Raw genomic sequence first — 71,208 nt, 5'->3', positions numbered from 1 at the left:
GGCCTGAAACGGAGAAGAAAGTGGGGAATCTCCGGGGAGGAACCCGGTGAGATTGCTCCGAAGCTCAAGTTAGTAGTCTCTCAAAGGCAAGATAAACCAGATGGCACAAAGTTCACATACATTGTTCTTGGGGGGTAGGGAGCCTTTTATAATCACTTCGCGCACTCACTCCTAAGCTTCTGTCAGGTCGGGTATGATTATCTCTGCGCTCCTGCCAGTTCGGGTGTCATCACCTCTGCTGGGGCAGAACCGCCACTGCTCTCTTTGTCGGAGTCATCTCTGTAACTGGAGATAGCGGTGACAGGTGGCGGTGGCAGGTGGCCGTTGAAGTGCGGCTGTCAAGTGTCAGATCCCAAGTCAGTCAGGTGCGCCGCCCCTAGATACGGACTCATTCGATGTCAGGCACGGTACGATTGTTCAGTTCTGCGTCCTAGAGGCGAAGTGCTGGAGTGGTGAGCGAGGTGAAGTCTTGAGTTCGGATAGAGGTGTGTCCCGAACTGCTATGGGGCAGGCCAGTTCGGGTTGTTGCCCTTTGTGTTTGTAAGGCTCGGGGCCTAAGGGAGAGCTCGGGCTCCTTGTGGGGAGTTCGGGCTCCTTGTAGGGAGTTCGGACCGCTGGTTCCTCCTTTCGGAGCTCGCGCCTTGGGCGTGCTGTTGTGTCGAGCTGTTGCCTTTGCCACGTGTTGAGTGATTACGAGGTCAGGCCAAATCTTCGTTCATCAATTGCCCCCCACTCCTCATGCTAAGGGACTTGCTCTAGTGCAGGGAGTTCGCGAGGTGGCGGGTGGATTTGTCCCATACTTCGAACTGGTTGACTGATAGCGCGAAGTGCGCGTTAGGATTTTTTCGGGTTTCTCGAGCGCCAAAAAGACGGGAAACGCGCCAATCTGTCTATAAATGTTGACAGACGTGACGGCGCACGTTTCTTTCAAAATTCAAAAAGCGCGCCGCTGGGAGACGTGACAGCGGGCGCCTTTTCAAATTTGAAAAAGCGCGCTGCTGCCGCCTTTAATGCGAGGAGACGTGCGCCGGCGTTCTTTCAGTTTCAGAAAGACGTGCGGCCAATCACGTCTTAGTCTCAGGAGACGTGCGGTCAGTCATGTCTCGGTCTCTGAGACGTGCGGTCAGCGCGACTGTGGGCCGTTGGATTGTCTTTGATCCGAGCCGTTGATTCTCAGTTACTGTGGGTATAAATAGTGGGGGACCCCAGTCCTTGTCATTATCCTGCGTTTTGCATCTTGAGCTTGCGTCCAAGCCTCTAACTCGCGTTTCACGTTCCCGTAGTCCGTTTGCTTTTTTCCAGGTGAGTACTTTCCTGTAATCCTTATTCTCCTTCCTATGTCTAGCTCGGATAGCTCAGACAGTTCTTCAAGGGGGTCGGATGCAGGTTCTACGAACCGAGTTTCATCCCCCGACAGTCCTAATGAACCTGAGGTAGAACTCGAGGAAGAGTTCGAACCCGTAGGCCGAGTCGCCTCGGGTAGTTTGGCGTCCTCCTCTCGTCGAGGTCGGACGTTGGACAAGTTTGGGCCTTCGACCATGACGCTTGAGAGGCTTCATTCCCTTATTACCCAGTTCAACTTGCCTAGAGAGTACACCTACTTCATACCCTCGGGCAGTTTCCCTTGGGAACACGGTCCTGATGAGATCGTGATATTCCGAGAGCAACTCGTTGCTGGGTTGCGCCTTCCTTTCCACCCCCTCATTGTCGAGGTAATGAACCACTTCGGTGTTACAGTCGACCAACTTCACCCGAACTCTATTCGTAACTTGGTGGGGACAATTTCCCTATTTTGCGAACAGGTCTTGCCTTTAGATCTGGAGATCTTCTCCTCCATTTTAATGCTTAAGAAGCAAGCGGGTCCGCTTCCCGGGTGTAGGCAAGCGTATTACCTGTCTCCTCGCCCGGGTTTTAAGCTTTTACACGAACTTCCCAACAAGGTCCCGGCGTGGAAACGGGACTACTTCAGGGTGCGAAGTGCATTGGGGTGGCCGTTCCAAACTGGGTGGGGGATGGCCGCCCCTGACGTTGGTGTTACACTTGATAAGGAGATGGCAAAGGGCCTTCGGCAATGGGCACGTCTTGGGCTAAAATGCCATCATTATCTGACGGAGGCCAAGCTCATTGAGGCCGGTCTGAGTTCGGGTAGGTTCCTTACTAAGAGGTTTGTCTTTTGTTTTGCTCTGTTCTTCCGTTTTTTTTTTTCCTGATGCCGAGCTCTTTTTGTAGGTGTGATGGACTCAGAGAAGACTCGTGGTGGGCACCTCTTTCACAGCATGAAGAGGGGGAAGTGAGTCGCCAAACGAACTCGTGTCGATCTGCCCCGAGATGCGGAGCCCGAGGTACCAGACTACCCGTCAGTGGATCCGCCTAGGGAGCCCGAGATGGCCCCTCCAGTACATGAAGCGGCAGGGGCCCCTTACGCCAAGGCTACTTACACGGGGGCTCCCGCTTACTCTGGGTCTGCTTATACGCGAGCTGGGCCCTCAGGCTCGGGAGCCCAAGGCGAGTTTAGGAGCGTGTTGTCACCGAACCATGCTCTTCAGAAGAGTAGGGAGGCCATCTATCCTGAGGAGGTCGCGGCATGGATCGAGATTCCTTTGAACCAGGTAGCATGTCGTGCTGCCACTCATGCCATGGTGGTAAGCCAGAATTCTTGTCGGGCTCTTTGCTTTTATCTTTCTTGCTGTCGTCCTTTTGATCATTTGTTCTTTTCTTTTGGTAGGTGAATTCAGCTATCCATGCCTTGGTGGGCCAAGTGGAAAGGAGCTCGAGGCAGGCGCAAGCTGCCGAAGAGGCTTTTCGTGCTGCCGAGGCGGCTTCCCGAGCTATTGAGGCGGCTGCTCGCGCTGCACAGGCCAGGCAAGCGAGGTCTCAGAGAGATACCGAGGCCATGGGAGTTGTGGTGAAGCACATGGCGGACCTGAGGCTGGATTTACAGCATCAGGTTGAGTATCTTCAAGAGGACATTAGGGAGAGGACACAGATCTTTACTTAAGGCACTGAGGATGCCAAGAAGAAGGCCGTCAATGAATACATCGCCTCATCACGCTTTGATGACCTGATGGTGGACTCGTACAGAAGGGGCTTTAAACTAAGCCAGTGGATGATCCGGAATACGTACCCCGAGCTCGATATTAGTGCCATATACACTTCGCGCATTACTCAGGAGATGGTCGACGCTGCTAACAGTGAGCCGGATTCTGAGGGCGAGGCAGGACCTTCAGGTATTGTTGAAGTGCCTTCTGATGGTGAAGAAGTACCTCCGGGTCTGTGATTTTCTTTTGATTAAGTGTACACAGTATTTTTTTTTGAAATGTACACAAAGTATTTTGCAATGGAATGATTTTCTTTTGATTAAGTGTTGGTCACTCTTTCCTCCGAACTGGCCGTATTGCCGAACTGACAATATGCCGATGCCCCTATTAGTTCGTTGTTGGCACCATGCCGAGGTCCTTGTTAGTTCGGCATCTTAGCCTTTTAGCTCCGATAGTCTTAGTCCACTTCGCTTGGTGATCTATAGGTAGTATCGTCTCAAGTTAACGACGTTCCAAGCTCGGGGTACTTGTTTGCCCTCTAAAGTTTCGAGCTCGTATGCCCCCCGAGCGCTCTCTTTACTTGGTAGGGCCCTTCCCAATTCGGTCCAAGTTTGCCCACGTCGGGTTCGGGTCCCATGATCTTACGAAGAACCAGGTCGCCGATGCGGAAGTTCTGCTTTTTTACCCTGGTGTTGTAGTATCGAGCTATCATTTGCTGGTAAGCTGCGGTCCGGATGTACGCGAGGTCTCTTACCTCGACCAGTAGGTCGAGGTTGGTACGTAACTCATCTCTGTTTGTTTGATCATCGTATGCTTCTAGTCGTAGTGTAGGTATTTCGATCTCCGTCAGGATTACCGCTTCAGTGCCGTAGGAGAGGTTAAAGGGAGTTTCTCCTGTGGTGGTTTTTTCTATGGTTCGGTGAGCCCATAGAACACTTGGTAGCTCGTCCACCCACAACCCTTTAGCTCGGTCTAGTCGTGCTTTTAGTCCATGGAGGATAGCTCTGTTCATTACTTCTATTTGACCGTTTGCCTACGGGTGTGCAACCGATGTGAAGTTCTGCCGGATTCCCATACCTTGGCACCACTCCTGAAACTTGATATCCTCGAACTGCTTGCCATTGTCGGAGATCAGTACCCGAGGTAACCCGAAGTGACATTCTATGTTCTTCCAAAAGAAGTTCTGTACGTTTCGGGCTGTAACTGTTGCCAAAGGTTCAGCTTGTATCCACTTAGGGAAATAATCTGCCGCTACCACTAGGAACTTCCTCCCACCTGTTGCTGGCGGGAATGGCCCCAAGAGGTCGATGCCCCATTGCGCAAAGGGCCATGGACTGGTGAGGTACTTGATGTCGGCGACAGGCTGATGGTGGATATTGGCATGCTTCTAACATTTGTCACATTTTTTGACGAGCTCGACAGCCTTTGCCTTCATCGTTAGCCAGTAGTACCCTTGTCGAAGTGCCTTTTGGGCGAGGGCTCTGCCCCCAAGTGTCCGCCGCACAGACCTTCATGAGTGTCGCGGAGTACGAGCTCAGCTTCGGCATGTCGCAAGCAACGTAGGTAAGGGAGCGTGTAGGACCGTCGGTACAGCCGTTCGTCTATCATGACGTATTTGGCTGCCTGGCACTGCACCCTCCTAGCTGCATTGTGGTCCGCATGGAGGGTTCCATCTAGCAAGAAGCTCGCGAGTGGGTCGATCCAGCTCGGCTCTGCTTCAAGGACGGGAGCCACCTCTTCTGCCCCACCAAGAATGCTAGGCCGAGGTAAGTCCTCTATGTACACGGTTCTCATGGTGTTGTGACTCGTGCTGGCTAACCGGGACAGGGCGTCGGCCTCAGTGTTCTCTGACCTCGGGATTTACCTGATGAAGTGTGACTGGAAGTTGAGCAGAGCCTCCTTTACTTTTGCCAAGTATGCGACCATAGTGACTTCGCGCACTTCGTATTCGCCCGTAACCTGGTTGACCACAAGTTGGGAATCGCTGTAGATAACTATGTGTTTTGCTCTTACCTTTTGAGCTAGGTTCAGCCCGGCTATCAATGCCTCGTACTCCGCCTCGTTGTTGGATTTCATGAACTCAAAAGCGTAGTGCATATTCCAATTTCGTGTCACCCGGGCTGCACAATACTATTCCAGCCCCGCTGCCCTGCTGGTTAGAGGAGCCATCTACGTGAAGGATCTAGGGCTCTTCATCCCAGTTCGCGTTTGGCCTAACCAGGAGAGATGCCACACTGGCTGCTACTTCATGGGGTTCGGACTCTATTGGCCTGGGAGCTCCGGGCTCACCCGAACTAGGGATTTTGGGCTCAACTGGCCTAGGGACTTTGAGGCTAAACGTGCACTCAGCGATAAAATCTGCTAAGGCTTGGGCCTTAATAGCTGTTCGTGGCTTATACTGGAGGTCGTACTCGTTGAGCTCGATGGCCCACTTCGTCAGCCGACCGGAAACCTCGGGCTTAAGTAAGACTTGCCTCAGAGGTTTGTTAGTCAAGATGATGGCAGTGTGAGCCTGGAAATATGGGCGAAGTTTCCAAGCTGCAATTACCAGTGCGTATGCTAGCTTTTCTATCTGCAAGTATCTCATCTCTACTCCTTGCAGAATTTTACTAACATAATAGATGGGCCGCTGGACCCAATCTACTTCTTTTATTAGTACCGAACCGACTACCTCGTCGCTTGCCAAGAGGTACAGTTCTAAGACCTCGCCCTCCTCGGGCCTAGCTAAGGTTGGCACACTAGCGAGGTAGCTTTTTAGCTCGTCGAACGTGAGCTGGCAGTCTCGGGTCCATTCGAACCCTTTGCCTTTAATTGCCTTCAAGAAAGGCAGACAGCGGTCTGCCGATTTGGACATGAAGCGGCTCAGAGCGGCTATGCGGCCGTTTAGCCTCTGAACCTCTTTTACTTTTCGGGGTGGTCTCATATGTAGGATGGCCTTTATCTTATCCGGGTTGGCCTCAATACCGTGCCGGTTGACAATGTACCCAAGGAACTTACCTGAGGTGACACCGAAGACACATTTGTTTGGGTTCAGTTTCATGCTAAATTGACGCAGAATTTGGAAAACAAAATCTAAGTCTTGTATTAATTCCTGTGAAAACTGCGTCTTGACGACCATGTCGTCTACATAACATTTTGTTTTCATGCCAATTAAGGGTCGAAACAGCTTATTCACAAGTCTTTGGAAGGTCGCCCCAGCATTCTTCAGTCCGAAGGGCATGACCTTGTAGCAGTACAGGCCGAACTCGGTTATGAAGCTAGTTTTTTCCTCATCGGACTGGTCCATCCTAATTTGGTTGTAGCCCGAGTAGGCGTCCAAGAAGCTTAGCAACTCATGTCCCGAGGTCGCGTTCACTAGGCGGTCAATTCTGGGGAGGGGGAAGCAGTCTTTTGGGCAAGCTCGGTTCAGGTCGGTGTAGTCGACGCACATGCGCCACTTGCCGTTTGCCTTTTTCACCAGCACTGGGTTGGCTACCCAGCTCGGGTAATGAACTTCACTTATGAAATCTGCTGCGAGGAGCTTTTCGACCTCCTCGTCGACCGCCCTCCAGCGCTCCGGGGCTAAGTTGCGTTTCTTCTGTCTAATGGGTCTGACTACAGGGTCAGTATTAAGTTTGTGAGTTATAAGGCTAGGGTCAATACCAGGCATATCGGCCGCGGACCATGCAAAGATATCTAAATTTTCAAGTAAGAAACTCACCAGTTCGGTTCGTAGAGGCTCCTTGACGGAAGCACCGATTTGTAGCGTTCGAGCCGGGTCCGTAGCCAAAGTCGGGATTGCGATCATTTCCTCTGTGGGCGAAGCTCGTTCCTCGCCCTGCTCCGTAGGCCACTCCAGCTCGAGGTTGTCGGCCGCCTTGGTTTTTCCCTTCAGGGCGGCAACATAACACTTGTGGGACTCAAGCTGGTCGCCCCATGCTACCCCCACACCGAAGTTTGTAGGGAACTTCATTGCCAAATAGTAGGTGGAGACCACTGCCCGTAGGACATGCGTAATTGGCCGCCCTATTATGGCATTGTATGGGGAGGGGGTCGCGACCACTAGGAAATCGTGGTTGAGTCTTACCGTACAAGGCCATGTGCCGACTTCCACAGATACTATTATTTTCCCAAGGGGCCTGACTTCCTCTCCGCTGAAGCCCACCAGAGGAGTGTTCGCGGGCTTCAACTCGCTTCTCTGCAACTGAAACTGGTCAAATGCCGACTTGAAGAGGATGTCTGCCGAGCTACCTGAATCCACAAGTACGCGCCTGACTTCGAAGTCGTTGATCCTTAGTTTTATGACAAGCGCATCATCGTGGGGGTAGTGGACACCTCACGCATCGTCTTCTACGAAGAAGATTGGTTCTTCCATCTTTGGCCTCTTTGGAGGGTTCTGTTCTTCTCGGGCTGCTTCGCGAACTGACGTCCGGGCCGCTGTCGAAGTACAACCTGCTACCACCGAACCTCCCACTATCACGTGGATGGTTCCCCGAACTGGCCTCTCTTCCGGAGGCTGTCTTTGCGATGGTTCGATTGGCCTGCTGCTGGATTCAGGGGCATCTTTTCCGTGCCGGATGAGTCCCTCTATCTCGTCCCGGAGATTACTACATTGTTTGGTACTATGACCGTGATCTCTATGGAAACTACAGTACAAGTTTTTATTTCTCTTGTTTGGGTTCCCTTTCAGGCGAGGTGGCCATTTGACGTATGGAGCGTCTTTGATTGTCATCAAGTTCTCAGTCCGCCTCGTGTTTAAGGGTGTGTAGTCCGTCCGAGCTGCTAAGGGAGCTCGGAACGGCTGGCTCGGCTTCGTCTCCCGGGCCGAGTTTTTTCTTCTGTTAACTGGGTTGGAGGGCTCGCCTTCCCTCTTCCTTTTCTCGATCCCGCTTTCGGTCCTTTGGTTGATCTCTTCCTCTGTTCTCCTGAACTTATCTGCGAGCTTGAGGAATTCGGCCACGGTCGCGAGTTGGTTAGCTACCATGTGCCATTTGAACTCCTTGTGCGTTACTCCTCTCTTGGCCGCCGTGAGCTGCACCGCGGGGTCCAGTCGCGGTATCTGCAAGCATGCATCATTGAATCGCTTGATGTAGCCCTGTATGGATTCTCGTTCACTTCGGACTAGTCCGAAGATGCTTTCCTCGGTTCTGGGGCACCGCTTGCTGGTAACAAAGTGTGCGGTGAAGACCTGCACGAACTGGGTCCAGCTTCTTATTGATCCGGGGGCCAGGTTCCGGTACCAAGTGCGGGCCACCCCCTTGAAGGTGGTGGTGAAGGCCATGCACATGCACGATTCACTGGCCCTGGCTAGGTGCATTTGGGACTAGAAGGCGTCGACGTGGTTGTTGGGGTCGAAGGATGCATCATACTTGTCCAAAGGGGGGAGCTTGAAGTCTCTGGGCATGGGGACTACAAGGAGTTATGATGAGAGGGGGGAAGGAACTGAGAGAATAGGGACAGCTTTTACCTTGTCCGAGCTTGTCTCTTCTTTACCTCTGAGCTCGGGTAGGACACGGGTGGCAGTTCGGCGACTTTGCCAGCGCCTTCGTTGCTGAGTGGGCTTGATACTAGCGTTGTTGGCCTCCATGTTGCCGAGCTCGATGGGCCCGGACTGTTGGTAGTCTGCTGGTAGGACGCTTAACCGATTCTCTATTAGCGGGAGTTCAGACTTGGAGTGTCGAGACACTGACTTGGAGGGCGAGGTTCCCGACCCGCCGGCGAGCTGAGAGGCGGGGGTGATTTTTCTTTTCCCTCGGCCCGGGGATGAGGCCTGGCTCTTGTGGGGGTTCTGAAGCTGGGAGGTTTCTCCTTGGTGATGGCGTTCACCTTGAGGGGAGGGCTTAACCGGCTTTGGAGCAGGGTGTCGAGGTGGAAGCAGTGGTTGGTTTGGAGGTAGTTGGGGGAACTACTACTAATAGTGATACTGGGAGATGTGGTGCAGTACTTGGTGCTGCTGGAATTGTTGCGTTTGGGCTTGCATTGCCCGCATGCATTGCATCAGGTCGTCAAACTGGTTTTGGCTGGTCGCCAGGGGACAACAGTTGGTTTAGTAAAGGTTGTTTCGACAGGGAGTGGAAAGGGGACATTCATGGCGGGAAGGTTTACGGGCGCCACTGTTCGTGACGCATTCAGGCTGGGGATCCCATCCACCGAAAGGGGGATGGTGAACTGTCCAATGCACACCACGGGGACTTGAAGTTGTTCCCCGGTGGTGTTCATCTCTGTGCCACGTCCGGCGTTGCTGGAAGAAGCCATGAGTGTTGGGGTTTTTTAGAGAAAAAGAGGTTATGAGAGTTTTAGAGGGAGGCTTTTAGAAGCGTTTCCCACAGACGGCGCCAATTGATGGTGCGCAATCCGGCCGGTCTTAGCTGTCAACGATCTTGCCTCTGACTGAAGCAACAAGGGGCCTAAAATGGAGAAGAAAGTGGGGAATCTCCGGGGAGGAACCCGGTGAGATTGCTTCGAAGCTCAAGTTAGTAGTCTTTCAAAGGCAAGATAAAACCAGATGGCGCAAAGTTTATATACCTTGTTCTTGGGGGGTAGGGAGCCTTTTATAACCACTTTGCGCACTCACTCCTAAGCTTCTGTTAGGTCGGGTATGATTATCTCTGCGCTCTTGCCAGTTCGGGTGTCATCACCTTTGCTAGGGCAGAACCGCCACTGCTCTCTTTGTCGGAGCTGTCTCTGTAACTGGAGATGGCGGTGACAGGTGGCCGTTGAAGTGCGGCTGTCAAGCGTCAGATCCCAAGTCATTCAGGTGTGCCGCCCCTGGATACGGACTCCTTCGGTGTCAGGCACGGTACGGTTGTTCAGTTCTGCGTCCTGGAGGCAAAGTGCTGGAGTGGTGAGCGAGGTGAAGTCTTGAGTTCGGATAGAGGTGTGTCCCGAATTGCTATGGGGTAGGCCAGTTCGGGTTGTTGCCCTTTGTGTTCGTAAGGCTCGGGGCCTAAGGGAGAGCTTGGGCTCCTTGTAGGGAGTTCGGACCGCTGATTCGTCCTTTCGGAGCTTGCGCCTTGGGCGTGCTGTTGTGTCGAGCTGTTGCCTTTGCCACGTGTTGAGTGATTACGAGGTCGGGCCAAATCTTCTTTCATCACAATCGTTGTGAGAATGATTGTGATAGTAATGGAAGGAGGGGATTATTGTGAGGAGGAAAGTAGAGCAGTATCCTACCAACATATGTTCCTTCCTAAATATCTGCTTTACACATACATTCCTTTATAATGAAATTCAAGAATGAAAAGTGGTGGGAAGGTGATCAACATATAAAAAGGTGGGTTGACAGTGGAGTGAAATAGAAAACTCCAAAGTGGATGGGAAATTGAATTAAAACACTTGTTTTATTGCACAGTTTTGAAAATGATATAGAATAAAAAAATAAAAATTCAAAAATAGGAGAAAATTTCTTCAATAACTTGTTTTATATATATATATATATATAGATATAGATATATATAAGAGAGAGAGAGATGGTTATTTCATTTTCCCAAAATGCACTGAACGCAAGGGAGACTTCACATTTGATTGGTTGAACCGGGCTTGAGCACAGTGAAGCTCGACTCGTGAGGTATGTGAGCCTAATTGAGCCTAATATAATAAATAAATAATTTTTATTATACATACATACATATACATTTAAATATTTATATATAATGAATTATTTTTATTATTTTTATATGTATAATTTTTATTTTTTTAGAAAAAACTTGACTTGGAATCAAATTCAAGTTCAAGTCTCTAACTCGAATCAAGCTTGAGCCTACACTATTTTTGCAAATTGAACTCGAATAGCCAAGTATTTGGCTTGGTTTGAATCCACCCCTAATTGCTTAGGACAGGGTTGATAGCATTTTGTTGGTAGCAGATTCGTATCCTAAATTCTTTAGCTGGTCATAGCAAAGATATGGGATAAATCTTGCCTTCACCCGAGTTGAAGGAGTTTAGGGGAGGATTACCCGTATTGTGTAATCCATTACACAATTGGGATAAAGTGGGATTGGAACTAGGCTTGAATCCGGCCCAAAAAGTTAAAATTTTTGGGTCAAAACCAAGTGCAAGGACAAAATATCTAAACCCACCCAATGGATTACTGGTATACACTGTCACAAGCTTTGTTTTCGGTTTTGAATTTTTGATTAAGCAAATCCTTCAAGGATACTATCGTCATATCATAAAATTATAAAATTTGTTTTATTTTATGGCATTTCTAACGGATCTCCAACTGTCATAAAGATGGCCCCACAAATCATATACCATATGAGTGATATCTGGTGCATTTGTAAAGATATACAAGAAACACAATTTGTATGCTTTAGCTTTCTCCTAGCGTTTCCAAATGGGCCAAACAGGACTTTTTTCTTTTTGTTGGCAAAAGATGAGCTAGACAAAGATGGGGTACCTCTTTTCCTTACATTCGCATCACAAATAAAAAGGAAATCACAATACCTAAAACTTTTAACTAGTTTGCCGCTTGATTTGATTTCCAATATACATGCTTGAATTTGATATTTAAATTGAAGAAGTCAATTAGATTCTGACATTCTTTGATGATACTTTCCAATCTCCACGGAGGATAGTCTTCCATTGAGGCAATCAATTACTAACTTAGAATCTCCTTCGATAACGATTTTCTGATCCCTATAATTAATAACAACATTATCGGCATCCCAAGCTGCCCAAGCTTCTGCGATGTTGATAGTTAATATTCCAATTTCTATAGCTTTAGACTCCCGTACTTTGCCTTGATGGTTCTGAGCTATACATCCCATAACACATTTACCAAAATTCCAGCAATAAGCATCAAAGTTAGTTAATCTTGATGCAGTAATGTTTGGGTCTGAACCACTCAATGTGAGTTAAGAATTATTTTGTTATTGTTAATCATACAAGAGGATACCTCTTTAATTTCATCTAGACTTGTTTATGGGTCGAGCCGGGCTTTCACTCTATATTAACAGAATTTTCTAAGACCCGAGCCCGAGCCCGGTCCTCATAAAAGCCCGAAGCCTGGGCCTGGGCCCGAGCCCGAAATTTAACCCATACTGTTAGCGGCTGAATAGAGAGAGAGATTATAAAGAAAAGAATAAAAAATGTATATATTAAATTATAAATATATATTTTAATAAATATTATATTATTTATATATTTTATATAATATATAAAATAAATATTATATATTTTATAAAATATATAATGCTGAGTCGAGCCGGGCCGGGCTCGGGCCGGACTTTTTTGACAAATCCCGAGTTTGGTCCGAAACACAGTCGGACTTACTGTGTTAGGCCCGAGGTCAGGCCCGCGGACCTAATTACATGACCAAACCTGATCAGGGTGCGGTCCGGGCCATCGGATTACCCGGCCCATGAACAGGTCTAATCTCATCCCAGTAGTAACGTAACGGACTCTTTCGTTTCGAAACGGGCCATTCGAAATATACCTCAGCCTCGACATCCTCATACATGGCCGTGGGCCACGGTGTTCAAAGTATACAGTAGGTGACATCCCCATAGCTCTCTGAGAGTTTCTAGGGTTTATCTTCTTCTCCTCTTCCTCTCTGCAGTGGAAAGATAAAAGTTTTCAGTGGAAACAATTCTTCACTTTCGATTGTATGGAAATTCGTCTTTTGCTTTGATAAAATGCAGATATTACTTGTCTGAGATGATTTTTTTCTTATACATTTGACCCGTGGATTTCCTTACTGGTTCTTCTATTTCAACCCGTGTATTTCCTTCTCTTCAAGGACTTAGTCCATCCAGGACTATTGTGTTTCTTTAATCGGGATTTCCAGTATTGGACTCAACCAGAGGTCCTTCCGGGGGCTCGTGGTAAGAGCTGCCACCGTCGTTGCGCCAAAGGTATTGTCTCTCTTCTTCAGCCCCTCCCCGGACACCAATTTCCCCTCGATAAAGAATTACGAAACAATATTGTCGTAACTATATTTGTTGCTTGGTTCTGTGGCTTTAACAAGTTTGAAAAAAATGAAGCCTGTTATTTATTTTTATTTTTTGCATATTAAATCTGTATGTTTTACTTGCAATCAATAACTCCAAAGTGTAGATTCAATTATGTTATCGATATGCACTGGTGAAGCAATTATTATTATATTTTTTTTTGGTAAAGTAGCAATTATTATTTTTGGTCTAGAGCAACCGTGAAGCAAATTTGTTTTAAGATTCTAATCTGGAAGTGTGGGAAGTAGATTAGTAATTTTATATCATTAGAGTGTAGATTGTTTTGTAAGAATGAATTTTCCTTTTTTTTCGTGATGATGCATTTGGCTTTCAGTTCTGAACATCTTTAACTACTTCAATCGGTAAATAATATAAATTGGAAGCAGATTGAAATGGTCTTGTTTATGGTGGGTTCCATTTTAACTAGTCATTGTTTCTACGGCCAGGCTATACAAGCAGAAGTATTGTACCAAGCTAGGATAGGAAGTTGGTATTGTTTTCGGATGTTGTATCTCCGTTTTGGTACTTTACATGTAGTGAAGCGTTCTTAATCGGTGCATGCAATTGGAAATAGAGATCCATTTAGAAACTGAATCTCTGTTCCAGCTTCTAAATGTTCTGCCTTCAGGTGTACAAGTGTTTTTTTCCTTTCTTCTTAGGTCTAATCCCCACTCACTTGTCCGCAACATATCAAAATGCATGGTATAGTTTTCTTTAAATGATGCTTATTATTTGTGTATTCAGACAGGGCAAGAGTATTCTTAATGTCAAATTGAGAAAGTTGGGTTAATATCAACTTTTACGGTGTGACTGTTATGACCATCAGTCTTTGCGTCTGTTTGGCATCATTGCTGTTGCTCTAGAAAACGATGCCACATCAGCTCCACGTTGGAAAAAAATGGTGCTCCAGGAAACGGGCGTTTGTTTGGAACTGTTTTTCCACAAAAAATGGTGCTCCAAGCAACGCCTTGGAAATCAGGAGGGCATGGCTTGTAGCAACGTTGAATTTGGCATTTCCTGGAGCTGCAACTCGTTGCTTCCAACAGGGACATGAGGTGGCTGTGACAGGGACATGAATCCTCTAAGTCATTTTCCTTTTCGTTCTTCCCCCCTTCCTTCTCTGTAACAGGAGGTAAGGCACCTCAATTTTGCCCCTGTGTTGGGCAGTAACCTAGCACATTTCTTGTTCATTGCATGATAACAGAGTAATTTTTACTAGCACTTTTGTTTTTCTGGTCTTTCTAATTCTTTGAACTATCTGTGTACTTCTTTTTTCTGCCTTGGTGAATAATGCATTTTTCTTATCTGCATTACTAGTAAAAAGGTCATTAGTGCTAGTTCAGTTGGTATGGCGGTATATGGATCCCACAAGTTCAATATACAATATTTGTTCTAGGCAACAGATGATATCAACTGATTTTTGGGTGCATAGCCAAAAACTGATTGACTGATTCTAGATGCATCAGATATGCTTTCAAGCCTGAAATAAGTCTTCCATTCTGTTTTTTTGGATCGGTGGTGGTGGTGGTCTGGTCATCACCATCAGAGATCAAATTGTATAGCATTTGTAGTAAGCACATCCAATATCTTCAGGTCTTAGAATTCTGGAATCCTTAAACATGTCAGATGTTGTTTTTCTCAATCAAGGATGGATCAATTTCCCTTGGGGGAGGAGGATGCAAGATAGTGGAAAGAATGCAGTAACGGTCGGTTGATTCTAGATGCATCAGATATGCTTTCAAGCCTGAAATAAGTCTTCCATTCTTTTTTTTTGGAGGGGTGGTGGTGGTGGTCTGGTCATCACCGTCAGAGATCAAATTGTATAGCATTTGTAGTAAGCACATCCAATATCTTCAGGTCTTAGAATTCTGGAATCCTTAAACACGTCAGATGTTGTTTTTCTCAATCAAGGATGGATCAATTTCCCTGGGGGAGGGGGCATGCAAGATAGTGGAAAGAATGCAGTAATGGTCGGTTGATTGTTAAATACTTTTATAATGCACTTTTCTATAATCAGGTGGTTGAAACCGATATAAAGGGTGTTTGGGGAAATCCTATTCTTCCTAGGGTGGAAGCTTTTGCAAAGTTACTCACAAATCACAATAGACAATATACTTACAAGATCGGCATGCAAGATAGTGGAAAGAATGCAGTAATGGTCGGTTGATTGTTAAATACTTTTATAATGCACTTTTCTATAATCAGGTGGTTGAAACCGATATAAAGGGTGTTTGGGGAAATCCTATTCTTCCTAGGGTGGAAGCTTTTGCAAAGTTACTCACAAATCACAATAGACAATATACTTACAAGATCATTTAAATAGAAGGGATTTGTACATGGCTAGCATTTGCTATTCATGTTTCAATCAGATGAAGGTATGAAAACTTTATTTATTACTTGTTGCTTCTCCAAATTTATATGGGGTTTCTTCTTTTCGCTTTTAAGTTTAAGAGCTTGGAGACCTATTCCAAGGAGATTTTTTGTTTGTTGCCATCTGTTCAAGCAAGAAAGTGATTTTTTTTTTCTTTTGAGCTGTGTGTCATTTGACATTTGTTGACATATTTGGAAGGAGAGCAATAAAAAGATTTTTGAAGATTATCAGAAAACTCGCAAAAAACTATACTTAGAGACTGATAATATCATTATTAATCGTGTCAGAGCTCATCTATATTTTTCCAGCATTCAAATAATTTGATCTAGGTGCTCCTTTTGGGCTACATTAGAGATTTTTGAAGTCATCTAAGTGTTTTCAGGAGTTGGCTGTAGTCTATGTTATTCATTTTATTGCTTTCCTGTATGCTCAACACAATCCAGAGAGTCTAAGATATTGTTGGATTTATTTTTGTATTTGATATCTGGGCTGTTACCTCCCCACCTTGCATATGTACTGTGCCCTTGTCTCTATAATGAAGTGTCTTTCATTTAATTGTCAAAAATGATAATATGAAATAAAGGGCTGCAACAGTACAAGATGCTTATTCTCACTCTTTCTGTGATAAATTTTTATTGATGTCTATTGCCCAGCAGAAATACCAATGTACATATGGCAATAATTCTATGTTTTTTTTTTCCTTTTTTGCCACTGTGCTCATTATATGTAACCTTGTGGTCTTTAAGAAGCATTATTTAATGGTTCATCGTGTTTTACTAATTTTGGTTCTTTTGGATTCTTGCAGATACCTAAACATTTTGTCATTTAGACACTGGATGATTCAAGCTCTTTGTAACATTTTGGTTCAAGTGTAATACTTGAATATTTATGTAAAGTTACAATTGGTATATGTAGATTCCCAAAGTGGACATAAAGGAATGGAGATACCTTCAAAAAACTTAAGGTTTTGAACAGTCTATCATCAAGTAGCTATCAATGGCAACCTCTTTCATTTTTAGAGTCTTGGATTTGATGAAGAAACTCAGTGGAACTACCCGGTTTTTATTGACAGATGAGAGAGCATATACTTCTATGGGAAATGGATATTGGGAAGTTCTTTTGCAGAAGCGTCTAATGACCACAAGCAAGCGGGTTCAAGACAGAAGCAAGAAGAAAAGAGTGCATGATCTGGAAATAGCAACAGAAAAGTGGAAGGTAGTATCGAAGATGCTATTTTTTATGGAGGTTTTGAAGAGAGAACCAGAGCAAATTATTCCTCTAAGATCACTGGAGCAGTACAGGAGGCAGATTAACCTGCCAAAGCCCCATAAAATTTCTGACTTCATTAGGAAATCACCAAAATTGCTTGAATTGTACAAGGATAGAAAGGGTGTAATATGGTGTGGGATGACCAAAGAGGCTGAGGACTTGGTGGAAGAAGAGGCAAAGCTTCTGGAGGAGCATGGAGAGAAAGCTGCTGAGCATGTTACAAGGTTCTTGATGATGTCTGTGGACAAGCGACTTCCTGTCGACAAGATAGCACATTTTCGAAGAGATTTTGGACTGCCATATGATTTCCGAACAAGGTGGATCTATAAGTACCCTGAACATTTTAGGGTGGTTAAATCAGAGGATGATATTGAATACCTAGAACTTGTTTCTTGGAATCCAGCTTGGGCCATAACAGAGTTGGAGAAGAAGGTGATAGGGGTGTCTGAATCTGAACTCCCTACCCCTGGAATGCTCTCATTTCCTTTCCCCTTGAAATTCCCTCCTAACTATAAGAAGATTTTTCGTTATGGGGGGAAAATTGATAACTTTCAGAAACGGTCATACCTTTCTCCGTATGCTGATGCACGAAACCTCCAAGCTGGGTCACAAGAATTTGATAAAAGGGCAGTTGCTGTGATGCATGAACTGCTTAGCTTTACCATTGAGAAGAAACTTGTCACTGACCACCTCACTCATTTTCGAAAGGAACTTGTAATGCCTCAGAAATTGATGCGTCTTCTTCTAAAGCATTTTGGCATTTTTTATGTTTCTGAGAGGGGAAAGAGATTCAATGTGTTTTTAACAGAAGCCTATGAAGGGTCTGAGCTGATTGAGAAATGTCCCTTGGTGCTTTGGAAGGAAAAAGTCCAAAGCCTTACTGGTTACAGGGGAAGGAAACGGAGAATTGAGACTTTTAATGACTTCTTAGAAAATGAAGGAGATTATGATCTTTTTGACAATGATTCCGAAGGCAAGAATGGGTTTGAGGAGTTAGAGGATAAGGAAGATGAAGAGGTTCTGGATGATGTTTCTCATGTTGATAATGCTGAGATGGAAGTTGGTGAGGTCACTGCCGCATACAGAGGATACTGAGAAGATCATGAGGGTATACATAATGCTTGTTCTCTAAGCCTAATTTTGTACTTCAATTAGTCTTTTGTTGAAAAGACAATTATGTATCAAACTTTTCTATAAATTTGAATCAAGTTTCACTAGAAGCCTTATTCACCTAGGGATTTCACCTCAGCTAGATCTTGCACCAGAGTCTTCCTTTGGCATCTCTATTATTATAACACAGACGTGGATATATTTATTTAGCTTTCTGCAATAATAGGAATTAGATGTGATCTTTGTTTTATGAAAACAAAGTATACATGATTTTGGCAGTGGATTGCCTGAAAAAGAAAAAGAAATTTCAATGTGCACCCCATGTTTAATTTAGAAGTTATGATAAAATTGGGTATCTATATAGGTTTTTTTAGCAAAATAAAATTTTGGTTGCATGTTTTGATTGTTTTATTTTTTATTTTTGATAAATTGGATGCTAGTTCTGATTGAATATTATTTTGAATGTGGGAACTGGAAATTTCTATAACTAGATGCAACTTGTGATGGAGAACATCACTGTCTAGGTTTCGGCCTATAGAGATAGAATGTTCTTTGTAGTTTTTGTTTCCTTTCCTGTATTAGGATGATGCATACATTATATGTGTGTTTGTAAATATAAAATATGTAGTAGTCAGGTGTTGTTGCTATTCTACTGCTAATACTTTGTTAATTTTTGTTGCAATAATTTTCTTCATTAATATCATTTGTTGCCTTGGAACATAGATCATATTTAATACCATCATCACCTTGGTTTTGACCAACAACATTTAGACTAGAAAATTGATGCTGGATCATGCCTCTTAAATAGCTGTTCAGCTTTTAACAAAGTATTTTTTGGGGGTTTCATGCCCCTTCTAATGGTCCCATTCAGAGGTTTATTGTTCACACAAAACATTGGATGTTGAGTAGCATTTTCTTAAATAAGTACAATATAATCCTCCCAATACATTTGAGATCTTCTAATCCCTTGCCTAGCTAAAGCATCAGCCATGATGTTTGCACTTCTAGGCACCCATTGAAATGTAATCATCATTACTGCTGCCGACTTTCTTATTTCCCTCAACATATACATGTATGTCAATGTTCCTTGTGTATTTTTTCTATTGCAGTCCACCACTGGAATCTCCCTCTACTATTATGTTCCTGTTTTGGAGTCTCTACCTCATTTTTAACTCATGTAAGACTGCCATCAGCTCTGCTCTTGTTGAGTCCCTAAACCCAATTGACGCCGAATACAAAGCCATCATAGACCCATTTGCTTGTCTGGAAACACCCCCAATACCTGATTTCCCAGGGTTATCAAGTATGCAACCATCAGAATTCATCTTGATTCAAGGAGACTCAGGCGGTTGCCAAGGAATCCTTTATCTATCTATTGCGGAGGATGAACCAGCTACCACCTGCTAGTTCCTGCATCCTGCTATATCATCATATGATACATCAGTGAAGTATCACTATGTTCTTATCCAATGGGCCTCCCTTATCGTAACAGTCCGTTTTTGACTTCCATATTCCATACAGAGTTCTTTATCCTCAAAAATATTCTTGCTCCTTTCTTCCCAAGTTGTCCACAAAATAGCTGCTCTTGTACATCTCCATGGAACCTTGTCCTTTTTCTTTGGTAGACAGAAGAATAAATTGCTGAACAAGCTTTTCAAATCAGCCAAGAGGAACCACCTACAGGCAAACAAAGAGAAGAAAAAATATCCCAAATAGCAGAGACAAAAGGAGGGGAGATTATTAAGTGTGAAGGGGTCTCCTAGTGTGCTCTACACAGAAAGTACATATTAGGAGAGATTCACCAGTTTGGTCCTTTCTTTTGCTAGTTGCCATGTGATGATCTTTTCCAGAATCACTTCCTAGCAGAAAGCCTTAATTTTGAAGGGTATAGGTCCACACGAAACAGCTTAACAGGGAAACCATGACTTGAAGCAGGATTGACAACAAAGCACTGAAAAAAGATGCACACAAGAAAACCCTAAAAGCACAAAGCAGTCCAAACTCTGTGGTCTCTTCTTGACCTATCCAAAAGAAGACCATCCAAGGGTTGAATAAAGGTACTAATATTTAAATATCTATGTTTAGTAATATTTAAATATGTAGAGGCTCTCATCTTTATGGGAGAGCTGAGCTCTGTTGTGTATAACTTTCTTTTTTTCTTTTTTCTGTTAATATATTTCTATCCTTTACCTTTTCCAAAAAATAAATGTGGAGGTTGCATGTGTCTTAGCTCTTGTGAGAACCACCTGTTTCTTCTCCCCTTTGCTACTCCCACTACCATCTCTGTGAAGTCTTTAAGGAATTTGCAGACAATCACACTATAAGCCCTGGAATTAATGCCACTTTTTTGGCCCTAATACCTAAGAAGATTGATGCCAACCACCCAAAAGATTTTAGGCCTATTAGTCTGGTGACAAGCATCTATAAAATTCTGGCTAAAGTGCTCTCATTGAGGATCAAAATAGTCCTCCTTCTATCATTAGTGAAACACATGGGGCTTTCATTCAAGGGCGACAAATAACAGATCAGATCTTAATTGCGAATGAGTGTGTGGAGGAAATGAAAAGGTCTAATAAGAGAGGATTCATTTGTAAACTGGATCTTGAAAAGGCCTATGATCTGGTGGACTGGAAGTTTCTATTAGAGGTTATGCAAAACTGTGGGTTTGGGGACAAGTGGTGTAATTGGATCTTTGGGTGTATCAGTACTTGTCACTACTCTATTCTGGTAAATGGTATGGTGAGGGACTTTTTTCCAGCTTGCAGGAGTGTCAGGCAAGGGGATCCACTCTCACCCTTCCTTTTTACCTTAGTAGCTGATGCGATTAGTAGGATCATTACTAAGGCTGACAACGAAGATGCCATTAGGGGTTGGAGAATAGGGAGACACCAAGTTCCCGTCACCCACCTTCAGTTTGCAGATGACCTAATGATCTTTTGTGAATGAGGTCTTAGCGAAAAGGTAGCAAACCTAAAGGAGCTAATAAAAGGTTTTGAAAGTATCTCTAATTTGAGAATAAATCTGGAAAAGAGCTGCATAGCGGGTATAAATTTGGAGGTAGGGGAGGTCGAGGCTATTGTGGAGTGTCTTGAGTGTTCCACTTCTGCTTGGCCTATGTCATATTTAGGGCTTTCTTTAGGGGCAAATCCTAGGGAGAGTAGATTTTGAACCCCAGTGATAGAAAAGTTTGAGAAGAGATTAGCCTCATGGAAGAGGAATTATATCTCTTTAGGAGGGAGAATTACCCTAATAAGAGCTACCTTGGCTAACTTACCTACCTATTATTTGTCTTTTTTTAGGATACCAGTTAGGGAAGCTAGGAAATTGGAGAAGTTGATGAGAGATTTCTTATGGGAGCCGGGACAAGAAAAAAAGGATCACTTGGTTAATTGGGAAATTGTGTGCAGAAGTAAAGAAGAGGGGGGTTTGGGACTTGGGAGGGTAACTAGAAAAAATCAAAATCTGTTAGGGAAATGGTTGTGGCGATGGCCTTTGGAAAGAGAGAGATTGTGCCATGAGGTGGTGGGAAACATTCATGGGAGGTCAGAGAATGGATGGGATGCTGGTGTATCGAGGCAAGCTAACCTAGCAGCACCTTGGAAGGCTATTCACAACACCCTTTCTCAATTCCTCAATTTTATCAGGTATGAAGTTTGTTCTGGCAACTCTGTCCATTTTTGGGAGGATATTTGGGTAGGAGACACATCGTTAAAGGATTTGTTCCCTTCGCTATTTTCTATTTCTTTGTACAAAAAAGAGGTGGTCTCAAAATTTGTCTCACCTTTGGGAACACCCTTAGATCCTACTTGGGATTTTGGGTTTCATAGAGGTCTTAGGGATGATGAAATTGATTCTCTTTCTGCTTTGCTTGGTTGTCTTAATTAGGTTTGTTTGGATCCCTCCAAGCCAGATAAGAGGGTTTGGACTCCTAGACCCAATGGAACCTTCACTTGTGCTTCTTTCTTCAAGTCCATCTCTCAATTTTCTACTCACCAACCCTTTCCGTCAAAAGAAATTTGGTGTAGGCCAGTTCCCCAAAAAATTATGGCATTTTGTTGGGAAGTATTCCTTGGGAAAGTAAACACTTTAGATAACCTACAAAAGAGAAGACCTTTCCTCTGTATTTCTCCTAATTGGTGTATCCTCTGTAGAGCTCACGGTGATGATTGTTACCATCTATTAATATCTTGTCCCTTTTTTGCAGACCTTTGGGCTTGGCTACTTTCGTTGTTTGGGGGTAGTTGGAGTCTGCCAGCAGAAGTTCACATGCTCTTCAAGCATTCTACCTTTTATTGGCCTACAAAAATAGGGAGAATTATGTGGAGATGTGCTTGTGCTGCTTTGATTTGGACTCTTTGGGAGGAAAGAAATCTTAGAATCTTTCAAGAAAATGAAAGGAGCAGTCAGGATTTGAAAGACTGTGTGTTGCATAGGGCAATACATTGGCTGAAGACCTTGGAAATCTTTCATCAATTCTCCTTTAATGACCTTTGGAGAAATTGGTCAGCAGTAGCGAGGTGTTCATCTCTAAAGGACAAATCAATTACAAGCTGGTCTCCTCCATCCGAAGGCTTACTAAAGTTGAACTTTGATGGAAGTAGCATGGGTAATCCAGGTTTATCCGGAATGGGGGGTGCTTTGAGAAATGCGAAGGGAGAGATTTTGTTGCTTTACTCAGGTCCCTTGGGATTTGGGAACTCCATCAGGGCAGAACTCTTAGCTGTTGTACAAGGGGTGCAATTTGCAAACCAGCTGGGGGTACAACAACTAATAATCGAGGGGGACTCCAAAGTGGTGGTGGGTTGGTTGAAAAATTCTGAAGAGGCTATGTGGCGATACAAGAATGAAATGAAGAAATTCAGTTGGTTGACAAGGAATATGTTGGTCACTGTACAGTGGGTGGGGAGATCAGCAAATACTTTGTCAGATATGTTAGCTAAGCAAGGGGTAAATAGGGAAGAATTATTTTGGGCTCAGTTGTGATTCTTGTTTTTCTTTCCTAGTTTACTTGTAAGATTCAAGGAGGGGCTGCAGCTCGAGCCTCTCGCCGGGATGATGTATGAACTCACTCTAAATTTGCTTCTGAATCAATAAATTTGTTATTATTCATCAAAAAAAAAATGATGTGTTTGTTTGTTTTTTTCCTAATCCTGACTTGGGGTACTCGTTTTATCATGCCTGAAAGAATACTTTATTTTTTCCTGAGTCTGAAATGTGGTTTACTGCGTTTTTTGGTTAATCAAGCATCAGATTGCTTACTTAACTATCTTTTTCAGTCTGTTGCCTAGAATGTTAACGTAGACCACCATCCAGGTGGTGGCCATTGGTTTGCTTCTGGTCTTTCCCCTCAGGTGAATTTGCTTTTCCTCTGTGGTCTTCAATATTATCTTTGAGATTGAGCATGTATTCAAAATAATTTCTGTTGCCATTTTCTTATATCAGGATTTTCCTTCCCATGTCTTCAATATTATCTTTGTTTCAGCTTAATCATTATATTATCCTTTTGTGCAATAATTTTAGATTGAACAGAGGTCCTCTACAGAGCAGCCAACATTTTCAGGTGACCTCATACTCTCATGCCAGTAGTTATGGCAGCTTAGGAAGCCATAATGACAATGCTGGGTTTGGAAGCTGCTATGGGAGCTATATGGTGATAATCGTAGTATGTATGCATATTATTCACCTGTTGGTCCATCTGGTATGAGCATCCATGCACAAGGTGGAGTACCAATCCTTGGAGCTAGTCCTGATACTAGGCGAAGAACTTTTCAAATCTCTCATGGGAATGGTCTTGGTGTCAGTTCATCTGCAGTAAATTTTGTGCCAGTGTCCCTTGGTGCTAGTCCTTCACAGTTCACTCCTCCAAGCTCTCTTCAACCTAAACACCACTTTTTATTACAACACTACTAACTCTGACACCCGCAAAAACTTCGATAACCACTACCCACCAACTGAAAATACACTAAATTATACAGACACTTCAGAGGCAAAAGTCAGAGCCTCATTAAGCCTCTTCGACACTTTTTTAACTTTCTTCATTTTTTTATTAGGCACTATTCCAGACACACCTCCTTTCAACCTGGCAAACACTTTTGAAACAGGAATAGCTTGTTTTTGTTTATGCCTTTTAAAACGTTTCACTGCATTAAGATTCTTCTTACGATCTTGCACTTCTTTAGAGCTTTCGTTAATCCTTTCCAACTCCAACACCACATTCTTTTGCAATTCTTAAACTCAACTCCCCTCCTCTCTCAAAACACTCCAACATTTTAAGCAACCCTCAATCCATCTTAGACTCCTTTTCCCTTGCATTGAGATCACCCTCATTGTGTACCAATTTCTCTATCTCCCTATACCTATCCTCCGACTCTTTAAATGTACCCCTTGCAAGTTCTTCACCCTGTAGAAAAAAAAACCCGAACATCTTGCTCATTTCTACCTCCCTATTCACTACTGTCTCCAAGTCAACTGTACTTTGAATTGTATTTGTTTCTTCCATCTCTATCTCCTCATCCAGATCCTGTTATTCCTTTGTCCCCTCTTCCTGATCACCAAAATCCTCCAACTGTCTTGTTCTATACTGCCTTTTCCTTTTATAAATATGTTGCTTCTGTCCTCGAATTTTGCTTCCTCCTTTCTCCTTTCACTCCCGTCTCCTGCAACACTACCTTCTCCCTCCCTCTCCCTTTCATCTTGTTCTCTATTCTGCCCTTCCCTTTCTTCTACCCTAATTGACTTTCTATCAGCATTTATTTTTTTGATTGGAAACAGTAAATCCATTCATTAAATTATAAAGGTAAGCAGTTACAAGCATCTCAACAAGGAAGTGCTAGAGTCCACAATTAAGGTGCTGTCCAAAACAACTCAGCCCTGGTTGACCCTTGTTTACCTAGGCTGTCAGCCAGGCCCTTAGCAGATATTCTAACTCAATTAAAATCGACTTTCTACCAGCACTTGCTACCTCTCCTTCCTCCAAATTCCCGTTAACCACTGACACCTCTTGGACCTCCTCTTCTACCTCCCAGTTTTCACTTCCTCTCCTGCACCTTTGTAACCAACCAACTTCTCATCCACCTTTCTGATATCTTCCTTCTCCTCTTGTTCCCCCTTTCTCTCACAAAATCAAGACTGCTTAACTGTCTGTGATTGCTGACATCTGTTATGTTTATGTTTACATCATCACTTCTTCTCACTGTAACCCTTGAACACAACAATTGCCCCGTTCTTGTGCATCAGCAGCTGAAATAGACTTCTTGGCCAGACTACCAATCTCATTTTCTTTGAACGTTGTCTGCTCCCCTTTCTCTGCTGTCATTCTTCGAAGTTTTTCTCCTCTCTTTTGATTTCTCATGCTGATCTCTTCTTCTTGGATTGGTGTTATAACTCCACTTCCACTCTTCTCCACCATCTATCTCCTGTAACTGTTTCTCTTCCTTGTTAAAGGAAATTCTAGTTTGATAGTCAAGTGTTCTTAAATTCTAAATGCTGATTTACAATTTTGGTCTTTAATTTTTAAATAATATAGGACCCATAGTTCCATACAAAAAATGGATGGCATTTGAGATATTGCCCAAATTTGAAACTGATATATTGAGAACCTTGATTTTTTTTTTTGACTTCTGAAATATTTATTTGAACTTTGTATTCTATTGGGTGCAGTGGGTAAAGAGATGTGCTAGCTCCTTTGCGGATGCTCTCGCTAAACAAGGGGTGGGAACCGGGAAGGGATCAAATGTTCTGGGCTGTGTTGTAATTCTGTTTTATTATTTTTTTTGTTTCTCGGGGAGGGTTAAGTGAGTTTATCTCTCCCTTTGCTTCCTTTTTACTTTTCTATTAATTTTGTTAATAAAAGGTTCTGTTATTGATAAAAAAACTTCTATAGGGACTGTTAGGTTGCGCTTAGATGTTTAGGATCACTAAATTTGTGGTTGCTTGTTTGGCCAAGGGGTCTTTTTGGAGGAACCATTGAATGGTGAGGGCCCAATCCTGCATTTGTGCCATATTCATGGAAGATGCTATCAAGATGGCCTTTTTCTGTCTTCCAACTTTCATATATATCCATAGTTGTCAACACATTTGGGCAATGTTGGGAAACAGTGGAGTGCCTAGTCATCTAGGTAGTAGAATTTGACAAGGAAACTGAATTCTAGGTTCCTTGGTTTTATATACCAATCATCATATGTTTAAGTTGAAAGACTAGCAACACTTCACTAATAGCATAAATTTTCCCCTCATAACACAGAGAATCATCATATCTAAAAAGGCCAACATTTTAATTCCATTAATTTCAATATTTCAATTTCTTTCTCCTCAAAACCTCTGTTCTTGTGTGTGTGTGTGTGTTTTGTTGTGATTACAATAGGGTGTCATCTTGTGATTTCTGTTGCCTAGTCACCTAGATGGATGGCTTTTTGATATAAGTCATGGCATTAAGGTCAGATGGGTCACATTGAAGGTGCTTTGTTGCCTAAGTGATACCTCGACAACTATGTGCATATCTTCATGTGATATTCAGATTAGGCCATTCTGAATTGTTTGCATTTGAAGGTGAATGATGATCGCATAATTCTGGACAAAACAGTGGCTGATCAAGTATCTATGTGGAGAAGCAGTAAAGGCATGACAGATGAAGTGGTTGTTGACCATGCTTGTTCTGGGGAAACATGTTCTTACTATCAAATTGGAGATGTTTTCATTTGTGAGAAAACTGGTCGTGTTCATGGTAGGAACTACTCTTATGAGATCATCACACTAGTTGGTCCTTTGTTCATGAAATTTGGGCCTTACATGTCTCATTTTATTGATTGCTCCTGCAGTGTGTGATGATACATGCAGAGAAGTTGTTTTGGATACCTCCAGTGGCTTCTGGTTTGTACAATATCTGGGCACTGTTTTGATAGAATGCTCTCTCCTTCAGAAATGGAACCAGATGCTGTGAGTAATGTGTATCCTGGCCTACATATGTTTCATACTGTTTCTTTACTTGTTTGCAATTCTGCTACTACCCACTTAACATTTTGTTTGTTGAATTATACGTGAAAATGACCTTTAGGTATTTTTCTTATTTCCTTTCTTTTGACATCCCTTTGCAGTTCCCCTCTCCATTGCCTTTCTTTTTCTTATGTGATAGTTGTTGGTGTGTTGATAATAATGTTCTTAAAGGTGCTCTCCTAGGTGCATACTTCATAGTGGCCGGACTTGTATAGTGGGTGGTATGCACCTTTGTGACAAAACCTAGGGTGAAGGATTGAGAATATTTCTTAAGGTCTTACTGGTTCTTGTGGAAATGTTTCCAATGGGTCCTTTTATAATTTTGAGTTCTTCATTGCTCTGTTTTCAGGATAACCTCTTAGATGGAGTTAGTGGTAGATAAGAAATAGTCGAATGATTATATTCTGTCCATGCTGATTGATGGATTATCATTGAATTGCTAGAGTCTGTAACAAACTGGTATACTTGTTCCCTTTTTTCCTATGTCAAGCAGTAAGCCCTTCCATGTTTAGCCTCTGGTAGAATGTATTATTTAGAGCTCTCCCTCTAGGTGGATTGGAATGCCATTTTAGTGCTTTGTAAATATCCTTTCAATTGGATGCATAGTATTCATCCATTATTGCAAGAGGAAAAGATCTAGTTGAATTTCATAGGGATGAGAATTTTGAAGCAGAAAAAAGCAGTACATGCCTTGCATTGTTTGGTTTAATCTAATGGTCTTTTATTAAAAACTCAGGAACAACAGCAAGGTGGTTTAACAGATGAAGCAGAACCATTTATGGGATCTGGCCGATTTGGTAAGGATTTTTTTTTTTGATAGATAATGATAATGAAAATTTTATTAAATAAAGAACTAAGTATTCATCATACAAGTCCCCACAAAGAGGCACGAGGTGCAGCCTCCAAACTACATCATAAAGCTTACAATTGAGCCCAAAAGAGCTGATTCCTATGTACTCCTTGTTTAGCTAGAAGGTCTGCCAGCCCATTTGCCGATCTTCTTTCCCATTGAACTGTGACTGAAATATTTGAAGTCAGCCACTTAAATCTTCTCAAAGCCCCCCTGTACGGCCAGGCTGCTGTCTTTGGTTCTTTTAGCCATCCAATAACCAATTCGGAATCACCTTCAATCATTAAATGCTCCACTGCCAACTCTCTTGCATATTCTGCTCCTTGTAACACAGCTTGGAGTTCTGCATTAACAGAGTCTCCCCACCCTATAGGACCAGAAAATAGAGCTACAATCTGACCCTCATCATTTCTGAAGACTCCCCCTATTCCTGATGGCCCCGGGTTGCCCAAACTACTGCCATCAAAATTTAGTTTAATGACCCCTGCATTATGAGACTTCCAATCCACCACCGGCTTGCTTCTGATTGCAGAACTTTTAGCTAGTTGTTCCCAATTTCTCCTTATGTCATCGAAAGTGTAGGTGGAAAACAGATCCAAGGATTTTACCCAACTTATGGCCCTACATAAGATACTTTCTAACACACATGTTTGATCCCTTTCCTTGTCATTAAAGATTCTAGCATTTCGTTCCTCCCACACAGTCCACAACAAAGCAGCTCTAACACACCTCCATAAAACTCTTCCTCTTCTCTTTGGCCACTTGAAAGTTGTAGGATCGAAAAGATTGCAAATCTGCACCGGTTCTGTCCACCTGCACCCAAAAAGATCAAAAAGCTTTTCCCAAAGGCCTACAACAAAAGGGCAAGTGATTAGTATATGGTAGCAACGTTCCTCGTTAGCTTTGCATAGGGTGCACCAGTTAGGAGAGATACAAAGACTAGGTCTTCGTTTTTGCAAAACATCCAAAGTGTTGATTTTCCCGAGGGAGACTTCCCAACAAAGGGCTCCAACTTTAGGAGGGATAGGTTTGGACCAAACTTCCTTGCTATGAAAAGGTTGAGGCATTGGAGAGGAGCACAAAGAAGCAAAGGAGGCACAAGAAAAGGAACCCGATGGTAAAGGCTTCCAAATACGGGAGTCTACAGAAGAAGGGTCCAAGCAAACAAAATCAATAGTTTTGAGGAGCAAAGCAGCCTGGTCATGCTCAGAATCTCTCAAACCTCTTCTAAAACCCAGATTCCAGTTTATGCCAGAAGAAAAGGATGAGGATACAAACCTTTGAATTGGCTTGTTTTTAAAACACGAGATGGAATACAAGGAGGGAAAGAGGTCTTTGAGGGCATAATCACCAATCCAAACATCCTCCCAAAACAAAACCCTATCTCCAGTGCTAACATCATACCTGATCAGGTTCAGGAAAACGGGAAGAATACTATGAATAGCCTTCCATGGGGATTTCAGCGTAACACGCCGAGATACACCAACATCCCATTCATTGTTTGCAACACCATGCACACTCCTTACCACTTTATGCCAAAGTTTCTCCCTTTCTAGAGGCCACCTCCATAGCCATTTACCTAGTAATGCTGTATTTTTCTTCCTTAGATTGCCTAATCCCAATCCCCCCTGCTCCTTCCTCCTACACACTATTTCCCACCTAACCACATGATCCTTCCTCCCTTCCCCTGACTCCCACAAGAAATCCCTCACGGCTTTCTCTACCTTCAAAATCACCTTTTGTGGCATTCTAAAGACAGATAGAAGGTAAGTTGGCAAGTTCGCAAGAGTAGATCTAATTAAAGTGATCCGACCCCCAAGCGAAATGTAGTTTCTCTTCCAAACTGCCAGCTTCTTTGTGCATTTTTCTACGATCGAATTCCAAAATCTTCCTTCTCTTGGATTATCTCCTAGAGGCATACCCAAGTACTTCAAGGGCCAGCTAGATGTAAGGCAACCTGAGGACTCTGCTACCTCACTCAATTCCTCCATCTCCAAATTTACCCCCACTACACAACTCTTTTCAAAATTTACCTTCATCTTCGACGCGCATTCAAACAACTTTATTACTCCTTTTAAGTTTCTAGCCTTTGAGGGATCTCCAGACTCACAAAAAATGAATGTGTCATCCGCAAATTGCAAGGATTAAGGCCCTTCATCTTAATTGCTTTTATATGCCCTTTGGAGTGCAAACTTAATGAGGTTTTATGAATCTCCTATTATAAATGAATAAAAACATGCAACTTCAAGTATCCCTTAATAATAATTTTATTCAAGCCAAATCTAAACTGGGAACACATCCGCTGCTGCCGGTCAACCTGTGACACATCATCATATGGATATAATATAATAAATATAATAAATATGTTATATATATAATATGCATAATTACATAATATATACATAATAATATTATTTATACACATATTCAAAATATATAATTATATTCTGTATATTTTTTTTTTCAGTTTTTATTTTTTATACTAATAATTAAGATTTGAGGCCAAAATAAGCATTGTTTGTGAAAAAATATAGTGGCCCAAGGTGCTGAAGGAATGCATGGATTGCATTAAGTTATCCAAAATAGAAAAAGAAAAAAAGATCATACCAATTCGATCACCAAGTGCAAAATTGTGACCTCTGGAAATTCTCATATAAATTGTATTTGTAACCAGTGACCCAGTTACCTGGTCAAGCGGGTCAATGGTTCAACCGCCTGGGTCTAATGGGTTTTGATCGAATTCCAGGTGTAGGATTTATTATGGCCGGAATTGACGCCAGGTGATGGCTTGAACAGTTCTACTGCCTGGCTGAATGGCAGGTTGAAAACATGGATCCATTTACTACTACATGTTAACATTCTAGCATTGTTTAGAAGGTCATGTATTCATAACTTGCTGACAGTCTGGTCTTTGAATGATTTTACCATGCCTCACCAAGATGAAACATCTGGATTTAATGTCTGCATGGATCCACTTGCAGAAACATTTCCAAGAAAGGAAAAAAACTTAGTCTCTCAAATTTTTATGATGAGTGTTTTTTAAATTTTATTTCTCATCTTTTTGTGTTTTTATGTGATAGCACGTGCTTATCTCTTGGGGTATAACTGTGCTGATGAGAAGGAACTGGAAGCGGCATTGAGGTTTTGCTGGTCTGGTATTTGTGCTTTTCTTCCATGTTCAGCGAATTTTGATGAAAAAGATAGAATCTTCAAGCCACACAGTTTTCTAAGAATGAAAGATAGTTGATTTCAGTTCGATATATGATAATTACTGTATGGTGTAGATTGTAAGTATTACTTGATGTAAAAGAAAGCTGGCTTCTTCAAGCCTAAAAGATGTGTGGCAAGTTGTATTTGTAGAATACAAATAGTGTTTGTGATTAAAACAAGGTTTAAAGGAGCAAAGGTCTAGCTAGTATTTAAATATATGGGGCCTGTATCTTTCACAGTGGGACCGTGAATTTGTTACTGGCATGGAACCTCATCATTGGTTCGACAGCCCACTGAACAGCTAAAGCATTCAGCTAATCCGAATTTGGTTTAAAGTATGCTTTTTGGGCTTATTTACATGGCACAGGTGTAATGGTCAAAACTCATGTCTTTCCAGTTTCCACCCTTGTAAGGTTTGGTATTTCTAAGAGCAATAGTGAATGAATCTTTTGGAGTTTGATAATCTTGGCTACTGCTAATTTAGTGCAAACCATTTGAAGGTCACAAATCAAAAGCAGCCTTTCTTTACTCAAATCTTTGCTTAAAATTTAGAAAAGCCAAGAGTTACATTACATGCACAGTCTACATGTTTGCTTCCTTGATTTTTCATTACAGAAGCATGCATTAAATATGTGATACAGAGGGAGAGAGATGATATTCCCTTTAATTCTCACTGACCTCTTCCCATACCCAATAAAACACTTGAATGACGCTGATTATGGCTAACCATATGACCTTAAAGTTGGATTGTTGTTGTTGTTGCTACTATTAATCTATTATTGTGATGTAAAATCCATCATCCATCCCACGTCTGAATGATTTTGCTTCAGTTGAGACAGATGACCAACATTAATCTCCAAACCAACGCTGACATTCACTACAACCGTCATATGACGGAAGAGTCCACACTTGACGATTCCTTCTAAAATTTCATTGTGACTTCTATGCAATCTTATTTGTTTATCGATCAATCGGTTGATCAAGAAATCTGCTGTAAAAAAAAAGACTTCCAAATTACATTTGTAAATGAGGGTGCATCTGCTTCTCTTAATCGTATCCATTAATCATGGCCTCCTGAAATTGCTTTGGTGAAAATAAAAGGGGTGGAAGAAGAATGCTCGCACAAGTCCACTCTATTGTGTTTATCTCGTATGGTTGAAAAGCCTTTAAAGAAAAATATGACATTATATTCTTACCCAAGATGAAATAAGGAAGAATTCCTCAAGAAAGGTAATTTGGGCGTCTTCTTTTGCTTTATCTTCTAATATTGGGGAAATGTGGATTGAGATTCAACTTTTCTATTATTGCATTTTCTCTCAATCTCATACCTTGTTTGACTTTCGCCTCTTGCCTCATTTGTAGTTCATTTAGCCATTTAGGTGGTGTTCGGGAGTTCCGTTCTCCTCCTCACAAGTCACAGCCTGGTGGTTGGTGCTTCACAATGTCCTCGCAAAACGTTAGTGCTTAGTGCTGTGCTTACCCAAAACACGAGTGGAGGCCAGCAGGTTACGACGTTAGCCCTTGAAGCCAAATTTGATGTTTTTCATTTTTCTTTTCTATCCCCAGTTGCAATCCTCTGCCCCCAGCGACCAACGATCTCACCGGCAAATAGCATCTTTTGTAGAGTTCTGCCGGTTAAAAAGTAGTTTGGCTTTCCCTTTCTCCATGTCTTTCCAACCCTTCTCCAAGTCAACAGTCTTTGAAGCCATCCTCTGGTTAAAATACATAAGAAATAAAAAAGGAAAATAAATAATGAACTTGCAATTGAATCCTCCTACTAGAATCATCTTCAATGAAGACAACCCAATTAACCGACAAGGATGATTATATAACAAAACTATCTGTTTATTTTTATTACAAATAGCCAGAAGATGGAAACCGTAAAAAGAAAATTTTGAGATAAAAAGCAAATGGGCAATGCAGATGGAAAGTTATCTCAAACTAGATTGGAGGACATTTCAGTTTCTGCCAACCAGCACTCAGAGATAAGTGTGTAAAGTACGAAAAATACTGCAGGTTATCAACTGTTATCGTTAGTTTGTTCAAATATAATGACGAACTGAAGGAGGAAGGTTGCAACCGGTGGAGGGAGGGGGCTACGGTTTCGTTGCTGGAGAGAAAAGAGTCAAGGGGTAGTGGGTTTGGGCAGGAACGGAGAAGAAAAATGAAAAGCACTGAATTTGGTATCGAGGGCTAACAGAATGGAGAGCTAACGTCGTAACCTGACCTCCACTTGTGCTTTTCATCTATGTTTTCTAACAGCTTGGCTTTACAATCTGAATTTGAGTGCGATTCTGAGAAGAAAATGACAACTGAGATAAGAAAGTGGTTTACAATGGCAAGACTTGATCCCTATTGTGTTGTTAGCAGAGAACTGATTCCATATTTAGGGTGTTCTAATAAAACCTCCTTATTTGCATGTCTGTTAAATGCATGTTGGTGTTTGAAAATGATGAGGGGTAATTTGGTCATTTGAATGACATCAAAACACGTGGCTTTCAAGTGATATCTTAACACTAAGTAGGTGGATCACTTCGGCAAGTCGGCTGTTAGCAGTTCGCCTAGGCCGACCTAGATTACCTCGGCCCGGTCGACCTTAAAAAGTTCCGGGCAAGAAGTGACCTACCTCGGAGAATGACCAAGCTATGGTAAGTACTATTGGCGACCTATAAGGCATGCTCGCTGACTCGTCACATAGATCCGTTGTCAGTCCGAGTTCTCCAAAGTATTAATGAGTCGACCATTGGGTCGGCTTACCCGCATTACACGCATAAGAGCGAATCAGACGGACCTTAGCCTTCTATTCAGATTGCATAACCGACGTCGTTATTCTCCTGACTTAGCAAAAATGACTCTGCGAGAACCTGAGACCCATTACAAGAAGGTCTCTGAGTACTCACACCTATATAAAGCCTACATGAAGGCCTCATTTCCACCATAAGAGGTATGCGCGATTAAACTCTCGCATAGTCTAATCACTTAAAGCATTCTAAGAAACTCTCACTAACTTAAGGATTAGAGTGCCCATCCCAGGTAAAACAATCTGAACATTCTAACTCTCTCCTTTTGCAAAATTATACAATTACATCAGTTCCCATAACTGTAACCAAAGTTCCATAAAGTTTCAGCAAAATATAAAGTGTTCTTAGTGGTTGTAACTAGGACTATGTTTCTTAAAATCTACATGATTAAGGTTGTTTCCCATCTTCAAATATATTTATTTTAATTTCATTATATTTGGGGAATGAACAATATGAATATTATAAACAAAGTGTTCAGCTATGATATTACCTGAGGTATTTTTCTTCTTTATCTTTTGGTTTCCTTCCATGTCTCACTGAAGTGCTCCTATTTTTCTGCTTATAATTTGAATTTGCTGAAACACAACGCTCATAATTCCCAGAAATATTGAACTGTACCTTCAAATTGAATTCAGAATCAGTCATCTCGAAACCCTATGACATTATCTTGAATTAATAAAATGAAGATGAAGTCTCCCATTTCAGTAATTTCTATTTATACATGAAATAGCATTCGTTGAAGCATGTGAACTGTTACATATTCCAAGTTTCTAACCGAACAAATATCACTGAACATGTGAATACAGAATCATAACTTTATTGCCCAGCATAGGATATGTTTGTGAACGGAGCAAAAACAGGTAATGGACATGATCTTTTAGAAACTAGGGTTGTTAAGCATATGCAGATATGCTTACTCGAATGGATTTGAGTTCTGTTGAATCCAAAACTTCTCCATTAAGTTCGGATTTGAATTCTGCAACTTGGGTTGCATTGGGCTGGGCTGACAATCAGGTTAGGGTTGATCCCTTGCTATTGATCATATTTATTATAGTCTCATCACCTACTATTAATCTATATTTGTCTTTTTCTCTTAAGCCCTAACCCTAATGACAAGTTAGCATGGGTGTTTCTTATTTATAATTCATAATAACAATTTGATTTTCAGTAGGAGATCTATTATAATTCATAATAAACTCTAATAATTTGAGGCATTATTTTTTTTTTCTTTTTTCTTTTATATTAAAATAACAATAACAACGTCGAAAAAGCAAATACTGATGGTTGGATTGGGTTAGGATATTGAGGGACTTTAGATTAATGGGTTAGTGTTGACTAGATCAGGTTGGGGATCAGAACTTGCGGATAGGCTAGGATTGACCTGTACCTGACCTAACCTGGTCCGACTTATACCCTTAATTGAGGGACTTTAGATTAATGATATCATGACTCGATAAGCCAGGATAGTAAAACATGAACCCGATTTGGGTTGAAGCATCAAAACCCTAATCTAACCATATACCCAAATAAACATGACCCGTTAACAAAATAGTTTTCATTGCTGTAGCTCCACAAACCATTGGAGAGGGTGATTAGGTGGCTGAAAGAAGTGCTAACTCAATGGCTGATGGGTTAGTTAAGCAGGGGGTGGTTAAGGAATCTCTGTTTTGGGCTAATTTTTAGCTTCTTTCTTTGTCCTTTTATTGTTGGAGAGTTGAAATAGTTTACCTCCCCCTTTCCGTAATTAAAGTTTCACAAATCTTATTCACTAATAAAGCTTAATGTTATCAATAAAAAAAAAAAACTATTTTAGGACTTAAAGCATATAGCAATGGATGTCTCTAAGTCCTAAAGTAGTTTCTTTCTTTTTCCAATATCATCTGAAGTATTTTGTTAATGGGTCTTAAGCATTTCTGCACCATAAATCCGCTTGGTTGGATAGTTGTGCCACCCTATAACAGTGGATATTGATTTGGCATGATTTGGCCCGACTTGATAAACAGAGGACATGTGGATGCGACCTACCAGCCAGATGATGATCCAGCACTTCCAACCACCTTGGCAGATCGATTACTTCGGGTGTCTCAGTCATCTCGGATTGCACCAAGGGCAGGGTACCTCGGATGCCCATATCTGCCGAGGTGACACGTAGCAGATTCTAGAAGATCACCAGTTATCTTCGAGCCTTCCGGGATCATGCCGCGCAACTGTAGGTCTTATTCTTATCCCACTCGATTCAGGTGGACACGATGAGACTTATCAGCCACCACGTTGTCCACCTTTTGGAGCGGAACGGACTCCTACTGCTTGGTCCAAGGATCTCGGAGAGGTTTCGTGAGGCTCATGGCAGCCCAACTATATAAGGGCATCAGCCCCTTTGACCCAGGTACGCACGATTAAGTGCATTATAGCTGTCAAGCTTACTGATTTTCAGCTTGCAATTTACTACTGAGTACTGACTTAAGCATTGGAATGACCTCGCTGGGTTAGCCACTCTGGGTTCTTTGATCATTTCTCTTGTAGTTCGACGAACCAACTAAGCACCAACGTTCGAACTGCCTTCCAGCTAGGAGCATCCAGATCGTGCTCCATCAAATATGATCATGTCTTATACATTCAAAACAAGAACATAATCTTCAAATTTCTGACCAATTCATCTAATGGTTTGAAAAACCCCAATCAATTTATAAACTTGAGACTTGACTGAACTGAACGTTACTAAACCATGGGGGGTCTCAACAAGAGTAGAGCTGGCAATGGGTCGGGCCTAGCTGATAGAATCAACCCACTTAAGTGATTATGTCAAATAATAGGGCCAAGCCTAGTATTTGGTGTTTTCAACCAATTATTTAGTTAATAATATATAAAGGTCTCCTGATTTAATTTAGTTTCATAGATAATATGCTAGATTTTTTTTTGAAGCCTAAAAAAGCGAATTCATTAAGAGCTCAACATATTATCATCAACAATACAATCTTCCAAGAAAAAAAAGGAATATACATGGAGGTTAGAGGTGTAAATCAGGTTGTGCCACCCGTGGCCTAGTACGAACTTGGACCAACTCGGTTTGGTTTGGCACGATAGTCCACGGGAATTGTCAGGCCCGACACGATCATGCGGGCCATGCTGGGCTTAGGGTTTTAGGTCCATGGGCCGGCACGGCCCAGTTCACAGCTCGGCCTGACACGACTCATATATATTATTTATATATAATTTATAATTATACAATAATATATAATATATTAATAAAATAAATAATTTTTTTATTTTATTATACTAATTTATTTAATTATTGTATATATAAGCAATTGTATACACAAAATTCATATAAAATTAAAATTTTAAGTTTTTGTCAAATTTTTTAAATAAATAGCTTTAACCCGATGCATAGCCCGACCTGGCCCAAGGCTCGGCCCACGGACCTAGGCTGTGAGCCGTGCCGGACCAACCCCCAAATTTTTCACCGGGGAGGACGGCACGGCACAAAGCACTTTACACCTCTAATGGAGGTGATAACAAGAGTTCGACGGGCAATCTTGTGAGCCACCTTGTTTGCTGATCTAGGGGTATAAACAATAGAACTCCAAGGAAGATTAGAACACATCGCTCAGCAATCTGCCCAAGTCTTGCGGACTTGGCATGGAGGAATTAAACTGTCCTCCGACATAGCTTAAACAATAGTTAAACAGCAATCTCCCTCAAATTTGATGCTTTCCAGGAGAGATAGGGCTTTAGCTCCTACTGCAGAGCATGTATATGTTACAAACCTACTCTTGGCTCTACAAAATTAATAAAACCATAGCATGGTGATTGCGGATGACCATCCCAATTCCAAGAAGAATCAGAGGTTGCACCATCAAAATTCACTTTCAACTGATTTGCTTGAGGTCTGGACCAACAATTAATGGAGGTGGAAGCAGGCTGCGATATCTGATTTGTAGGTGTAGAACTTAGGTGGGATTGAATATGAATATATAATTATAATTAATTCTTCAATTTGTGCATTTGCACCGATGATAGTCGAAAGAACATCTACTTCTCTGCCCTCCAAAGCAATTCTGCAGCTGTCTTTCCAAATGTGCCACATGAAGATGACACATTTTGCAAGTAATCAAGGTTGTGCAACTCCAAACACGCGAATTGAAGAACTCTGAATTGGGGGGATCCATGCATGGATCATTAAACAGCTCAACATCCCAACTTGACCAAACATGCCATAGTAATCCAGGTTGAAGTTCATCCCTACACTTTAATAAATCAGCCCAGCAACCAAAACTTTTGTTGTGATTGACGTTCCAGAATGAAGTTCCATTTGGTAAGTAATTAGTATTTAAAATTTCTATAGAAGAATACAACTATTATACTTTTATTTGAATCACTAGAAATACAATATACAAAAGAATAATTTGAAAAAAAAAAGAAATGAATATTGGGGTTGGCTACAGACCAAACTCTCCGGCCTTTATATGATATGTATATATGTATGTATATATATACATACACGTATTACGTATGTATACGTATTTATGTATTAATATGTATTTTCCCTATAGACAACTTGATGGTTGAACCAAACCGGAAGCTGTTCCACCCACATTAGCACAAGATGATTGGGCCTTTTGGTTTCATTATAACTGAGCTTTACATCTTCTAATGCGATCCCAGTACACGGATTCTTGGAGCTACAGTCAAATTTCACTGTGACTTGTGTAGCTGATGTTCCTTGGATGTGTTTGTATCTCACATTGCTGATTTTTACTCCTGAAGCCTGTCAAGAATATTTGATAGAGAGAAATCTGAATAGTGTGAGAACCAGGCCCAAGCCCATAATAGCTAGTGCCCACTGCCCAGTATTTGGAATTGGAAAGGGAAAGGGAACCTCTTTTAAGTTTTAACTAATTAACCATTAATTACTATGTTTAACATAGTGGAGTGGGTGCCAAAGAAATATTTGTTTGCCAAAAATACCCTTATTATGATAACGTACCTGACCAGGGCAATCTTTGTTGTGAGGGCAGTAATTTTGGTCAATTATGATGGGGTTTTCGACATTCTTCATGATGGCATTTTGATAAAGGACCCCTTTTACGAATCCTTTGCTGGGTCTTCCCCACGTCTTAATCCTCAGCCCATTTTGGGTACCCGTAAAAGTAACGGTTTTAACTGTCACGTTCTGCACTCCTGCTTCATTAAGAGACCAGCCAAGGCTTCCGATGCTGCACCAAGCACCAGACCCATAGACTCAGTCAAAACTTGCATTCCATCTCTCTCTCAAAGTTGAACACATCAAAGCCTGAGGTGCAACTCACCTGATGCCGTGTCCAGGTCCACATGCAATGTTCTCTATCCATACGTTCCTTGTAGCAGGGCCGATTGAGATACAGTCATCTCCTGTCCTCATGCTTGAGCTCACAATCGCCACCCGCCTCGATGATTCTACATGAATGCCGTCGGTGTTCGGGCTGTCGCCGGGCGCCGTGAGCGTCACCCCTCGGACGTGAACATTGTGGCAACCTCCGATAGTAATGTGGAACAGTTGGCTGTTTATCGATGATAATCCACTGATCACAATGTTTCTTGAGTTCACAAAGGACAGTGACTGCAAGTATAGACACGCAGAGGATCGATGAACAGAATCATCAGTATCTATGTATTTGAGAGTTGAAATTAACTTGGCCTATTCTATGGCTCTTGGTCTGCATTAATTGAATAATTGAGCCAGGCCTATTTCTTTAATGATCTCCACTGGTTAATTTTCTGTTATAATGGAACGATCAGTTTTGATTTCCAAGGAAAAAACTGTCGTTAATTAATCCACCAAAGAAAAGAAAATTAATTCTGTGTTTTGTTTTTGATCAAGTGATCTAATTACGCAGAAAGGAATTATCAAAACTCATACTTGACTTACCCTGGCTCCGACTGGGCAGCTCTTCCCTGCAGCCTTACAAGACCACAGAGAAGAGCCTTGGCCATCAAGGGTCCCTCCATAGACGAAAACTCCATTGACGCCCTGGAAGGTAATCCAGCGTTCAGAGCTACCGAGGACACGGTAGTCAGATGGGGCCAGGAGAGTCCCGTCGATACGTATCATGGTACGATTGTTGTTGCATTTGCCTCCAAAGCGGACTGCTTGGTTGAGTAAATATCTTCCCGGTGGCATGTAGATCTCGGCCGGACCGACGGAGCCACAGGCCATAGCCCATGCCTTTAGGAATGCGCCGGTGGAGTCAGTTTTGCCATTGGCTTTGGCCCCATAACTGACCACGTTATACCTTGCAGCTGCTGCTGGGTAGAAGAAGAAGAAGAAGAAGAAGAAGAAGAAGAAGAAGAAGAAGAAGACGAAGACAAGTGACGGTGGAAACGTTATGGACTTCAACATATTAACTCAGAGGAAGAGATAGAGATGAGGAGGCCTGAGTGTACCAGAGAGAAGTGGGAATTGATGGGATGGGAGAAGTTACAGCAGTTTGGGCTATTTATAGGATCTGAATAGGAAGTGGGTCCAAATGTCCAATCCAAAGCAGAGAGGACCGCTGAAAAGTGAAAACCAGATTTAATTTAATTTACTAAAAAAATCTTGATAAACTGTTCAGTAAGGAACAAGGCCTTCATTTTATCCATCCGTTCCAGAACTCACATATTCATAATAATATGTGGAAAGTAAAACGGAAACGGGAGAGTGGGTTTGGCCACAAACAGACACCACCTTCCCCACATTGACAGTTTGACATTAATTGCTACAAGAAATAGTTTGAACTTTGGAGAGATTTCAAAGTTTTGACTTTATCAGGTCAATAACAGCCCAGTACTGTTTTTCTTTGAAGTGAGAACTTTTCTTGTTTTGCTCTCTGCTAGTGTGCCATGAGACATGATGATCAGGAAGATGGGAACTGTTTGATTTCTATGTTTATTTCGGCACTTAAGCTAACTAGCTCACTGTTGGAGTAGACCAGTAACATGGTTGAGCTAATCAAAATGGTGGGTTTGCAGCCGTGAACAACTGATGACCCTCCATTAAAACTTTAAAAGGTTGGTCTTACACGTAACACTTGGGCCAATCTAGCTAATTCTTTCCCTTATTCTTTATGTTGACTTTATGGATTCTCTCTCTCTCTCTCTCTCACTCAGGACTGTACTTTCTGTACTTTGTGGCCCTTTAGGTTGGATCATATTTGCAGTAGAAAAATTAAATAGACTTGTATATCATAGGTTGTGTGTTTTACCTACCTTAATTTTTATGATTTGGTTTTAATTTGTGCTTTGGATGTATGTCTCAATTAGTTTATATTACCCTGCTGAATGCACAAACTGTCCTGGTTTTGTAATATGGAAAATCTTGGAATTACAGTCAATGCAGACCAAATTTTTGGTATAAGAACTTGGTTTATGAGTTAGGTTGTTCTGCATGTAGGCTATGATATCTGGTGTCACTACAAGAAATATTGACTAAGCCGGCGGTGTTAAAAAACACCAGCATAGACCCATATATGCTGGCGATTTTAGCATAACCGCCATCAGTGGATAGAGGGCGGCGGTTCAATTAATTAAGCGGGTGGTTTTGCATTGAACCGACCGATCATGAGTTATTCTTGAACCGGCTGAATAACAACTTTCCCTCCAAAACGTGGTAAGTGAGCGCCACTTTTCTGTTTCGTCTTTGAGGGAGGAACGACTCCTCTTCTCAACTTCGTCTCCCACACAACAACGGAAAGTTACCAAAGTTGAGTATTGCCAGTGATTAATAGAGATTCAGTCGATCTCAAAGTTGTATTTAAACAGTATTGAGAGGTCTGTAATTGAGCAGAGAAGTCAAGGAGTCATTCTGAGAAGGCAACAAGTAATTCTGAGGAGTCGACAAAGGCAAGTTCTTCAATTGCGTAATGTTTGTACCGCATTCATCTTTCCCATTAAATTCTAAAACCCTATTCATACTTTTTTCCTCTTAGGGTGAGAATCATCTACTGCTCTATATTCCTGGTACACAACGAAGTCGAAACAGTGGATTCAGAAGCTTGATCGGAGAAGGGTTCTGCTTTAATTTATTGGTTAGTTAATAATTTTGATATTAAATCTCTTCAGTTTTTGCACACTTATATATGTTGAAAAATATTCAATCATGGGATGGTTAGGAGAAAAAAAAAGCGGAACCTTGATAGACATGTAATCAGAATTGAACAAGAATGGAGGATCAAAAGAGTATAATTCTTTGTTCTTTCTAACAGCCTTTCTACTGATAATATGTAGATTTTGTTTCTACAATTTATTAGCAGCAAAGGTATTTTTTGCCATTTTGATTTTGTACAATTAGCAATGCTGCAAGCCCCAGAAGAAATTTAACCAACTCTGTTTTCCCAGCATTTAATATTCATCTATAATCCTTCTCTGAACCTGCTGCCTACATCTTCCCTAACCCTGTTTTTATTTTCCTTACCTTTTAAAATAGTCCAAACATACCACTTTTGTGACAAATTTTCCAACCATATGTCAACCAGACTCTGATATTAACTAAACAAAATTGAGATTAGATGTCTTCATTTGATTATGAACCTACAACCATGTAGTTTAAAAAATAGTACCCAAACTAATTTTGCCAACATGTTCATTATGCATATACACATGTGTGGATGGATATCACCGGATCCTATTTAACCCATCTGGTCAGGGATTCCAAAGCTCTGATAATTAAAATATATATATATATATATCTAAGATTTAGAATTTAACTTCATTGGATTCAGATCATGATCCAACCCATTGACAGCCTTATCTATAGAAACTAAAAATAAGAAAAAAACTTCCCAAGTATTTTCATCATATGAAATACTAAATTACCTCACATCTTCCTTAAAATCTTCAGAGTCCTCATTTGAAAACTGTCGATAAATAATCTGACAAAGAGTAAAGAAAGTAAGTAAAAAGAAGATGGACATCTGTTGACATTAAAGAGAATCCTATTCTTTATTAAAAATGGAGGATTTATGTTGCCAATAACAATCAATGGGCTGGAGAGGGTGATCAAAGACCCTAGCACATTTACTGACTACAGATAGATCATAAACATTAGTAGGTGTAACTTTGATATTAAAAGCAAAAGAATTCAAAAAAACAAAAATAAAATAAAATGAGATCGTGCTAGTGCACATGATAAGCAATCATTTCATTTAATAGAACAAATTAGAACTAAGTAACAACTAAGAAAGAATACAACAATGCCAAATGTATCTTATCCATTCATATATACCTTTTTCATCTTTTCCTAATTATCAGTGCTAATCTGTGAACACAATTTACATCTTATTTACATATTTATATTATTATAAATTTGATACTCGAAAGGACCATTTCCACCTTCCAATTTGAAGAGGACACTGATATTGGATGAAGGAAGCAATGAACCTCAAGAATTGACAACCAATGGTATAAACATACACATGGCAGACATGCACTGAGATGCTAATCTGGCAGTGCAGTAGCAGGATTTGCATATAAAGGGCCTCAACATATTGGCATTCTACAGACCAATATCACATTGGTAAACCTCATGTAGACTCAAACCTAACTGGTTCTCACATTTTGAAATGCACATATGTTGGGTAGCACCACTTCATGAGAACACAGGACAAAGTATGAGAATGGCCAATTCATGCAAGAAAATGCCAAATTTTATGTCCATATCCAGCCCACTCTCCAAATTCCCTCGATAGTTGGGACCAACATTGGATAATAGCCTTAAATGCTGGATAGGACTAACTGGATCTAAGCCCAGACAGGATTAAGTCAAGGACTTGGGTCTAGTATACAAGAGGATGGAATTTGGACTTTCAGTTGTCAATGATAACAAGATAAACCCAACATAGTTAGCTACCAATAAGGAAATCCCACCATAGTTACCTGGTTTTGACCTAGACCATGGCCTAACATTGCTGCCAGATAATATAAACCAGTCAAGCTTAAACTCACCTCAATTTAAACCATGTGCATACCTAGTCCCAATTCCTCTCCCTTTATCACGGATCCATATCCTTTAGAAGCTCTTTAGCTCTATCTTTAGCTATTGTGATCTCATCCTTCACAATGTGGGAAGCAATTAACTCTTGGCCTTCTGGCTCTGTGGGACCTAGGGGTGCTTTTCTATAGTCTTTGGTTCCTTATGCATATGTTTTGGAAGGAGAAAATTAGAAGAGTTCTCAAAAAGTCTCATAGACATTTATCATATCTTTGTGGTTTTTTATTAAATGTCTGGACACTTGCTCTTAAAGTGTAAAGCATTAGGCTAGGGGTCTTTTTCATGTCTATAAAAACTCTTCTCCATTAATATTTGTTTTATCCAATATGCCAAACCTTTGACAAAAGAAACATCTTTGGCATGAAAGAAGGGAAAGTGTACTTTTAGAGAACTATTGGAAAAGATTAGCTGAGAATAAAGAATAAGTACCTGACCAAGGCCAACAACACCAATAAGTTGCAGTGTCTTCTCCCACTCTGCAAACAAATTATATCTCTTTAGTTGGCATCAGTTTATAAAAGATGACCAAGCTATTATATTACAAATTCTCTAGGAAAGTAAACAACATGCAAATTTTCTTTTGTTTACTTTTCTTTTTTCGGGGGCAGGGAGAACTGATTGATTAAGAAATACGACAATATCCTATAGAAGAAGTGAAGAAGTAAAGTTGAAAACACAAGTTACACTGTTTAAATCTTACTATCACAACTTTGAAGGTAGATACTAGGTTTCACATATTTGGATCATATAGAGCTCAATATTGCACTATAAATGTGATGCTTATTCCCATGTGCATATCCATGGAAGCCACCTGATGTAGGATGACAGATAGCAAACAGGTGCTTTGATACTAATGAATGAATAACATAAGCTCATCAAAGACAATTTAAGTTTCATTTAAATGATAAGGAACCACATGCTCCCTTCTCAAAGAAAAAAGAAATCAACCAAGCATCTTAGACAATGAATTCCATGGTTTAAAAATAAGAGCTAACCAACTTTTTTGGGTTGGATTCAGGCAAACCTAGCCCAAGTTGCAGACCTATCCAATATCAAAAGACTCCTCTTAACCATAATATGCAAAGCTAACCACCTCAAAGCATATGGAAAGGTGTTGATCAAATCATCCCAATTGCTCATGATTTATGTTAAGAAGATAAAATCATATTAGAATAGGAGGTTCCATTAAAAACCCTTTAATGAACTCTAGATTAATCTACTTAATGATTCCAACAAAAATTAAAATAATAAAAATTTAGGCACATGGGGTCATCTTTAAAAATATTTCTAGAGCTTCTAAAGACATTATTAGCAGAGACCCACAAACAGAACTTAAAAGCCTATAAAGATACCATTCTCTCCAACTAACTTTGAGGGCAATTGTTTAACTTCATTTAAATAGTGATACACCTTTATATGTATAAAATTATGCAATTTTGATTCAATGTGAACAAAGTGCATCTTATTTTTTATACAAAGTTCATCTTCTCTTACCAAATTTCTGCTTTTAATCAGGCTATGGAATAAAACCTGTACACTTAGATCAGCACCAAACAAAGGAATATACAAAATCATTTAACAGGTCAGATGACATTTGTGGGTTTAGATAATAAAATTGAGGGGGAGAAGTACTGAATTCTCTGTGGCAACACGAAATCTACCATGTATGGAAGCTCCAACCCCACCACCAAAGACAATCCCATTAAGAATTGAAACCTTCAATCAGGATTAATCATTTATTAGTTATTATAGGATTGAATATCATTTCCATATAAAAATCTGAAATTTACTCAACAAAGAACCTCATTTACATATAAAATTGCAAAAGAGAATCACCTGGGCCTTTTTGTATGTCACCATAATGTAATTTAATGTAAACTCATTCCAAAAAAAACTTTGCACCTAATTTACAATTACCTAAGAATGTAAATTAATTATGAAGTAATATCAGCTCTTTTTTGGTAGCTAGATATTTCATACTCCAAAAAAATTCTACCCTTTCCAATAAGGGGTGATTGATGAGAACCATGGTACAAGGAACAAAGAATTGAAAGTAAAAGAAAGAAAAATAACAATCTAAAATGAACCACATATACCATAACCAAGTATTGTATCACATGTCAATAACAACCCCTAGAAATAAGAGAAATTCCTATATAGTCAAACAAGAATTTTTAGCTTTAGTAATATCCCTAGCCACAGGTGCAACATCACCACTAGCACAAAATGCTCTTCCTTCTCCCTAAAAACTATTGAAACATATTACTAATTGAAATACAGCAGCAAAACAAGCTTACTGACAACCATTACATGTCAAAAATTACATTATCAGCACCAATTCCAAAAGGGATTGGTCATTTATGACCCAGCCTGGGGCCTAGACCTGAACATATACTAGGTGGGGTGTACTGTAGGTCTATATTCTGTACTGTGGTGGTAGCCTTGTAGGTTAAATAATAAATATATTTCTTTTCAAGAATAATAAGAAAAATCATTAAATAAAAAAAAAAGCAGATACAATCCAGATCCAATAGGTGTCAAGGTGGCACTTAACAATACAAAGTAAAAAGAAACTCTGGTCTAGAATACATTAACTGAACCAGAAATTGAGAACTGATTATAAATGTTGAATTTCCAACACACTCCAAAAATTCTCCCCCAAATCTGATCTAGTGACTTGATCAAAATGATGGAACTATATTTGCATTTTACCACTGCCCCTGTTTCTTCAAAGACAAGATTGATATGTTAAAATCTTTGTTATAGTTGTTTGGAGATTTCACATTGAGATTCTCCAGTGGATTGGATCATGGATTGCAGCTAGGGCTGTCAATGGATCGGGTCATCAATGTCTTCTAACCTATTTTATTTGAAGCAAATGTTGATTTGTTTAAATTTTTGAATTATACAATTGGATGGCAGAATGTTAAGGTTTTGTGCTTCCTTGGTTTGAAGCAGCATTGAGACTTCACAAAAACATGTCAAATAGAAAAGGTAAAGACTATGGGGGTTACTAGTCACCTAAGACCCCAAACACAAATCTGGGCAGCCCCAACCTGCAACCATTCTTTAGACAAGAGTTTTTCTTTATTAGGCATCCAAATTGGGTTCAAGAGAATTTCAAAAAAGTGAAGGGGAATTTCACCTAATAACCCTTTTTTTTAAGTCAACATCATCATAATAATAATAATAATATCTAGAAGCCTTGTTTGGTCAATTGTGGCTCCATCAATTGCAAACTACAAAAAAAAAAAAAAAAAGTGTTGTGGTTTTGGATTATGGAATTCAGCTATGTATAAGATTTAATTTGAATGATGATAAGAAACTTTGATATTAAAAGGGGAGGGAGAGCTTCCCATCAATTTGAACAATTAAATCACAAGGAACCTAAAGCAGGGCCCACTAAAAAGAACAAAACATAAGGCTTATATGATGATGAAAGAAACCAATGTTGAACAACCATAAGAACTGATCACTGTATCTTTTATTTTTGGGGAACAATTTATGTCTACCAATTGGGTCTAGTTTTTCCAAAATTTAAACCAGGTTATATATGTCCTTGTTCAGATGAGGAAATTTTAGTTGACCAAGTTCTTTTGAAATAACCATTCATTAATGCTAGTTCAAATTAGTAAATGATGATGGATTGGACTCTCATGTTGAATAGAGTTCACAGATCAACTCAACCGAGGCTTAACCTCAACCATTTGAAGCCAGGAATAGAAGTTGCAGACCAAAATCATATTTTATTTAACTGAAAATTTTTAAGAGTAAGGTAAGCAAGAGAGAGAAAATCTATAAATGGGAACAATTAACCAAACAATAACACAACTAGAACAGGGAGTTTGCAGACCAGTCATGAGCTAGGAAGCAAGCATACACCAATGAGCTTGAGAACAAGGTTTCACGTCAAGAAGAGGAGAATGAAAGGCTTAAAAAATAGAAGGACTAGAAAAGATATTGCCGTATGCACCACCTCCTGAGCCAAAGTATCAGCTTCAAAGATGCTGGATTGATACATATGGTACACGACAAAAAGTATTTCAGTTATCTTGATTCCATAACACATGGAGTGTGTTGTCAGTCCATTAAACTTTTTGCCTAATAGCTATTGTTTTTCTATTTTATATTCATAATATATATGTGAGCTTAATGCATATGTACATGTACATGTTAGTATGGGGCAAGCACTAAGATACCAAAATATGACATGCCTTGTCTAGCATGTGACTTGACCATACTAAAATTAAATATGACCAAGTGATGAAGTCCAACAATAGCCAGCTCCTAATCCGCGTTGCCAAATGATGCAAGCACTAGGTTGAATGGCTTCTTTCCTTGTATACAATTTGACTCCAACCTCAATCTCAGGCGCTAAAGAAAATTGGGGAAAAAAGAAATCATCACTAGAAAGTAAATGCATGAACTAAACATTTTTTTTTTCATTCAACCCATGTTTTATACCATTAATATCAGAAATACCGAATTTCGGCTTGAAACCTTGAAACAAGTGAAGATTCCTACTTTCAGAACTATTAAATACGAAAACAAAAGAAAATTAAGGGTAGAAATCGAAGAAATCAACAACCCAATTTATAGACTACAAATCTACAACCGACCGACCCATGTTACTATGTTAGCACCACTAAAATCAAAGATAGTAATAACAAATAACCCGTCACTAAGGGGAAAAAAGACACATCATATCTGTGAAAGATGATAACAAGAAGCAATAAAGGGCAATGAATCAAACCCCATAATCTTTAATATCAAATCTCCAATCTTTCAGCATATAATTCAGACTCCATCCGAGCTTTCAAACCCCGAGTATCTACAACTTAGTCGAGAAAGCAATCGCAACCCAATCCGGCTGAGTCGATGACCACTATTCATGATTATGGTTGCCATGTACCTTGGGTCTTGCTTGTTCCACCCCAACCACACAAGCGGCATGTCAGGCTCAGAGCTTTCATAGATGATAGTCGAGTGCTCCTTATCTGGCAAATCGAAAACCCTGATGGATCCATCTGCGGAAACCAAAGCGGAAACTCCGGCGCCTCCCTAGGCAATATCATAGACCTCCTTATTATTCGCGATTAACTGGGTTCTAGGGTTTCCTTCTCGGTATCCCAAATAGTGCAAGTGGTGTCGATGCTCGAAGTCCGGATTTGCTTCGGTTGGGCTTCGTTCCAGTCGAAGGAGGTGAGGGGGCCGTAGAACTCGCTGTTTTTGTTACTGTTAAGGAGGCTCTTGAGCTCGACCTGATCGTAAAAAATGCACCATACATGGAGAGTCACTAGAGGTGGTGAGGAGGTCAGGCTTCTAGCACTCCTTGTAAAATGGTCTTGGTGGGTGGGTAAGGGTGTTCGAAGGAGAGATTCGGGTCTTAGCAAATTTCACCGGTGGAGTCGTCAAGTTGGACGATTTCAACCCAATTCTGATATTGCTCAAGGAGGCTGGTGCTAAAGAAAGTGGGAAAAAAGAGGAAGAAAAGAGAAAGAGAGGAGGAAGAAAAGAGGAGACGAATAGAGAAGAAATGGAGAAGAAAAGGGAGAGAATGAACAAATAGCAAACTAAGTTTGGTTCCAAAGAAAGTGAGGAGTTCTCGTAAGTCGAGGATAGACTTTATGTGAGCACAATTGTTTTTGGGCACGAATCCTCAAACCACGACTAAATTTTAGGCACGCTAAAATCAAAAGGCAAATCTGTTAACTACAGAGGCAATAGAAAGTGCCTTTATACTAATGAAATAACTTTGCCTTCTTTAATATGGTGTAGAGGCAGTTTTATTTGACCGCCTCCGGCTAAGTGCCTCTAAATCCAAGTATTCTAGTAGTGTATAGACATTCAAGTATTATATCATCTTGTAACAAGAGAATGAGGTTTCATAGACTACAAGAAAGATCTAAATATCTATGACATCTGGTCCATACACATTGAAATGCTATTGCAAATATATATCACCCTAACTACATTCAAAATCCCTAACACATTGTTCTTGACATTTTGTCCATACACAAAATATCCCTAACTCATTGTTCATGGCATATCAAATATATATCACCCATTATTCATGGCATTTGGTCCATACACATAAAAAAGAGGACTAACATTCAATTCTGCAGCCTATACAATTTAAAAGGTGAACAAACAACATATACATCAATCCAAAATGTTGCCAAGTTTGGGTGTGAGCAATGACTCAACTATCCAAAATACCGTGGAACTCAATAGTTTCATGTTAGTGAATGAGGTTTCAAGGTTGTGAATATCTAATTTCTTGTAAGCTCTATTCTTCAGGTCCCACTTATTAGTACTGAATTGGCACGTTCTGAAATTTGGGGACCAAAGTGGACTAACCCAAAGTACAGGGTACTAATAAAAAATTTTTCAAAAAAGCAAAATGACACAAAACCCCTCAAATCCTTTTCCCTCCACGATTCCAACTTTCTAACCCTCTCTCCCTTGTTTCTCGTCACTCTCTCCATTTCAATTAAAGTTTGAAGAACAGTTTTGGACTATAACTCCGGCGACGGTGAGGTAAGTCAAAGTCGATTGTTCTCTCTCTCCTTTCCTTTTCTTCTTCTTATTCATCTCCTTTTCTCTTTCACACTCCTCTTCATTCCTCCCATGTCATTCTATTGTAGACCAGATTAGACCACGGTGAGGTAAGTTTTCCTCTGTTTTCATTTAGCAAGGGTATTTCTTATTTTTATTGCTGCTATGATTCTTTTATCCTAAGCTGATGAAAAATCCTTGAGACTTGATTCTAACATTGATGATAAATATTGGATTTGATTGAAACTGAATCAACTTATGCATTAGATTTCATTTTGTTGGTTGTTGGACACATGGACTTGAAATCATCTTAATAACCTCGTAACTGGGCATCCTGACTTGTTAGTGGAACATAACAAACAGAAGTTTCACTATGGACGCTAGTGGAACCGTCCAGATTCTTGTATACTACCTCCAAAAATCCTGAAAAGTGTTCCCAACAAGAATTATTATTCTCTCTCCAGGCTTTAGCTGGTCTATAAGTGGTTGGGGTATTTCTGTTGTTGCTACTCCAACATGGATAGTGTCATAGGGTGCAGACTCTGGCCAACCTAGCCTCCTATCTGTGATCATTCAATTGTTTACCATAAGATTCTTATCGACATATATCACAACAAAAAGTTTTCTGTTTTATTAGCAGTTAGATCATGAAAAGCCCTATTTTATATTGGTTGCAGATAAATTGTAATGTTCTTAATGATGTCAATGATTTTGATTTTCTACAACATGTCATTTGTGTTGGATTTTTGGATAAGCCAATAACTGGATTTGAAACAAAGAGCTTACAGCCCCAAATTCTAAAATACCCTTGTTGTTCTACTTTAAGAAGTTTTATTTTTCTCTCTAAAATTTGAAATTCTGTTGGAGATACTCATTCACAAAACTTGTTTATGAAGATATAGTATTATGGAAAGATAGAAGAATAGAGAAAGAGATAAGACAGAGAAAGCAATTTTGAGGGGCGAACAGAACTATAAGGTGTGTAGCCAAGAGGGTGCCATTGAAGTGCCAAGAGATGGTATTGGAGTTATAGTCCCCAAGGTTCAAAGTATCGGAAATTCTAAGTTTATTGGAAAGACAATTTTAAGAGACGTATCGAGATACATCTTTGATACGCATGTGTATTGGAGAAAAACTAAGATACACATAGATACGCTTGGAAACAGTATAAATATTTCATTAAATCATAAAAATACATCAACAACATTAAATATAAGACCTCAATGAGGTATGTATACATTAAATTAATATATTTTAATGGTTTTATGAAAAAATATATTGTAGTTAATTATAATTTCATTAAAAATCCAATGCTTAACTATAATTTATAAATTAAGAAATATATTGTAGTTAATTATAATTTTATTAAAAATCCAATGCTTAACTATAATTTATAAATTTTATTGTTTTATGGGATGGGAAAAACCCAACTCTATTATCTAACCATAAAACATGCATTGACACAACTTTTAAGTGAAAACTTAATTAATAATTATTGAAATATTTATTATTTGTTTCCAAAAATTATAAAAAATAAATACATATTATATAATATATTCAATCATTGTGCTCAAATGATAAAATATAATTAATTAATTATTTATTTATTTTTAATTCTAAAAATATAAAAATAAAAAATTATTCAATAAGAAATTTCAATTGGTTTATGGATATGATAAATCATCCATAGAATTATAATATATTCAATTATTGTGATCAAATGATAAAATATAATTAATTATTATTTATTTTTTAGTTCTAAAAATATAAAAAATCGAAAAAAATAAAGAAGAAGTTTCAATTTCATTATGGATATGATAGATAAATCCATAGATCTAAAACATATTTAGTCTTTATAGGTAGAGAAAAAAAATTACATTTTCAATTTTTTTTGTTAATTTATATTTTCCTCAACTATCTTCATGAAATTTCCATAAATCTATTGATAACACAAAAATTTGAACATTCAAGTAAAAAAAGAAATCACAAGATATTATAGAAAATTGAAAAAGATTACCTATTTTTGCCATATTTTTTCAAATTTTGAAAAATCTTCAAAAAAAATTAACGATTCACACTTGTTTCTTGCTAATTTTTGCAAATCTAGCACTCTAGAAATGAGGTTTGGAGTTTTAGAATCATTTGGGGGTGAAAGAAGGCTTATTTCAGGGAAAAGAAGCTTGCTTTCCCACTTTTTTTTTCTAGTTTGACTGTATCTTTTTTATTGATATGCTACTGATGCACCCCGATACACCCCCCGATACGAGTCTGATACGCATGAAAAAAGATGAGATGCTCGATTTCCATGTGTATCCTGTATATATTTTTCAAAGATATGATAGAATACACCTCGTATCGGGCGCATCATATTGAAATTTTAAACCTTGGTAGTCCCCGAAGTTGATGGCTATCCCCATAAATCAGGCTTTCTTGAAGTTTTTAGTTTTTCTACTTCTATGGATTTTTGGTTGTTTGTAGCTCTTGTATCAAATCCCGTAGCACTTCTAATTATCAAAATTTAAAACCTTCCAAGGTCTATAATGATTGGATTGGGATTGGAAAGATGTAGGGAAATGTAACTTATATCCGTAGAACCAGAAAAGGATGAAGAGAAATATGAAGGTAATCTTTAATGTTATGTTTCATTTTATTTGCAACTACAAAAGCTATAGATTTTATGTTTTCTTCCATGTGCACTAATTTATCTTCATATCCATTTTAACTATCACTATGTTTTTTTTTTTTGAAAGATAACTAATTATGAGCAATTCTCTTGTCAACAGACCCAGGGTAGAATACAAAATTTTGGGGATGAAGAATGGATGATTCAATCCTACCCCAAGGGTCCTTTATATAGAAAGTGAAATTAAAGAAATTACAGAGAGGCCCTTGTAGGGAAACACGATTTTGAGAATTTACAAAGAGCCCCTTGCAAGGCTGAAGTGAAAATAATAATACATAAGAAAACAATACAATAAAGACTACAATAAAATGGTACATCAGGGAGTTTCTTCACACCCGCCCTCAAACTGATGTAGAGGCATGAGCACCAATTTGCTTAGTAGAAATAAGTGTCTAGATCTCGTCATGGCCTTTATGAAGATGTCAGCAAGTTACATATCAGAGGCAACATGAGGGAGAGAGATAGATTTTGCAAGAAATAGGTTGCAGATAAAATGGTAGTCCACCTCAATATGCTTTGTCTTTTCATGAAAGACAGGATTAAAGGCAATCTTAATAGCACTAGTGTTATCTACAAACAGATGACATTGCCCTATACTCTGCTTCCGTAGAGTACTTGGAAACAGTCTGTTGTTTCTTGTACTTCCATGATATTAGAGAGCCACCCATGAAGACACACCACTCGGTAGTGGAGCATCGTGGGGAATCCAGCCCAATCTGCATTAGCATAGGCCTTCAATTGGAGAGAAGAAGATGAAGAGAAGAAAAGACATTGTGATAAAGAGCCTTGAATATAATGAATGATTCAATGCACCGTAGTCAAATGAGGTTGATGAGGTGCAGAGACAAACTGACTAACAACTTGAACTGCATGTGCAATGTTAGGATGAGTAATGGTTAGATAGATGAGAGACCCTACAAGTTGCCGATAGAGGAAAGCATCAGGAAGTAGGGGGCCTTCTAATTTTGATAAATTGACATTCAACTCCAAAGGGAGTATCAACCTGTTTATTATTAGTGAGGTTGAACAACTTAACAAGATCAAAGGCATACTTGTGTTGGTAGACAAAACAACCTCGGGAGCTCTATTGGACTTCAAGCCCCAAGAAATAGTTAAGAGGGCCGAGATCCTTCATGTGAAAGGAACCATGGGGAAGAGACTTGATGTCTTAGATTCCTTCTATCCACATATAGTAAGAGAATGGTAAGGCCTTGGGGTCTTTTCCGAACAAAGGCAAATTCGTTCCCAGAAAGACACTGTCTTTCTGTGAGACTGTAGCAAACCGGACTGAGAGAGAGAGAAAGTGAATTTTGAAATTGTATGTTTTTGAAGTATGATTCATGTTCCTTAAATGGTTTATGAAGAGGTATGAAGAAAAGGTAGGTGCTGGTTTAAAAAGTAGTTAACAGTTAATGACTGTTAACTTTGAATTGTGCCTCTTGATCACACTTGATCGAATCGTGACTGTTGATCTCATCAATGGTAATCAATAGTCAACATCGCACCAAAACCAAAGCCGCTCTTCGCGAGCCACACGGGTGCGAGCAAAGTGCGTCTTTAAAGCGCCTCATTGCGCCGCACACGCGTGCGTGCACATTGCACGGTATCAAATTCCCACTCTCCTCTACTATTTCTAAGGAGTGTAAATCAGCTCCTATTAAAATACTGAAAACAAAGCTTATAACTTTCCAATGTGGGACGAGTTCAAAACTGTGTTTTGCAAGAAAAAAGCTAATTTTTCAATCAAGTGTGTAGGTGCAATTTCTCATGTAATTGACCAATCAAACCTATTGAATTTGATCTCTTATGAGATTAAAATCCAACATTCATGGTGCTGCTGTGTGAAATGGTGATACACACATACCTTCATCCTCTTCCAGTCGACCCCGAAATCTGATGAAAGATCAACTGGTGATGCCTCAGGCTTGCCGGAAAAATATACAGAAGGGGCTCGTACTCGAATGTCATACTTCTTACAGAAAGGAACCCAGAGCTTGGCAAACTTAGATGCTTCAACAAGAGCAAAGAAGGTGAGAGGAGACGCACCATCATCCGAGACATAGCAGGCAAGCTTGTTAGCTGGGTAATCGAGAGCCAACAAGGAGAGTACAGTGTTTACAGTGATGATAGGCGGTTCAAGCACAGGATCTGCTGTTGTAACAAAAATATCTACCGGAGGAAGAAGCTCAACGCCCCTATTGAGGCATGACATAGATATTAGTTCGTTGCAGCAAGAAGAGTGGCTTATATTTAGCTCTCAGCTGGTATCACCCAAAGCAAAAACATAACATACTACTAAGTTCTAAGTACTAACCTGCTCCTGCCTGCACACTTCAGTAATGATGAAATGATAAATATAAATGAAATTATTGAAATATTAATTAGTACCTTTGTAAGAGGCGCTCAAGATAAGTTCTGTATTCTAATTGATTCCATTTGATGTTCATAATAAGGACCCAGATGAAGGTAAACCAAGACTCACAGAGGAAAGCAAGAAGCCAAGGGACTCCATGGTTTCTGATCGTTAGAAACCGATATAGGAGGAGGGAAAGCAAGAGGAAGAAGATGATGACATCTTTGACTCTCTGCAGAATGTTCTTGCGAGGGATTCTGTGTTGGAGGGGAAGAGAGGATTGGCCATGACCGTAAAAGAGAGTAGCTAACTCTTGGCTGACCTCATTATTTGGGCTTCTGTGTGTGCTACTCTTATAATGTTTTATGGTAATAAGTCGTAATGTGGGCTTTCCAAAAAAAATGTTGGAAGGTTTTCCAATTTCAGCAAATGCCAGTCAGTATGCAGAAATTTGGGAAATCATGATATTGAGACCACACAACCCTGTACCGTCATCGTATTTCCTACTCACTTTTTCTATCCACTCTCTACCCGTAAATTGGAGCTATACATCTCTAACATGAATTGAGAGATGTGTGGCTGTAATCATTATATTGTGTTGGTAAATTGTGGGTAGGAAAAGTGAGTAAGAAATCCTTAGTGCATCATTATGTTGTGTTGGTAAGCATCGTCATCATGATACTAGGTCCGTGGGCTAGCATGGTACGATACAGTTGATGGGACCCTATATATATATATATATAAATAAATAATTATTTTTAATTTTATTATATATTATTTTATTTAATTATTGTATATATAAATAATTCTATACAAAACTTTGGCTCGATTCATGGCCAAGCCTAACTCAAGGCTCGACCCACGGACCAATTTGGCCCGATTCATGGCCAATTTGGCCTGCTAAAATTAGGGCATTTGGCGGTAGTCGTAAGCTTCCACTAAAGACCAACTTCCAAGTGACAATTTTATCTTTAGCAGTAGTCCCAGTAAAGGGAAGAATTGACTGCCGCTATAAGTTTGGTGCACTTTTCTTGGCGCATTTTTTTTAGCAATAGTCATGACTACCACAAATTCTCTTTGATTTTTTTGCGAAGGTTATATATAGTGGTAGCTGTGATTACCGCTAATTCTATATTTTTTTTATGTAATCTATAATTATTTTTAATTTGATTCAAATAACCTGTTTTCTCTACATTCATCTAAATTAAAATAAAATACAAAAAATCAAAACATCAATTATAAATAAAATTTAAAAGTCCATTCTCCATTCAAAATATTTGAATCACAAATACATCTTAGTTTCAAATTGATAAACTCTTTAATACAATTTCCATCATCAATTCTCAAAATTCAAAAAACTTGATTTACAAAAACTTCTCTCAAAATCCAACGAAGATGAATACCTGCACAAAGGATGAAAACAATAATAAATAAATTTGCATCAAAACCATACAAAAGCTATCAAAAGTTAACAATAAAAGGGCATAAATAAACTATCAAAGCACATGTTTAAGTAAAATGGTGCCAACACCCAAATAACAAGATGATAAATTGTTCAGATTTCAATGCCTCCAACAAATATGGTATAAAGACCTGAATAAGGAATGAAAAAGAATTATACTTTCAGATTTTACAAGGAGATAGAGAATAAAAAAGCTATAGAATATTATTAAAACCAAATGATAGTGAAAAATGATATGAACCAATACCACTGTTTAACCAAAAGATACTACAAAGATATTTGTACATGAATGGGTATTCAATTAAAAACTTAAATGAACTACAATGTTACAATACAATTTCCAGACAAAACAATTAAAATTTCTTACTTGTAATAATTAGAAAAAGAAGTCCTATCATTTATTACAATTACTTGCTTTATTTATAATTAATTATTCAGTACTGCTGACAAAATAACGAATTAACTCAAGGGACAAACACAAGAATATTCCTTGTATGGTATAAATTCTCCTCCAATGATCCTGCACTTACATGGCTGGAATGGGTTCTCATTAGAAATTGTTTATCTGAATCAAGATTCCCATATTTATCCAAATAAAAAACAGGTTTATATACATTAAAAATTTCATTATCACCTATTTTCTATATTTTTTCTGTTGTTGATCCATAAATGTGCAGTGCTCTTCCACTTTTTGTTCTCTACTTTAGTGAAATTGTGCAGCTTGTTCGTCTAGGAGATGAAATCGAAGAAGTGAAATTGTGCAATTCCGGTTCACTTTTGCAACCCGCTCACTGAAATAAGACAAACTACCAACAACAGTAAACCAGAATCTGTATTCAAATTATTTGCAGTTGCATACTTCTACACCATAATGAAGTCCACAATAATTTGGTGCGGAGGTATAAAATGGAACCAGACAACCAACTCAAGAGGGGAAGAAAGCAAAGAAAAATAAAATGTAAAAGCTCAGTTTGGAAAGAGTACAAATACAAATATGTGCAGTGCGAATACATACAAAATAATACAAAATACAAGGTTTTGCTCTCTGTGTATTTGTATTTGTACTCCTTCCAAACTGAGCCAAAGAATCAATCTTTTGGCTCAATAATTGCCACCCCAGGAAGATAACGTGTCCATTTCAATTTTCAAATAAGCAATCATTTCCCTTGGTTTACATCCTACTCGATGAAGAAACAATGATATCATCACCTACCCCTTCATTAACATCTTGTAATTTTGTTTATACTGAAATGTTATTAATCTTGACTTGTAATGGAAGCTACAGGGTTATTGTTCCGACTTTCCAAGGGCCATTATAGCTTCTCCCCAATTAATTCCAAAGGAAATTCCTTTTAAGTATTTTCTATTTCTGGATTTGGTCCAAGACATCAAATTCTCCCTGCAATAAACTTTGCATTTATTCTGCTATTAAAATTCTCTTAAATGATTTATGAATGGCCATCGGAAAAACCAGTTACGATTTCTTGCCACTTGCAAAGCCAAATTGCATTTTATTATTGCAAAGAATGTGATATAATTACAAGGATTACAATAATACATTACATTAGATATGAGAAAACATTTTAACTCAGGTCAAACTTGGATAGGAGAAACAAATGTTTGGTATTTCGCTGTTTTTTGATACACAAATGCTCCGTTCTTGAGCCCTGTATATATCACCACCTTGCTTTTCTGTCAGCTGTACTTGTATTTTTAATGTTGCTTGACGCATGCTTGTACTATGCAAAATTATGTATATTGGTTTTGACCGACATTGCACTCTGTAGGATTTATGAAGATCCAATAAACCAGGACTACCTACTGCTTACTGCTTTTCTGGTGTTTGAAAAGGTTCAATCCAACATTGATCCTCCTCCACTGCCTTCTTCCATCTATTTTTAAAGATCTCCAATTCAATGTAGGACTGTCTCCTCACCTATATAAACAAGAATAACAACATTTCCTATGAGAAAACCTTCTAAGGAGAAATACAAATTAAACCATATAAGATTAAAGAACTCATATTATCCTAGACAAAAATGGCCATACACGATGGGGAAGTCAATTAATGATGTATGAAATAACATCACCATGGACAGCAGTAGAAGATGAGCATTTCTAACTATATCAATTTCAATAACTGAACCTGATGATTCCCATAATAATTAAACTACAACGATTATATTGCAAGTTTCCATCTCAATGCTATGTAGAACTTGACCAAATACATCATCTATTATCACAAATGTCATTGTGAGACTTACCGCAGATCTATCATTATTCAAATGGTTCCCAGATGGAGGCTGCAAATCATAAGAGAATGAATAATCACCAATTGAACAAATGATGAATGTGGCAGGAGCTGCATTATATACATAAATCATACCTGTGCACCAACTCTCCGTAAGTTCTTAGTTGGAGAATCATGATCAAATACTTCAGAACTTGGCTGCACAAATGAGCATAGAATAGCAAAAAAGATTTAGTAAACCAAATATCCTGAATCAAAAAACTAACCAGACAGTAAATCTAATAAACCTGATACGCACACACATTATTGGACTTCAGCATAAAAAACAGAATGGATTTTCCATCTCCATTATAACCCCTTAGTTATTATTGTTATTCCAATCATCTCAAGAATTCAAGTACCAATCCAGGCAAGACGGTTAAGAGTTAAGACAATTGGCATAGGTAACCACTTTGGCTATATATGCCTATCTTAAAGAGGCCCACCAATTGTACAGGGATGTTCAAACATATGTACTGTATCTGGGTACAAATGGATTTACCTACATATGTATATCTGCATGTATTTAATTTGCTTAATTTTTTTCTTATACATAGTTAACATGGAAAAGTATAAAACCTTTAATAAAAACTTGAGCAGCACACCTAGGCTCCCCTTTGGGTCTCTGTCTTAGCTAAAGATCATGACATCACACAGTTGCTAATTGTTGGCGGGTCTCATGACATCACACAACAAGATCTATGTGATACAATTGTTCATCAGTCTCAAGAGAGCCCTATCTTCCCTTATCTTGTTGTTACTTATCACAAAACATTGTTATACTTGTTCAATTGTATGTAGAACTCTTGTAACTGAACATCTATATAATACAATTGTTTTTGAGGTCTCATATGTTTGAGCCCCTCCCTTCAGATTGTCTTGTGTTTGATTTTATCTTATATGTATCTCAGAGCACCAATACCAAACAGTAATAACTCAGTCTCCTTCCTCTAGCCACATCGACAGAAGTATGGGCATCACTGACCAATTCATTTGCAACCCAATTCAGATCCAGAGTTTTACAACTTCAATGCCAACTCCAGATCATATGAAAGGTGCACTGTCGATTACAGATTATGTTCACAAAGTGAACTCCATTGCCAACAATCTTGCATCAGTTGCAGAACCAGTTTCTACAAGTGATTTCATCCCTTAAATCCTTGCTGGACTCAGCTCTGAATACGAGTCCCTAGTGATTTCCCTTTTTACTCATTCCAATAACTCATCCCTATCACTGACCAATTCATTTGCAACCCAATTCAGATCCAGAGTTTTACAACTTCAATGCCAACTCCTGATCATATGAAAGGTGCACTGTCGATTACAGATTATGTTCACAAAGTGAACTCCATTGCCAACAATCTTGCAGCAGTTGCAGAACCAGTTTCTACAAGTGATTTCATCCTTTAAATCCTTGCTGGACTCAGTTCTGAATACGAGTCCCTAGTGATTTCCCTTGCTACTCATTCCAATAATTCATCCCTATCAGTGGATGGTTTTTTCAAAACCACGAGGAGTGGCTTGACCAACATGCCCAACCTGCTACAGATCCAGTTATGACTGTGGTTGATATAGCCAATGCTGCTCCTTGCAACAATCCAAACCCATATCAGTTCAACCAACCCAGTTGCGCTACGGATCATGGATGTGGTGGTCAAGGACAAGGCAGGGATTGTTGTAGCAACAACACCCTAACACCAACAACAGGAAAAGTCCCATTATCTGTCAAGTCTGCAGTTAACCCAATCATGGAGAACTTCAGTGCTATAAACAGTTTGGTGTTTATTATCATAGTGAATCCTCTCCTCTACTCCAGATTTCCACACTGGAACCTCTAGTGGTTCTGATGGTCTGGATCCCAATTGGTATCCAGACTCAGGTTCTATTCACCATCTCAACAACTTTAAACACTTCATTGAATACTCTAGCAACGACTAAGTAAAATGGGCAATGGATCAGGTTTTGATATTATGATGTTGGCTCATCTTCTATCTCTACTAACTCCAAATGCTACTCTTTAAAGAATGTGTTCATTGTCCAAACTATAACTAAAAATCCGTTGTCATTAAGCCAATTTATATGTAATACTGATGCTATTTTTGAATTTCGCAGGTATTTCTTTGTTGTGAAGGACCACCAAAGGAGGCATCTTCTTCAAGGGCTGTAAGTTCATAAATTGTTGTTAACACCCATTGAACATCATCTAGAGTGTTTTGAAGTAGAATGGGCACTCATTGAACATCATCTGCCATTATTCAAGGTCCAATTCAGCCTCCTTTGTTCCCTCTGAACTTTTGGAGCTTTTTAGATCAAAGCATTCAAAGCACCCTCACCACCGCCTACATTCCTCTTCTCTATTGCTCCAAACAAGGTCATTACTTAATTTTCTCAGTCAATCATCGGTAGACCCTATCAAAATTTGCTTATTTCCCCAAAGTTTGATTTCACCCAGTTTGAGATACAGTTTAAACTTCCTTACAATGCTCTTTCCTGCCTTCTACTTCATTTGCAAAGGATATGTGTGTTGGATCTTGTCCCTCAAAACATTTGTCCTCCGCACTCCCCCCTTTTATCTTCTTTTGCCTCCCCATTTGAGCCTCTTATTAATAGAAGGGGGAGATTGAGAGTGCCTCCTCTGCATGTTTGTTGCATAGTTGAAAAGGCATCAAGGACAAAGAAGTGCAAGGTTTCCCAACTGTGCTTGTTGATTCTATTTGCTTTGATGCCTGTATACAACATCTAGAAAGTCACCCTGGTTACATACTGTTGAGTTGGGCTGATTTCAAGTTATTGGGCCCAGTCATTTATTTTTTATTTTTAAGTTGTTAAGTTAGGAAGTTATTGGGCTTTAGGCCCATTACCATTAGTTTATGTTTTTAAGTTGTGACTGTTCAGCTACTTAAAGTAGCCACCCTACTAAGGGCATTCTTGTAATCTTTCATTATTTTATTTTAAGTATATAATTCAAAGAGGGGTTGGCGGCCAGATCCATTCAATTCTGGCTTCATCACTCTCTTTTCTTCTTCTCTCTCCTTCTCTCTTGCTGAAACCTTTCAGTGTCCTCTACTTTTCTTCACAAAGTATACATCAGAAATAGTTATCAGCAACTTCTACTCATACCTATGGCAAACAAACGAGGGAGATCTGACCTAGCCTCGGAACTTGCCGTTGGATTACTCATCACCAATTCACCATCAAGTGAAGTTGGGGAAGTCCAAACCCAAGTAATCATTGTGTAACTACAACATGACCTTCAACTAATTTGCTGATCTTCCTCTAGAGAAAAGGTGTCCCCTCTTCTTCTTACGAACACTTTCGGTTGGGCTGAAGGCAATGGTATATCAGGCCTTGATAGAATTTGTGGCTAAACATGCAAAGGATGAATAGTTAGGTCTTTGATGGGTTGGGTTACAAAGAGGGCTAGACTATGTTGGGCTCGGGCTTGATTAGGGGTAATGGATCAAGGGTGGGCTTGAGCCTGGCTAGAGTTTACTCAGCACCATCAAGTGGAATTGGGGAGGTCCAAACCCAAACAATAGTATGGCGCGATATAGTCGAAATGCCCTCCCCAAAAGTAGCAACGCCTCGAGGAGTCCAAAACTACACATTTAACCAGAGCGAATTAGAAAGCCATACACCCAAAAGAGGACACAGAATGAAGTGGAGAGTAGAGAAGCTTACACGGAAGATTGGACCAACTTCCTCATAGTAAACCCGTGAGACCTTGCAGAGCTTGCCTGCAAGTCGAGCATTCTCCGTGCCTGCACCCATAAGACCCAAGAATATTATAGCCACTGCCACGACCGACAGACCTTGTCTTCCAAAAATGATATAATTTAGGTATGCAGACATTGTACAAAAAACGCATACCTGTACAGCTTCTGCATCCGTATCGCTTCCGAGTCTCCTTTGCGCTCACGCCCTTCACCTGTCAAGAATATCTAATCAGCAACAGGTGGACGAGAAATAGTTTACAAGTGAATTAAGAAGAAGAGGGTCAGAGTGGCTTATTCTGGACTCCAGCGTATGCAAGGCCTCGGCGGACTACTGCTCCAATTCGAACATTTGAATCTGCTCCAGTGACGCAATCTCATGGAAGTGGCGATGCCTGTAGAAGCAAAGGGTAAAATATGTTACAACCACAAAAAACGGGAATAAAGCAAGAGAAGCCCTTATAAAAAGTTCCAACAGATATAACCAATGGTGGCTTACCCTATGACAGTCATTCTGATACGACAGTTGACAATCCGAACCCATTAGAACGTTCTTGCAATGACAAGGCAGAAATTGCATTAGCAGAATTTATTAATTCGTGAAAATCCAAAACCAACTTCGCAGGACAAAATCTTATGCCTCAATAACAAAGGTACTAACATCGAGTGCGGTTTTGAAAGGTCCTTACCTCGAAGTACAGGTCCGAAGGGAGAAGGCAAAGGGATACCAACCTTGCTGCAGCACAATCGCTATCATCGTTCATGCTCTTGAAGGGGCTGTCAACGGTTCAGGTCTACCCGGCAGGCCCGAATCGACCCAACCATTTATAAAGAATCCGGCTCCATGATTATGTTGAAATAAATAATTGGGTCGGTTCCGGTACTCGCCCCTCCCGAATCGACTCATGCCCAAAACCGATTATTTTGTTAACCATATATATATATTATTTCCTTTGTTTTCTTACAGTTTCTCTCTTATCATAGGTTTAAAGTGTCGGGTCTGATAGATAGATAGATAAATAAAGGTGTCTGACGTTCTAACATATAAGTAACTTAGTATTTTTCTATTTATTTTATTAACGATATATGATTAAAGTTTAAATTTTAGTTTGCGATTTAAAAAAGAAAAGTGGTGTTTTTTAGCATAAATGGTTCGGTTTTAAACCTATGTTTTTGTTTCAACCTAAATTTTAAGTTAAAATGGACAGTTTTGGGTCTAAGGTTTTGTCCCAATTAATGATCTACTCGGGAGTGCTTCTACCTAGACCGGACCCGGATCCCACCCGTTGACAGCCCTATCTTGAATGGCCGCCAATTTCCGGTCGGGCCACCAGTCAAAGCAGGACGAGAAATAGTCAGTCACTTATCCGAAGGAATTAAAAGAAAATGGAAGTCCTTTAAACAAGGGATGTGTCAGATATACTTACATTATTAACGGAAAGCAGAAACAATAGTATGGCGCGATATAGTCGGAATGCCCTCCCCAAAAGTAGCAACGCCTCGAGGAGTCCAAAACTACGCATTTAACCAGAGCGAATTAGAAAGCCATACACCCAGAAGAGGACACAAAATGAAGTGGAGAGTTGACAAGTTTACACGGAAGATTGGACGGCTTCCTCATAGTAAAGCCGTGAGAGCTTGCAGAGCTTGCCTGCAAGTCGAGCATTATCCGTGTCTGCACCCATAAGACCCATGGATATTAAAGTCACTGCCACGACCGACAGACCTTGTCTTCCAAAAATGATATAATTTAGGTATGCAGATATTGTACAGAAAACGAATACCTGTACAGCTTCCGCATCCGCATCACCTCCGAGTCTCCTTTGCACTCACGCCCATCACCTGTTAAGAATATCTAACCAGGAACAGGTGGACGAGAAATAGTTTACAAGGGAATATAGAAGAAGAGGGTTAGAGTGGCTTATTCTGGACTCCAGCGTATGCAAGGCCTCTGCAGACTACTGCTCCAATTCGAACGTTTGAATCTGCTTCAATGACGCAATCTCATGGAAGTGGCGATGCCTATAGAAGACAAGGGGAGTATTAGAAAATTAAAAGATGTTACAACCACAAAAAATGGCAATAAAGCAAGAGAAGACCTTATAAAAAGTACCAACAGATATAACCTATGGTGGCTTACCCTATGGCATTCATTCTGATACAGCAGTTGACAATCCGAACCCATTAGAACGTTCCTGCAATGACAAGGCAGAAATTGCATTAGCAGAATTTATTAATTTGTGAAAAACCAAACCAACTTTGCAGGACAAAATCTTATGCCTCAATAACAAAGGTACGAACATCGAGTGCGGTTTTGAAAGCCCTTACCTCTAATTACAGGTCCGAAGGGAGAAGGAAAAGGGATACCAACCTCGCTGCAACATAATCGCTATCATTGTTCATGTTCTTGATGGGGCTGTCAACGGTTCAGGTCTACCTGGGTGGACCGAATTGACCCAACCATTTATAAAGGATCTGGTTCCATGATTATGAGGAAATAAATAATTGGGTCGGTTCCGGTACTCGCCCCTCCCAAATCGATTCACGCCCAAAACCGATTATTTTGTTAACCATATATATTACTTCCTTCGTTTTCTTACAGTTTCTCTCTTATCATAGGTTTAAAGTGTCGAGTCTCATAGATAGATAGATAAATAAAGGTGTCTGATGTTTTAACATATAAGTAATTTAGTATTTTTCTATCAATTTTATTAACGATATATGGTTAAACTTTAAATTTTAGTTTGCGATTTAAATAAGAAAAGTGGTGTTTTTTAGCTTAAATGGATCGGCTTTAAACCTATGTTTTTGTTTCAACGTAAATTTTAAGTTAAAATTGACGGTTTTGGGTCTAACGTTTCATTCCAATTAATGATCTACTCGGGAGTGCTTCTACCTAGACCAGACCCAGATCCCACCCGTTGACAGCCCTATCTTGAATGGCGGCCAATTTCCGGTCGAGCCACCAGTCAAAATAGGAAGAGAAATAGTTAGTCACTTATCTGAAGGAATTAAAAGAAAATAGAAGTCCTTTAAGCAAGGGATGTGTCAGATATACTTACATTATTAACGGAAAGGGGAAACAATAGTATGGCGCGATATAGTCGGAAAGCCCTCCCCAAAAGTAACAACGCCTCGAGGAGTCCAAAACTACGCATTTAACCAGAGCGAATTAGAAAGCCATACACCCAGAAGAGGACACAGAATGAAATGGAGAGTTGACATGCTTACACGGAAGATTGGACCAGCTTCCTCATAGTAATGCCGTGAGAGATTGCCAGCAAGTCGAGCATTCTCTGTGCCTGCACCCATAAGACCCAAGGATATTATAGCCACTGCAACGACCGACAAACCTTGTCTTCCAAAAATGATATTATTTAGGTATGCAGACATTGTACAAAAAATGCATACCTGTACTGCTTCCGCATCCGCATCGCTTCCAAGTCTCCTTTGCGCTCACGCCCTTCACCTGTCAAAAATATCTAATCAGGAACAGGTGGACGAGAAATAGTATACAAGTCGATATAGAAGAAGAAAGTTAGAGTGGCTTATTCGGTACTCCAGCTATGGAAGGCCTCGGCAGACTAATGCTCCAATTCAAACATTTGAATCTGCTCCAGCGACGCAATCTCATGGAAGTGGCGATGCCTGTAGAAGCCAAGGGGAGTATTAGAAAATTAAAATATGTTACAACCACAAAAAACGACAATAAAGCAAGAGAAGCCCTTATAAAAAGTACCAACAGATATAACCAATGGTGGCTTACCCTATGAAGTTGAGAGTTGAGAAGCTTTCAAGAAAGATTGGACCAGCTTCCTCAAAGTAAAGCCATGAGAACTTGCCTACAAGTCGAGCATTCTCCGTGCCTGCACCCATAAGACCCAAGGATATTATAACCACTGCCACGATTGACAAACCTTGTTTTCCAAAAATGATATAATTTAGGTATGCTGACATTGTACAAAAAACGCCTACCTGTACAGCATCCACATCCGTATCGCTTCTGAGTCTCCTTTGCGCTCACGCCCTTCACCTGTCAAACTTATCTAATCAGGAACAAGTGGACAAGAAATAATATACAAGTCAATATAGAAGAAGATGGTTAGAGTGGCTTATTCTGTACTCCAGCGTATGGAAGGCCTCGGCGGACTAATGCTTCAATTCGAACATTTGAATCTGCTCCAGTGACGCAATCTCATGGAAGTGGCGATGCCTGTAGAAGCCAAGGGGAGTATTAGAAAATTAAAGGATGTTACAACAACAAAAAACGACAATAAAGCAAGAGAAGCCCATTTAAAAAGTACCAACAGATATAACCAATGGTGGCTTACCCTATGGCAGTCATTCTGATACGGCAGTTGACAATCCAAACCCACTAGAACGTTCCTACAATGACAAGGTAGAAATTGCATTAGCAGAATTTATTAATTAGTGAAAATACAGAACGAACATCGCAAGACAAAATCTTATGCCCCAATAACATAGCTACGAACATCGAGTGTGGTTTTGAATGGTCCTTACCTCGAAGTACAGGTCCGAAGGGAGAAGGAAAAGGGATACCAACCTTGCTGCAGCACAATTGCTATCGTTTTCTTGTTCTTGAAGGGGCTGTCAACGGTTCAGGTCTACCCGGCTGGCCCGAATCGACCAAACCATTTATAAAAGATCCGGCTCCTTGATTTTGCAGAAATAAATAATTGGGTCGGTTCCGGTACTCGCCCCTCCCGAATCGATTATTCCAAAATCTGATTATTTTGTTAACCATATATATTATTTCCTTCGTTTTCTTACAGTTTCTCTCTTATCGTAGGTTTAAAGTGTCAAGTCAGATAGATAGATAGATAAATAAAAGTGTCTGACGTTTTAACATATAAGTATCTTAGTATTTTTCTATCAATTTTATTAACAATATATGTTTAAAGTTTAAATTTTAGTTTGCGATATAAATAAGAAAAATGGTGTTTTTTAGCTTAAATGGTTCGGTTTTAAACCTAGGTTTTTTTTTCAACCTAAATTTTACGTTAAAATGGATGGTTTTTGGTCTAAGGTTTTGTCCCAATTAATTATCTATTCGGGAGTGCTTCTACCAAAACCAGACCAGGATCCCACCCGTTGACAGCCCTATCTTGAATGGCGGCCAATTTCTGTTCGAGCTACCAGTCAAAGCAGGTCGAGAAATAGTCACCACTTATCCGAAGGAATTAAAAGAAAATGGAAGTCCTTTAAACAAGGGATGTGTCAGATATACTTATATTATCAACGGAAAGCGGAAACAATAGTATGGCGCGATATAGTCTGAATGCCCTCCCTACGCATTTAACCAGAGGAGTCCAAAACTACGCATTTAACCAGAGCGAATTAGAAAGCCAAACACCATGAAAGAATAGCGGAAACAATAGGAACGCCCCGAGGATTCGAGCATTCTCTGTGCCTGCACCCATAAGACCCAAGGATATTATAGCCACTGCCACGACCAACAAACCTTGTCTTCCAAAAATGATATAATTTAGGTATGCAGACATTGTACAAAAAATGCATACCTGTACTGCTTCCGCATCCGCATCGCTTCCGAGTCTCCTTTGCGCTCACGCCCTTCACCTGTCAAAAATATCTAATCAGGAACAGGTGGACGAGAAATAGTATACAAGTCAATATAGAAGAAGATGGTTAGAGTGGCTTATTCTGTACTCCAGCATATGGAAGGCCTCGGCGGACTAATGCTCCAATTCGAACATTTGAATCAGCTCCAGTGACGCAATCTCATGGAACTGGCGATGCCTGTAGAAGCCAAGGGGAGTATTAGAAAATTAAAAGATGTTACAACCACAAAAAACGACAATAAAGCAAGAGAAGCCCTTATAAAAAGTACCAACAGATATAACCAATGGTGCTTACCCTATGGTAGTCATTCTGATACGGCAGTTGACAATCCGAACCCATTAGAACGTTCCTGCAATGACAAGGCAGAAATTGCATTAGCAGAATTTATTAATTAGTGAAAATACAGAACGAACATCGCAGGACAAAATCTTATGCCCCGATAACATAGCTACGAACATCGAGTGTGGTTTTGAATGGTCCTTACCTCGAAGTACAGGTCCGAAGGGAGAAGGAAAAGGGATACCAATCTTGCTGCAGCACAATCGCTATCGTTGTTCTTGTTCTTGAAGGGGCTGTCAACGGTTCAGGTCTACCCGGCTGGCCCGAATCGACCAAACCATTCATAAAGGATCCGGCTCCTTGATTTTGCAGAAATAAATAATTGGGTCGGTTCCAGTACTCGCCCCTCCCAAATCGATTCATTCCCAAAACCGATTATTTTGTTAACCATATATATTATTTCCTTCGTTTTGTAACAATTTCTCTCTTATCAGAGGTTTAAAGTATCGAGTCTGATAGATAAATAGATAAATAAAGGTGTCTGACATTTTTACATAAACGTAACTTAATATTTTTCTATCAATTTTATTAACGATATATGATTAAACTTTAAATTTTAGTTTAAAATATAAATAAAAAAAGTTGTGTTTTTTAGCTTAAATGGTTCGGTTTTAAACCTATGTCTTTGTTTCAACCTAAATTTTATGTTAAAATGGACGGTTTTGGGTCTAAGGTTTTGTCCCAATTAATGATCAACTCGGGAGTGCTTCTACCTAGACCGGACCCGGATCCCACCCATTCACAGCCCAATATTGAATGGCGGCCAATTTCCGGCCGAGCCATCAGTCAAAACAGGACGAGAAATAGTCAGTCACTTATCCGAAGGAATTAAAAGAAAATGGAAGTCCTTTAAAAAAGGGATCTGTCAGATATACTTACATTATTAACGGAAAGCGGAAACAATAGTATGGCGCGATATAGTTGGAATGCCCTCCCCAAAAGTAGCAACGCCTTGAGGAAAACAATGCATTTAACCAGAGCGAATTAGAAAGCCATACAGAAGAGGACACAGAATGAAATGGAGAGTTGAGATGCTTACACGGAAGATTGGACCAGCTTCCTCATAGTAAAGCAGTGAGAGATTGCCTGCAAGTCGAGCATTCTTTGTGCCTGCACCCATAAGAACCAAGGATATTATAGCCACTGCCACGACCGACAAACCTTGTCTTCCAAAAATGATATAATTTAGGTATGCAGACATTGTACAAAAAACGCATACCTGTACTGCTTCCGCATCCGCATCGCTTCCGAGTCTCCTTTGCGCTCACGCCCTTCACCTGTCAAAAATATCTAATCAAGAACAGGTGGACGAGAAATAATATACAAGTCAATATAGAAGAAGATGGTTAGAGTGGCTTATTCTGTACTCCAGCAAATGGAAGGCCTCGGCGGACTAATGCTCCAATTCGAACATTTGAATCTACTCCAGTGACGCAATCTCATGGAAGTGGCGATGCCAGTACAAGCCAAGGGGAGTGTTAGAAAATTAAATGATGTTACAACCACAAAAAACGACAATAAAGCAAGATAAGCCCTTATAAAAAGTACCAACAGATATAACCAATGGTGCTTACCCTATGGCAATCATTCTGATACGGCAGTTGACAATCCGAACCCACTAGAACGTTCCTGCAATGACAAGGCAGAAATTGAATTAGCAGAATTTATTAATTAGTGAAAATACAGAACGAACATCGCAGGACAAAATCTTATGCCCCAATAACATAGCTACGAACATCGAGTGTGGTTTTGAATGGTCCTTACCTCGAATTACAGGTCCGAAGGGAGAAGGAAAAGGGATACCAACCTTGCTGCAACACAATCGCTATCGTTGTTCTTGTTCTTGAAGGGGCTGTCAACGGTTCAGGTCTACCCGGCTGGCCCGAATCGACCAAACCATTTATAAAGGATCCGGCTCCTTGATTTTGCAGAAATAAATAATTGGGTCGGTTCTGCTACTCGCCCCTCCCGAATCGATTCATTCCAAAAACCGCTTATTTTGTTAACCATATATATTATTTCCTTCGTTTTCATACAGTTTCTCTCTTATCGTAGGTTTAAAGTGTCGAGTCTGAATGATAGATAGATAAAAAAAAGTGTCTGACGTTTTAACATATAAGTATCTTAGTATTTTTCTATCAATTTTATTAACGATATATGTTTAAAGTTTAAATTTTAGTTTGCGATATAAATAAGAAAAGTTGTGTTTTTTAGCTTAAATTGTTCGGTTTTAAACCTATGTTTTTGTTTCAACCTAAATTCTAAGTTAAAATTGACGGTTTTGGGTCTAACGTTTTGTCCCAATGAATGATCTACTCGGGAGTGCTTCTACCAAGACCGGACACGGATCCCAACCGTTGACAGCCCTATCTTGAATGGTGGCCAATTTCCGGTCGAGCCACCAGTCAAAGCATGATGAGAAATAGTCAGTCACTTATCAGAAAGAATTAAAAGAAAATAGAAGTCCATTAACCAAGGGATGTGACAGATATACTTACATTATTAACGGAAAGCAGAAACAATAGTATGGCGCAATATAGTCGGAATGACCTCCCCAGAAATAGCAACGCCTCGAGGTGTCCAAAACTACGCATTTAACCAGAGCGAATTAGAAAGCCATACACCCGAAAGAGGATA

General features: G+C 39.9%; 3 protein-coding genes and 2 pseudogenes across 16 annotated transcripts; 1 reads left to right on the top strand and 4 right to left on the bottom strand.

Moving 5' to 3' along the window:
• Window positions 1–12,450: 12,450 nt before the first annotated feature.
• Window positions 12,451–31,100, top strand: LOC104609635 (Ubiquitin carboxyl-terminal hydrolase family protein). 7 transcript variants are annotated; one of them, XR_016081168.1, is made up of 7 exons: window positions 12,458–12,868; window positions 16,141–16,299; window positions 16,408–17,712; window positions 26,262–26,436; window positions 26,531–26,648; window positions 27,442–27,502; window positions 30,636–31,100. XR_016081168.1 is itself a non-coding variant. In XM_088896328.1 (3 exons), exon 2 carries the CDS (start codon window positions 16,332–16,334, stop codon window positions 17,697–17,699), a length of 1,368 nt encoding a protein of 455 aa, XP_088752454.1. In that variant the 5' UTR covers window positions 12,458–12,868; window positions 16,141–16,331; the 3' UTR covers window positions 17,700–17,712; window positions 21,919–22,956. The 7 variants fall into 7 exon arrangements, 1 of the variants encoding a protein (XP_088752454.1); XR_016081166.1 differs by adding an exon at window positions 23,028–23,065 and having other exon boundaries at window positions 16,141–17,712; XR_016081164.1 differs by adding an exon at window positions 22,991–23,065 and having other exon boundaries at window positions 16,141–17,712.
• Window positions 31,101–38,113: 7,013 nt separating this feature from the next.
• Window positions 38,114–39,945, bottom strand: LOC104609689 (polygalacturonase-like; annotated as a pseudogene).
• Window positions 39,946–42,162: 2,217 nt separating this feature from the next.
• Window positions 42,163–55,588, bottom strand: LOC148803020 (cellulose synthase-like protein B4). Of its 2 annotated transcripts, XM_088896654.1 has the most exons (5): window positions 55,202–55,588; window positions 54,678–55,008; window positions 45,205–45,288; window positions 44,002–44,048; window positions 42,163–42,454 (listed from the first exon to the last, which is right to left on the bottom strand). In XM_088896654.1, the coding sequence occupies exons 1-5, from the start codon at window positions 55,258–55,260 to the stop codon at window positions 42,400–42,402; spliced, it is 576 nt and encodes a 191-aa protein (XP_088752780.1). In that variant the 5' UTR covers window positions 55,261–55,588; the 3' UTR covers window positions 42,163–42,399. The 2 variants fall into 2 exon arrangements, with proteins under 2 accessions (XP_088752780.1, XP_088752781.1); XM_088896655.1 differs by lacking the exon at window positions 45,205–45,288 and having other exon boundaries at window positions 42,165–42,454; window positions 55,202–55,585.
• Window positions 48,370–49,812, bottom strand: LOC148803021 (WD repeat-containing protein LWD1 pseudogene; annotated as a pseudogene).
• Window positions 55,589–56,381: 793 nt separating the features above from the next.
• Window positions 56,382–68,410, bottom strand: LOC104609631 (uncharacterized). Of its 7 annotated transcripts, XM_088902259.1 has the most exons (14): window positions 68,320–68,410; window positions 68,172–68,229; window positions 66,963–68,062; window positions 66,755–66,844; window positions 66,607–66,664; window positions 66,398–66,497; window positions 66,191–66,279; window positions 66,043–66,100; window positions 65,863–65,933; window positions 59,015–59,077; window positions 58,893–58,931; window positions 58,458–58,564; window positions 57,263–57,419; window positions 56,382–56,569 (listed from the first exon to the last, which is right to left on the bottom strand). In XM_088902259.1, the coding sequence occupies exons 7-13, from the start codon at window positions 66,263–66,265 to the stop codon at window positions 57,332–57,334; spliced, it is 501 nt and encodes a 166-aa protein (XP_088758385.1). In that variant the 5' UTR covers window positions 66,266–66,279; window positions 66,398–66,497; window positions 66,607–66,664; window positions 66,755–66,844; window positions 66,963–68,062; window positions 68,172–68,229; window positions 68,320–68,410; the 3' UTR covers window positions 56,382–56,569; window positions 57,263–57,331. The 7 variants fall into 7 exon arrangements, 1 of the variants encoding a protein (XP_088758385.1); XR_016084694.1 differs by lacking the exons at window positions 56,382–56,569; window positions 57,263–57,419; window positions 66,191–66,279; ... (4 more) ...; window positions 68,172–68,229; window positions 68,320–68,410 and adding exons at window positions 62,039–62,518; window positions 62,600–62,679; window positions 62,789–63,026; ... (3 more) ...; window positions 64,416–64,653; window positions 64,772–65,781 and having other exon boundaries at window positions 58,530–58,564; window positions 66,043–66,094; XR_016084696.1 differs by lacking the exons at window positions 56,382–56,569; window positions 57,263–57,419; window positions 66,191–66,279; ... (4 more) ...; window positions 68,172–68,229; window positions 68,320–68,410 and adding exons at window positions 62,039–62,518; window positions 62,600–62,679; window positions 62,789–63,026; ... (3 more) ...; window positions 64,416–64,653; window positions 64,772–65,781 and having other exon boundaries at window positions 58,530–58,564; window positions 66,043–66,094.
• Between the last annotated feature and the right edge of the window lie 2,798 nt (window positions 68,411–71,208).

This window comes from Nelumbo nucifera, chromosome 1, assembly GCF_055504915.1.
Source record: "Nelumbo nucifera cultivar China Antique chromosome 1, China Antique-T2T, whole genome shotgun sequence".
In the NCBI taxonomy this organism is placed as follows: domain Eukaryota; kingdom Viridiplantae; phylum Streptophyta; class Magnoliopsida; order Proteales; family Nelumbonaceae; genus Nelumbo; species Nelumbo nucifera.
Note: the sequence above shows the minus strand (reverse complement) of the source record. Positions and strands in the feature narration are given on the sequence as shown.

Excerpts from the sequence above, each read along its gene's own strand:
- LOC104609635 (XM_088896328.1), top strand. The coding sequence starts at position 16,332 with ATGGCAACCTCTTTCATTTTTAGAGTCTTGGATTTGATGAAGAAACTC.
- LOC148803020 (XM_088896654.1), bottom strand. The coding sequence starts at position 55,260 with ATGAACATCAAATGGAATCAATTAGAATACAGAACTTATCTTGAGCGC. Across the intron at positions 55,009-55,201 it reads CTTGAGCGCCTCTTACAAAG|GGGCGTTGAGCTTCTTCCTC; the intron begins GTACTAATTAAT and ends ATGCCTCAATAG. Across the intron at positions 44,049-45,204 it reads GTGTTGCCACAGAGAATTCA|AGTGGGAGAAGACACTGCAA; the intron begins GTACTTCTCCCC and ends ATTTGTTTGCAG.
- LOC104609631 (XM_088902259.1), bottom strand. The coding sequence starts at position 66,265 with ATGAGATTGCGTCGCTGGAGCAGATTCAAATGTTTGAATTGGAGCATT. Across the intron at positions 66,101-66,190 it reads CGAGGCCTTCCATAGCTGGA|GTGAAGGGCGTGAGCGCAAA; the intron begins GTACCGAATAAG and ends TATTTTTGACAG. Across the intron at positions 65,934-66,042 it reads CGGATGCGGAAGCAGTACAG|GCACAGAGAATGCTCGACTT; the intron begins GTATGCATTTTT and ends TTATGGGTGCAG.